Source organism: Hakea prostrata, chromosome 4 (genome assembly GCF_041222555.1).
Source record: "Hakea prostrata isolate BN-2017 chromosome 4, UWA_Hpros_2, whole genome shotgun sequence".
Classification (NCBI taxonomy): domain Eukaryota; kingdom Viridiplantae; phylum Streptophyta; class Magnoliopsida; order Proteales; family Proteaceae; genus Hakea; species Hakea prostrata.
Window position 1 is genome coordinate 52,929,687 of NC_142603.1, and position 71,448 is coordinate 53,001,134.

A 71,448-nucleotide genomic window follows, 5' to 3' on the forward strand; every position below is an offset into this window, starting at 1 on the left:
AACCATGAAAAATCTGATCAACATTGTCTTTATGTTTCATTAAGTAAACCCAGGTAATCCTAGTGCAATCATCATCCACAAAAGTAACAAACCATCGAATACCAGAAACAAAGATAACAGGTAAGGCACCCCACACATCAGAATGTACTAAAAAGTTCTATGCTTTTATTCAACGACACAAGAATGGAAATTCTATGACTTTTTGCAACATGCAAATATCACTTTGTAATTTAGAATCAGACAGTCCACTAAACAATGTTGGGAAAATGCCTTAGATACCCAAAAGATGGATGACCTAACCTATGATGCCACCACCACATTTCTCTTTCTTGATTTGTCAATTTGCTTTGGACATAATGTACTCGATCAGTGTTAAAATCATTGACATAATACAACCCCCCTCTCTTAGTACCACGACCAATAATCTCCTTCGTGAGGATGTCATGAAATAAACAAAAATTATAATACATTAGCATAATACAATTTATATCATCTATCAATTGCCCCACATAGAGCAATCTATGTGATGATGAGGGAACAAATAATGTATTAGACAAGGAAAAAGGTTTGAGTGCAACACTGCTAGCTCCTTTCACTAGATGACCATGACCATTGGCATTATAAATATATGGTTTTGGAGAGGTATGGTGAATAATGTCTACTTCATAAGGTGTCATATGATCCATGTCCCCTTAATCAACTATCCATCCAGTATTCTCACCCTCGTTGGTACTAATAAAAGCATATCCATATCTACCTTCTTGAGTTGAGTTAGATGTTGTGGTGGAGTCTACCTATGGCACCAATGATAGAGGAAGAACACCCTTAGCCAATGATGCCTACCTTGTATCATAGCCTTTTTCTTTGGCTTTAATACTTCCCACCATTCAAGATATCCATGCAGCTTGAAGCAAGTGTCAACAATGTGTTTAGAATCACCACAATGAGTGCACCCACCTATAGTTTGTTTTATTTGTTTCAATCCAACACTAGTTTTGTTGCTTCTTGTATTGGTATTTAGTGGCACAATCTACAGCTTTGTTTGGTTAGAATTAGAATTTAGAGGTCTAGGCTTACCACCTTGTGAAATCATGGCAAAATCCTTTATCGCCTCAGGGTTGGTAAGCATAATAGCTTGGCGTACATAATCCCGAAGAACTAGAGCATAGGCTTGCTCCAATGTAGGTAGTGGATGTATTTGAAGAATATCAACCTAAACATTATCGAGTCGATCATCTAAACCATCAAGAAAGAGGTAAACACGATCTTCTTGGGTAATCGTGTTATACCTCTCAATATCATCAGCACAAGTCATAGGGTTTGGACAACGAAAATCAAATTCATGCCAAAGACCCTGTAGTTCATTGTAATACTTTTCAATTTGGACTACTAGCTTGCTTTAGTCGTGTGATTCGCCGCTTGAGGTCATAAACTTGTGAAGCATGTGTTCCATCAAAAAAGGTTGTTGCCACTGCATCCCATACATCTTTGGCTGTAGGGAGGCAAATAAAAGCTCCAATCAAAGTTGGTTTCATGGAATTAATCAACCAACCTGTGACAATGGCATCATCTATTTTCCACTTTCTAAAAATTGGATTGGTAGGTAGGGGTTGAGGAAAGTCTCCATTGAGATGTCCCAACTTGTCTTTCCTATAGACGTATATCTCGACAACTTGCGATCAAAGTCCATAATACTGGACATTCAATTTGACAGCCAATTGTGTGGATGGTGCTTTAGGATGAGAAGGTGGATGTTGGTTGCTATGAGAATAGGTGTTTCATGACTGCTGTTAAGTTTGCAAGAATAGTTGTTGCAAAAGAGCTTCATAAGTCGTTGGTGGAAGAGTCCCTCTTGAAGGGCCTCTTGTTTGGTTGGATCAACCATGATAACTTCTCTAGGTTTGTGGATTGAATTGCTCTAATATCATGTTACCGCTAGAAGTCTTTGGAAAAGCTTTAACCAGAGAACAAGACTTTATTGCTTTATGCATATGTTCACGATTACAAGATTTGAATTTATAGTAAGAAGAATATACCTAAAGCATAATTTAAATCTGACTATGATTTGAGAAAGAATAGGACTCAACAACCCACGACTCCAGCCTAACTCATGACTACTACATTTCCTTGTTTACCCCAACTTTACTTATCGACTCACTCACACCAACAGCCTAACCCAGCCTCCGCTAACGCACTCCTTGTAAGATAACGTTTCCAACACTATCAGCAGACTTGAGAAGATGATCTGGAGCAGTACTCTCATTGTTAATAAATCTTACAAGTCCCAACTCTCAATTAAAGAGGAAAAATGAATTTCCCATCGTAAGTAGTTCTCAGCAGTAGGACGAACTATAACGAAATTGGTTACATTTAGACTACTAGGATAAGGAAGTAGAGATCGGAGCAAAAGAAGAGGGCAGGACAGAAGTAGATGAGGCCATCTATGAAATCTTTCAAGAAAATAAATAAAAATTTTGGGATCTTCTCACATTGAGACCTATAACATAACTTCAAACCACATAAGTACTTGAAGCATAGCTCTAAATTGCAAAACATAGTATGCAAAAAGAATAGTAGAGATTTGTAGACCAATAAACATATCTCTGAAGTTTCAAGATTGCAAAAGCACAAACAGAGATGCTGAAAATAACTCCCAAAAACAACAATAACAAATCAAAGACGCACAAAACACATGTAGATCTAAAGAATAACTTGGAGAAGAACGCGACAAATTTGATTTCCCTAGAAAAAGAAAAAGCCGAAATATGTTGCAAGGAAACAATAAACTTTATATAAGAAAAGTCTACTGTGACAAACTGACTGATACCATGTGAAGTAAAGTGTTTTATTAGGTATAATGTAGAATATATAGATGTATATATACCTAATACATAAGGCAGAAGATACCATGTGCCTAATGTTTCATGTGTCTCTATGTATAACTATGTGTATGATGCATCAATAAGAGTAACGTTTCTGAGACTCCACCTAAATTGATATATGTTTTATATGATCCATAAGCAGGGGCGAACAACAAAACTTCATTACCTTAATTACTATTGCAGCAAGATGAACATAAAAAGGGGGAGGGAGGTTTGAAATTATAAACCAAAATGAAAGCAAAGTAAGATCAAAGTACATACAGCAAAAACTACAACTGCAAATGCCTCGTTTTGATTGAAGTAAATATCTAGCTATATAAATAAAAAGGTTTACGTTCAAACTCTGATGTTTCATCTTCTTTGCCTAGAGGTCACAGGTTCAGTGTACATGCCTAGGATCACAATGAAATATTTTGTCAATTACACATTTCGAAAGAAAAAGACCCATTGATGAAATAGGGTCCCAAGCATTCTCTTAATTTTGGAAGAGGACCCAAACATAATGGATGAATTAAATGGAGCATCTTTGACACGGGTGGGTGCGGAAAAATCGAAAAATCCCTTTGCAATGTTAATTGGGTATGTGAAGGGCAATATAAACATTTCAGATGAGGAAAAAAGGTACAACCAATAGGTACTCCCTCCACGATTATGGATCACCTCCTAATTGGGGGAGCACATACTGTTCCTCTGATATGATCTCCACCACACACTTGGTGTGAGACCCATGTATGAGTACTAATAAAATATTACAAAAGTCCTTTTTTATAATAGTAAAATGCTATTGTGCCCCTTATTGAAAACGACATAGATAACACGCTTTAGTTTGCGCTCACCTTTTTTATTTGAGCCCCATCAAAGTAGGATTCCTAGTGGGTTTTGCACTAAATTTGTAGTGGAGAAGCGTCAAGGGAGCATTTACACTGCTTCCCTGACGGGGAGGTATTCGAACTCCCGTCCACCATCGACTCATTGAACATTATGCTAGAAACATTTTAAGTAGTGTGGAGAAGATAGAGTCTGGATCCTCTATCTGTCAAGATAGATGTTTATGCTCTCTTCACACCTCTTCACCACATATTATGAGTGATGTTCACCGAAGGCCTATTGGCCACACTTGATTCATTTTGTTATAACACACAAAAGTGGGTCTTGCCTGTTTTCCTCACGGATAAGGATCCGGTCTCGAGAAGATAGAGACATCACTCAAAGAAAAATAAAAGCCAGAAATGCAAGCGTCTATTTTACGGTTTTAACCCCCAAGAGGAAGGGAGATGCGCTAGGGTACCTCATCGACAGTTATAACGACAACTTCCCATATCAAACAATCGTTACAAGGCAAAGGAGGCGCTTAAAGCAGGCGAATTAAGCGACTTCAAATTCAAAATCAGTGGCAAAGTCGTTAATAAATTGATAAAGCGATCCTTTTATATAGTCACCCTAACCCGTTGGTTTCAAACCGCTATAAAAATCTTCTCCAAAATACCAGAATTTACGAAAAGGCGAAAATTAAAAACCCTTCTCGGTCTGAAGTTTGATCTTATACTGACGCTCTCTCGTCTTCCCTCTTTTACTCTCTTCAACAGTCGCTAATTAGGTGACTCTTCTTCTCTAATCCCTTTATGCTTTGTCACTCTTATCTGTTCATTCGTCTAGGGTTTTGCTTTGTTTGCTTTTTTCTCCTTCGTTTCTTCTAGCTGATCTAGGCTCACGATTGTTGTATGCTGTTAGGGTTTCGTAGATCGCAGCCATGTCTCTTAGACCTAACGCCAGAACTGAGGTTCGTCGCAACCGATACAAGGTTGCCGTCGATGCAGATGAAGGCCGGAGAAGGAGGGAAGACAACATGGTCGAGATCCGGAAGAACAGAAGGGAGGAAAGCTTGCAGAAGAAGAGAAGAGAGGGTATGCAAGCACAGCAATTTACGACCGCGATTCACCCATCTGCCGTTGAAAGAAAGGTGTGTAATTTAATCGCCTCCTGAATTCGGTGCTTTGATCGTTTCCACTGATGGCAGCTATGCGTCGGTGAGGATATGGACGTTAGTGTTTCATTTTGATCCCTGATTATAGTAATTGTTGAGTTTTCCTGACCTTTTTGTGTTACTATACGTTCGATTCGTTTCACTTTTATTTGCTGTTAGGGTAGATTATTTTGGAAAGTTTGCTTTATTTGACCTTTTTTTTGACCCTGTATGGAATTGATTAGGCTTTCGTTTATTATTCTTATTGATTGGAATTTGTTTTTCCAATTGCAGTTAGAGAGCCTTCCCACAATGGTTGCTGGTGTTTTATCTGATGAAAGTAGTTTACAGCTTGAGGCTACTACGCAGTTCCGTAAACTGCTCTCAATAGGTATTGAGTTCATTTTGGGGGTTTTATCTCATGTTTTGGGTTTTCCTTTACTTATAAATGCTTTAATCTTTTTCCTTAACGGTTTCTGTAGAGCGCAGTCCACCCATTGAGGAAGTTATTCAATCCGGTGTTGTTCCTCGCTTTGTTGAGTTTCTTATGAGGGAAGACTTTCCGCAGCTTCAGGTACATGATACTATGATAAACGATCTTCCACATTTCTAATTTGAATTTTAAATTCCTCAACGTTTGCATACTTAATTTGGACATTCTTTTACTGAATAGTTTGAAGCGGCTTGGGCTCTCACAAACATTGCCTCAGGAACCTCGGAGAATACAAAGGTTGTAATTGATTTTGGGGCTGTCCCAATCTTTGTGAAGCTTCTTGGTTCTCCTAGTGATGATGTTAGGGAACAGGTAGATTACCATGACCCCCCTTCTCTATTTTACAATAAGTTAATAAAGTATGGGCTTTTTGAGGAACAACGGTGAATGTGTAGGCTGTTTGGGCACTTGGAAATGTTGCGGGTGATTCCCCTCGATGTCGAGATCTTGTTCTTAGTCATGGGGCTTTGATTCCATTACTTGCACAGTTAAATGAGCATGCAAAGCTTTCTATGCTCAGAAATGCAACGTGGACACTGTCAAATTTCTGCAGGGGCAAGCCACAGCCTCCGTTTGAGCAGGTTACTCATTTTTATTGTCCTGTTTTGTGCCTTTTAAGAAACTTCTGAATGAGTTTCTGTTTTATAACTGTTCTTTAAATACATGGTGCAGACTAAGCCTGCCCTTCCGGCTCTGGAGCGTCTTATTCATTCCAATGATGAAGAAGTGCTGACAGATGCATGTTGGGCACTCTCATATTTGTCTGATGGTACAAATGATAAAATCCAAGCTGTCATTGAAGCTGGTGTCTGTCCCAGGCTTGTAGAGTTATTGCTGTAAGTCTCTTTATATTCGTTCACAAGAAGAGAAAAATTGCTTCCATGACACTAACATTTGAACACAAACATGCATTCAAATGAACTTTTATTTGCACAGCTTAACCTTCATCCTTCGTTTTCTGTCAGGCATCCGTCTCCTTCTGTGTTAATTCCTGCCCTTCGGACAGTTGGGAATATTGTCACTGGTGATGATTTACAGACTCAGGTATGATTAGTTGGATGGTGTTATATTATTGGTCAACAGTCAAAATCTTATCATGTGTTTGGAATTTAGTTTTTGAAGGGGGGAAGAAAACTTGACATGTCACTTTATGCATTAAAAATTCATACTTTTGTGTAGTGTTTTACTCTGTTTGATTTTTCAAACTTGATAAACTTTATGTACAATTTCTTAGCTTGTATGGAAACCATCATCTTGTTCTTTTCATCTTCTTCTTCTTCTCTTTTCTTTTCTTTCTTTCTCTCTCTCTCTCTCTTTTGTTTTGTTTTGTTTTGTTTTGTTTTGTGGGTTGGGTGGTGGGGGTTAATTTATATGCATATACCTGGTATATACCACAAATTATTCCCACGTGAAATGTTTACTTATCTACTTCTGTGGTGGTACTTTTGTTAACATTCTACTTGATTTTATAATGTGAAAAGATCTCTAGTCCTTGCATGTGCTTTTGTATTGTTTTTGGTGATTTTATGAGTGCTGTGATAATGTTGATGACAATATGATTACTTGGTAACTGCTGACTTTCATTTGATAATTGGGTTTTGATGCATAGTTTGTAGAGGATCTGTAGTTTGGATTTTCTTAGAGGGGATATTGTTTCTTGACCTTCCAACAACTTATTCCTAATTGGTGGTCATTGCTGCATTGCTGTTCATGATGCCTTCCCATTATGATGGTCTCTCAATATTCATATCTGATGCCAAGTCAGGTTTTACACGTTCTATTCTCCCTGATAGTATGAAACATCCATGTCCATGAATATATTCCAGTCATAGATATGACTCTCATGCTATATTAGAGAAATGTTGTGTGTCAAGTCCTTTCGTGTTGGGAATCTTGAACCAAGTGGGTTTTGACAATGAATTATTATTTTTTTGGTTTCAAGACTTAATAGCTGGTAAGGATTTAGATGTTGGAAACTCTTGTAAGCAGCCTATGGTAGATATTGTTTCTCTCTTGTTGTTACCCCTAGGCCATGATGGGAACTGATGAATAGTAACAGCTTCCCCTATGCTGCTGAGACTATTTGTTTTTACCGATAGCTACGTTGAACTAGGAAATTGCCTAGTCTGCCGACTAGTGCAATCAATCTGATTGTATTTTAGGTGCAGTTGTTGGAAAGAGAATATTCTTTTTGGAGGTTGTAGATGTACTGACGTAATCCACATGTTTTACATTCAATTCTTCATCATTTTATTGGTTAATATTGGGCATCTTAAAAGCCATTTATCTTTCTTGTCCACCTTTTCTGTCTTAACAAATAATAAGGTCTTGTGATTTATTTTTCTATCAAAAGACTTAAATAAGTTGTTCTCTGCACTTTATCCCCTCCAGTTTATCATCAACCATCAAGCTCTTCCCTGCCTTTTGAATCTGTTGACACACAATCATAAGAAGAGTATCAAGAAGGAAGCTTGTTGGACAATATCAAACATCACTGCTGGAAATAAGGACCAGATACAGGTAGTTAAGTTTTACATTAGATGTTGTATTTTTAGAAAGTTTTGGAACAAAGACATAATTGTGAAAGTGGTAATATTACCAGTTTCCAAATCTTAAAATGTCTAGGGTATCTGTTTTTTATTTATATAATCTCTTTGGTATTGTGCTTGTGCAGGCTGTGATTGATGCTGAAATCATTGGTCCTCTTGTCCACTTGTTGCAAACTGCTGAGTTTGACATTAAAAAGGAGGCAGCATGGGCAATCTCAAATGCAACCTCTGGTGGTACTCATGATCAGATCAAGTAAATCTCCTTTCTTTCTTTTTTTTTCTTTCTTCTTCTTCTTTTTTTTCTTTTCTTTCTTTTGTTTTTTGGGTTGCAAGTTTCCTATTGTGCACTCCTAATACTTGAAATTGTTCAATATTTTTTCTGGGGAATAGGTATCTAGTAAGCCAAGGTTGTATCAAACCTTTGTGTGATCTCCTCATCTGTCCAGATCCGAGGATTGTCACTGTGTGTTTAGAAGGGCTTGAAAACATCTTGAAGGTTGGTGAGGCTGAAAAGAACTTAGGCAACACTGGAGGAGTTAATCTTTATGCCCAACTGATTGATGAGGCTGAGGGATTAGAGAAGATTGAAAACCTACAGAGCCATGATAACACTGAGATCTATGAGAAAGCAGTGAAAATTCTCGAGACATATTGGCTGGAGGAGGATGATGAGACATTGCCCCCAGGTGATGCTGCTGCACAACCTGGTTTCCGTTTTGGTGGAAATGAACATCCTGTTCCTTCTGGTGGTTTCAACTTCAGTTAGAGGTATGTTTACTGTGGTATTCAACTTCGTCTTTTTATATTCATGTGATCTTTTGGTAGAAAATAGAAACACGGTTAGCAATCAAACCATTTCTATGAACCCATGATAGATACAGCTAGTCCCATCTTTCTGAGTCCATGATCCCATGGATGGGCTGGACAACATCCATGGGAGTTGTGCAAATTCACTATTTACTTCACCACCAGTATTTTGCTCTAGTTTGTTGGAGAGATGTTTTGAGGCATATTACTTTCTTGCTTGCTGATGCATTTCACTAGATAGATGACTAATGTGTAACATATACAGGACTATGGAATGGTGGTCTGATGATGCAAGAAATCCAGGTTGCGGCCAATGAGGATAGATGTTGGGGTAGGGTCGGGTCGGGGAGAGGTCCTCACGTTGTCGTCGTCGTCAGGTTTCAGTCCTGGTCGGTCCAGTCTCAGGTCTGGTTCAGGAGGTGCCATCGGGGTCAGTTATACGGTGGTCTAATAAAGGGGCCAAGGAATTATAGTCGGCATTGGTGTGCTGTTTGCGTTCTATACAGTGGGATTTTGCTCCTTAATACCAAGGTGGCCCCTAGAAAAATTTCAGTCGGAGTCCGAATTTTATTTTTCCTCTGTTTTTCTCACGTGTAGTTTAAGTAGCCCTAGTCGAATTGTGTCTTTGTGTATTGTTACGGGGTGATATTTGATAGTCCCAACATGTTTTGCCTGGTGTACATCGAGGAGAAAAAAGAAAGGTAGAGAAAAGGAAAGAAGCTTATTTGTTGCGAGGTTTTCAGCAAAATGGTTATTGATATTTTTCATTCCTTAATTGGTACCAGTTTTTTCTTGTTATGAATGAACTTTTTTTTGAACTTTTTATTTGGGGATTAAGCATGCAAATTAGAAATGGTGGTTGTGATTTGGTGAGGGTTGAGCTTATTGCTATGGAGCGTGCGTGTGTACGGGCACTGTGGTTCATTCTAATCTCAATGATTGATGCAGACACATCAAGGTGCGTACAGACCCAGCTGTGAGTTGCCAAGCAATATGTAGTACATGATATTAATCATTTTGAGCGCCCAGGTTCAATGTCGAATGGATCACACAGAAAAAGAAAAAAAAGGTAGGGTTCGATGCCATAGAGAATATTCTATGATGTTTACCAAAAAAGAAAAGGGGAAAATTCCATAGCAAGGTACGTGTCCCTTCCTAATTGGGGTGTTAGAGAGAGAAATGGGCATGTGGCGGAAATGGCAGCCAAATATCTAACCAATAAATCTCTTCAATTTCAACCAGGGATTCTTGTTTTACTTCATCTATCCTCTGCGCTCTGGTTTGTCACGTTTCTATGGTTGTCACGCTTGTGGGTTGAAGATACATGTTTGGCAAGCATGCCACACGATTCGTTTGTTTTTTTTCTTTCGTTCTTGGGATATTCAGTTAACAGGGATCATTAGAAAACCACAAACGGAATCTTTGTTTCATTACTAATTCAGAAACACCACCAAAAAAAAAAAAAAAAAAAGAAAAGGATCATACAAAAGATTATTTGAACAGGGTGAGATTTTCTTGATCCTAGAGCTTACTCACCTTCATTTAATGAAATTTGTATTTATTTTTTATCTGAAATTTTGGAATTTCTAATGAGAATGCAATTAAGAGTTACATTACAGGCGTCTTAGCATTTACATTTCACAGTAAGCAAACAAATTCTGGACTATTAAATTAGTTTTGCATTCTATGGTAAAGGATATTGAGTTCTGGAAACATCGATATACAGGTAACTCTTGCCCAAAAATCAAAATCAGTATTGGGAATTTCTGCAAAGCCTTTAGAATTAGCTCTGGTTCTCTGTGCTCTCTAACATGAAGGTCGTTATTAGAACGAAGTCCAGTAAGTTTCTTCTTTCCTGCATTTTTGAGCAAATTCATATAGTTAGTTCTCATTGTTGATAGAAAAAAGAAACCCAAAAAAATAAGCCAAAAAAATGCCAAAAATGCGAAACTCTCCATCTCTCAGCGATGAAGATGACAACGAGTCATCAACCCCGTTCTTCTGTTGGTGATTGGTGGAGGAATTCAAGGAACAAGGTAAGCAAAAGGTAAAATTATCCTAACTATCCAACATCACTCCCAGGCTCAAAGTTGTAAAGGATAAGTCTCTGAATTCAAATTCAAATCCACCGTAACTAGTTCTATCCTCGATTGATCGTATTTCCACTGATCAAGAAAAGTTTGAGTTATAGTTTAAGTATCAACAAGTTGTAGATTTTGATTGTAACCAAGTTGTAGTTAAAATTCAAATATTTGAATTATAATTCATATAATATTAATATACATCTCCCACTCACTAATCTAAGTGTGGAAGAATTCTTTCTCAAACGAAATTCTAATTTGGTATCAGAGCAATTCTATTATTATGCAACCAATGTCTTCAATTTTAAGATTCAAGTTTATCAATTTGATGGTGTCAAGGAATATGAATATTTTGATTATTTTTTTTAAAGAGAAAGGCATATCTCATCAGCATTCATGCCCACACACTTTTGAATAGAATGGGAGAACGGAATGGAAGCATAGACCTATAGTTAAAACAGGCCTTGCTCTTATGGCTCGTGCTTCACTCCCCCTTATTTATTGGCCAGCCGCCTTTGAAACGGTCATCTTCTTAATTAACAGAATGCATACACTGGTACTTGGGAGTAAATCTCCATTTCAGGTGTTATATCACAAAGATCCAGATCTTTTATTTCTCAGAATCTTCGGATGTGCATGTTTTTCTTGGTGTTGTGGATGATATGTAACCCGAGAACCCCCTCGAAAGGAAACACATATCCACTCGGGTAAGACTTGAAGAGCCCCTCGGGACGAAACATATACCCACTCGGGTAAGACTTGAAGAGCCCCTCGGGAGGAAACACATACCCACTCGGGTAAGACTTGAAGAGCCCCTCGGGAGGGAGACACACACCCACTCGGGTAACTGTGCTCCCTTCCCTCGGGAGACTCAGAGAACCCTTTCGGAAGAAATCACATACCCACTTGGGAAGGTGCGTATTATCCCCTCGGGAGCTATGTTTGAGAAGAGTACGAAAGGTAAGAAGGCCTTTAATACTAAGTCCAAGAGTGACGTTGAAGATGACCAAGTCAAAAGGGTTAGTTACAGATAACTACTCAACATATCCGTTTCGAGACTTGGGGAAATGGATAAGCGAATACCGGCTCTATCAGGGCCCGCCAAAGAAGGAAGTGTGCTTCTTAAGATCTCTAGCCCAGTCTTCAACAGAATAGGCGAAATACAAGGAGACGCCGCCTCCAGATATTCTCTATATAAACCTTCATTCTACAAGGAGAAAGGTACGGGATTCACTTTACCATTATTCTCTACGCCTTGAGAATCCTCTCAAGGTCTTCTATTGTTGCCTAGACTAACTTGGGCGTCGGAGGTGGTTCCCCGGCCAATACTAGGCCCGCCCGTTCTTGTTTTCTTTGTGAGTGCAAGCATCTCAGCTATTCCTATTCGGTTGTAGAAGTCTTCAAGTGGTCATCCAAGTATCCGGCTCTCGAAGAAGTTCTAGACACAACACTTGGTTACGGCCTTATAACAAAAACAAGCTGCAATATTGTTCCAGGCAATATATCTTTCTTGGATACAGTAATTCACACAAGGGGTATATATATGTTATGATCCAACTATTGGCCTATCTTACATCTCTAGATATGTAGTTTTTGAGGAAACCAAGTTTCCCTTTGCAATTCAACCTCTTAACCACCCTTCTTGCTCTCACTCCACTCCCACCATAGTTAGCTGATAATCTCTTTTCAAATTTAAATTCAAATTTTGAAATCTCCCATCCCACCCAAACTTTGAATTCAAATTTAAATTTTAAACTCTCCTTTCCCAGCAGAAATTCAAATTCAAATTCAAAATTTGAAATTTCAGAAACTCTATCTCAACTTCTCCTTGCACCCAAAACCTTAGCCCATAACCCACCCAAAACTATAGCCCATAACTCACTTGCACCATCCCAACCAACTCAACCTCAACCTTACCATGTGCAAACTCAATCCAAAACGGGTCATCCTAAACCCATCTCTAAACTGAACCTCCTAGTCACCTCTTTTGTTGATAATCCTTAAATAGAACCCACCTCATATACCACTGCCAGTAAAGACCCCAAGTGGAGGCTTCCTATGAGTGACGAATTTGATGCTCTCTTACGTAATGGTACTTGGAGTCTAGTTCCTCATCAGCCCCACATGAATTTGATTGGAAATAAATGGGTTTACAGAATCAAATGAAACAGTGATGGCTCTATTTCACATTATAAAGCTCGTTTGGTCGCCAAGGGATTTCATCAACGTGAAGGAATTGTTTATTTTGACACTTTTAGTGCTGTTGTCAAACCTACTACCATATGCTTGATTCTATTGAGTTGCCCAAGGATTGACTCTTCGCCAATTGGATGTTCAAAATGCATTTTTAAATGGTGAATTATCTGAAGAGGTTTACATGGTTCAACCACAGGGTTTCATTGATCGAGAGAGACCTACTTATGTATGTCACCTTCAGAAAACTTTATATGGTTTAAAACAGGCCCCTAGGGCATGGTCTCATCGGCTTGGCAGTTATTTACTCACTCTGGGATTCTCACAGTCTTCATCTGATACGACACTATATTTTCTTACTTCAACACATCAAACAATCTATCTTCTTGTATATGTGGACGACATTGTCCTCACTAAATCTAGTTCTTCTGAGGTTGATTCTGTCATTATGGCCATTAGCAAAGGAATTCGCTATCAAAGATCTTGGTGACTTAAACTACTTTTTAGGGGTCAAGGTCATTCGCTCATCTCATGGTTTACATCTTTGCCAGTCAAAATATTCTTCAGATCTTTTGCGAAGGACCAATATGCATGAAGCAAAATTAGTAGCAAACCCGACCTCCATCACCAAAGCAACCACTGAGGAACCTCCCCTATATGATGATCCATCCCAATATAGAAGTACAAGTGGGTGCCCTTCAGTATTTGACTCTCACACGCCCTGATATAACATTTGTTGTCAATAGGGTTTGTCAATATATGCATCGCCTTACAATTAATGATTGGGCTGCAGGTAAGCGAATTCTTCGTTATCTAAAAGAGACCCCATCCCATGGAATTCTATTTCAGCCAACAAGTAATCTTTCTCTCATTGCCTTTAGTGATGTGGACTGGGCCGGTTCAACTATTGATCGATGATCTACAAGTGGCTACTGTGTCTAATTGGGCTCTAACTTGATCTCTTGGAGTTCCAAGAAACAACCCAACTTGTTCTTGAATCGGAGTACAAAGGGGTTGCTAATGCTACCGCCGAGCCGGTTTGAACTTGGTTGGGGTTGTCACTTCTGCACCAACTCTATACTGCGATAATATTGGAGCTATTTACCTTGCTACTAATCTGGTCTTTCATGCATGAACCAAACACATCGAGATTGACTATCATTTTGTTCGTAAACAAGTCGCCACAAAAATCTTTCAATCCGATTCGTTCCCATAGGAGACCAAATTGTAGACATTCTCACCAAAGGCTTATCTGCTCCAAGATTCAAAATTTTAAAGTCCAAGCTCACTGTCTGTTTTCAACGAATGACCGGGGAGTGTAAAGGATAAGTCTCTGAATTCAAATTCAAATTCAAATCCACCTAGGTCTATCCGATCTTATCTCAATAATTTGAGTTATGGTTAAAGTATCAATAAATTGTAGTTAATTCAAATATTTAAATTGTAATTTATATAATATTAATATACATCTCCCACTCACTAATCGAAGAATTCTCTTTTAAACCAAATTCTAACGAAAGTCCCGAGGGAAATGGAGCTACTCATGGTTTTAATTGCTTCACAAGGTCTTGAGCTTCGCCGCAAGCTCTTCAATTACCAATCTGGCGATTTTTGGCTACCCACTGGAGGAATCGACAAGGAAGAGATGGAAATTTCTCCAATTATCACAATTCTCTTATTAGTGGGCTCCTCTGGTTCCGGGAAAAGCTCGCTCATAAATTTTGATGTACAGTGTTCTGGGTCGTTCGGGCGTCATTTCTTTCGCTCAGACTTCAGGTTAGTGCAGTCGTGCAGATGCGTTAGTGTCGAAATCTGACATATCGATTCTATATTCTGACTTACATTAATGGGTTTTTCGTCTCGCCACGAAACTCCTGCAATTATACGACCATGTTAATGGAGGAGCACAACGTTTTGAGATCAATGCGAAGTGGGTTCTGCGCGTTTGATTCGCCGGGACTTGATTTCAATCAAATGAACGAAGTCTTGAGCGTTTGTCAGGGTGGTTGATGGATGGGGTTTATCATCACCAGCCCTGTTGGGAAATAGAAGACGAGGCTTTGAGTACTCAAGGTAAGCTGATACCTCTCAGGGTGTCACCACCGTCAAGGTTCAGAAAGAGGAGAGTCAATTGCACCATAAATGTTGCAGAGGTCTACCAAGCTTTTCAGAAAGGCGATTCCAAACCTCTCGAGGCCACGAAAGAGATCTTCAGCTGTCCTGCGATGAGAAAATGCAATAAGCTCTCACACTGTATTCTCTGTCAGACATTTCGTCGAACACTTTTTGGTAATTAAACAAACAACGCCAACACAAGCTTCTGGGTGTGCAGATGAGAACCCAATCTTAATATTGACATATGGAGACATAATGTCGATCGAGGAGAGGATAGAGTGACGAATTAAGATCTGCGAGTATCTGGGTGTATCAGAGACAAGCCGTGTGGTGTATACGATATTGTCTGCTTGACAGAGCACAGGATCCTTGCAGATGAATCTGATCCTGTGACGGCCTACGCTCTGGCTGAAGCCGTTTATACATATTGTTCGACAGAGCCACCTTCCGAAGCAGAACCTCAGCCATTCGTTACTGCTCGCCTTTTCATGGCTTCTCTGCAAAATCTCTTCCTTTTTCGCTCTATTGTCTTCCCTTTTATCTAACCTCGGTAGGAAGGCTCGTTATTTAGGAGAGCATGGCTAACCTGCCATGCTTAGAAGCCTTTAAAAAGTGTATCTTTTAGATACATTGATCAAATTTATTTTTGAACCGCAGCTTGAGGTGTTGTAGTATAGTTCCATCCCTGGTTTTCCTCTGAATCTGATGTAGATTTAAAAACAGGGATTCATGTTGAAGTACCCACTAAAGAATCCAGCCGATGGAAGCTCGAGTGGGCTTTCCAGAGATGATCCACTGCTTGCAAGCTGTAATTATATATTTTTTTAAACTCTATAAACTCAAAAAGAGACGACCAAAGCATCGTTAGAACTACTTTTTAAATGCTAAATGCATCGTTAGAAGAGAAGATACATTTATGATGTTATCTGACAAAACATATAAAAGGATGGAAGAACTCAAAAACAAACTATTTTTGGGCATGATCTCATGTTACCGAGGAGCTAGGTTGAGTCACAGTTTCTAAGCTCAGTTACATATACAATATTGTAATTTCCAGAAGAAGAAGAACTGATTCAACTGAAGAAGAAGAAGGAAATACACTACTTTTATATTTTTATAAAGAATACCTGAGCACTATAAGACTGTCAGAGAGTTCCATCCCTTTCTTTTGTTCTTTCTTCTTTATTTTGCCCATTTCGTTTTTGGATTTAAAGAGAGACATGAGACTTTGAAGATTCTATCAAAACATCAACACGCTCATGGCTCAACTTTCCATGACTTTCTTTAATGGTGATTCGGGAGAAGAAAAAGTTTAAACAAAGAAGAAGAAGAAGAGGCAGAGGAAACCCATTAAATTATTCGAATCTATCCTTGGAGACCGAGACAGTAGAAGACCAAGCAGCTATTCTCAGATCTCTTCTCCTTTCTGCTCTGCCTCTTCAATCCTGTGCGCCTAAACCCTACCTTTTTATCTCTCCTTTCTGGAATCATCGATCACCCTTTTTTTTTCTTTTCTCTTCTACAAGACAAAACCCATACGTCTTGAGCTTTCGTTTTCAATCTACTGTCAACCAGAATATCTGCTCTGATTCATATCTTCTTCACTTATACATATCTTTACTTGATTTTTGAGAAACATAATCTTCTGAAGTGAATCTCAACAGCTTCCCAAATCCAAAGCCAAACAAAAACTTCTTCAATGTACCATCTTTTCTTCATTTTCGTCTTCTTCTTAGCTTCAACCTCAAACATTTTAATCATGATCTGTAGGATCTCAGGAGATAAACAAAGAGAAAACCATATCTTGAAGCAGTGGTTTCATGAGCAGCTAGTTGTGTCAAACGCAGCCACTCATTCATTTCTTTACGTCATTCTTATCATTGGGTGTTCTTCATACTTTATATGGCATCAAGGTCGGAACAAGTTTGAGAGGCTGCAAATGCTTCCCATGAACATGAACATGAACATATTATCTACACAGATTTCGTTCTAATCTGAATCTAAATCTTTTCGTTTTTTTCCCGTTGGATATTACATAATTGGACTGGATTGGATAGAATGAAAGTCCTAGTATTTTTTAAATCTAATCCATTCATAGTCCCAATGTCTTCTTTCCACTGACAGCTGATGCAGGTAGAATTTTCATTTGTTTTTAAAGGATATGACATTTAACTTTTGTGATTTTCCATTTTAGATTCTTTTCGGAAAAAAGAAAAAGAAAAAAAAAGAGAAAGGCATAATTTAGGTTCTAATCACGGTACGACACACAGCGAAACTTCTACATGTCGCTGGGGGGCAACACGAAATCCCCCAGCGATATGAACTTTACCTTAAGTCGGCGATACTTGACGTTATATCGCCAACAGGCGAAATTGGTAACCCAGCCGTCGAAGTTTCATCGACTTTGACGGAAGCAAAGACGAAAACAAAGCAGTAAGGTGATTTCGTGACAGTAAAGCACAAAGCTTAGGTATCAACGGAGTGTGCAAGCTGATGGTTGCAGAAGAAAATGCCTATAGTGATCTTCTCCATTTGAATCAGATGAGGTCAATTATGTGCTGGAAATTGTAATACATTTTGCAGCCATTAGCAGGGTTCATACAACAAGATGGAACGATCAGAAAAACAGAGACGGCGGGCGAGCCTTAGGGGCCATTCCAGGCTTCCAGCAACGATGCCACTTGCATATCCCAAAGTGAAGGCAAGGGAGAAGTACTTGCCAGTGGCGATGGAGGCTGTGTGGGTGCCGGTGACCATTGGAATCCCTGGGAAGGAGAGAGCATTGCAGAGAAACCGTGGAACGGTGGAAGACGGTTTGTGAATTTAGCCATAAGTGCAACGGGGGAGAGAAGTTGAATATCATAAAATGTAAAAAGCCGCTACATGAACATCTCTCTCAAGCACAGAAATGCCACAGCGAAACCCCACCTTCCTTTCTTCCTTCCTCAACTTTTTTGGTTTTTGGGGAGCTATAGAGATGGAAATCAAGAAGAAATGTAAAATAAAAGGCAGAATCAATGGATCCTCTCGATATGCTCTGAGCTTCTGAGCTCTGATTTCATTCCTCTCTCACTTAACGATGGCTCTTCCGGTCAATTTTCCGATTCCTTTTAAGGTAATCGAAAAACCATGAGACCTGAAGAAACGAGTTACAAGTAGGTTTGAAAAAATTGGGTGACGTGTCACCTATGTTGCCCGTGTCGCCAGACACTGACACGGCGACACCAGACGACATATCGGAATTTGGTTCTAATGCATACCCTCAATTCTATTTTATTCCTACAAGATGTAATGTATTCGAGGTGTTCATAAGTTGGCTAGATCAATTTTAATTTTAGATCATTTTCTTACTCTGAGAAATAATTCAGATTTTTTTTGATAATAAAGATTGAATGCAATAGAAGCATTGTTTTTAATCTCAAGATTTCCAATCACCTTGGAAACCCTTGTTGGAGCTGGAGTCTAGAACCTAGCTTTGACATGGGATGTTTTGCTTGATTTTATGGAGAATAGCCAAGCTTGTTAAAATTTATAAACTTTTATTGTGCAACTCTTATGTGTGTAAGTAATTTACCATTCATTCAAACACGGGGTTTGAAAATTTGGATTAGATTCAATTCAACTTAATCCCACATGGAATTGATCTAGCATGGAAATTGGAGGGTTTTTTTTCTGGGTTCTATCAGTTGGGGATAGGATTTGGACTGGATTTCACCTAACCTTTTCGAGCAACAATACCTAATTGCATTATAATTCTAAATTATTTGTCAAAACAAATATAAAAAAATAATGAAAATTTATCCTTACATTTGAACTCTTTCAATTCAACACTTCATTTAAAAAAGAGATGTTTAAAATTTAAAGCAAATTGCACTGGCACCCCAAAATGGAGGCCTTAAAGCACATACACCCCTCTTTATGTTTAAAAAACACAGAGACCCCAAAATTGGATTTTTGTTGGATATATTTATCAAATTTATCAATGAAAACAGTTAAATCACTGTTTATTTTAAAAAATATCCTATAATAAACAGTGTCCGAAAGGTTTTTAGTGATAAATTGGACAAATATATCAAACAAAATCCAATTTTGGGGTCTCTGTGTTTTTTAACATAAAGTGGGGTGTCAGTGCTTTAAGACCTCAATATTGAGGTACCAGTGCAATTTACTCTAAATTTTCAGATCAATTGTAAGATTATAAGAATATTTCTTTTATTTTATACTTGTTTTTCTACTATAAAAGTTAAATTAAAAGGTTTTTTTGAATATTTTTCAAATAGTAAATATATGAAGACAGAGAAGCAACAGATGTAAAAAAAAAAAGGAAGAAAAAAGTGTAGATAGAAAAGTACAAAGAGAATGTAGATAGAGGAAGACTCATCTTTGAAGTTTTGATAATGTTGGAAAAAATAGGAAATAATTAATTTGAAAAAAAAGAGAAAATAGTAAGTTTGAAATAGTTTGATTTGTTTCGGATCGATTAAACAAAATTTGAGGATTCTAATTTATAATGAATGCATGTTATACAACTAGAGGTGTGGATTGAAATTTTTTTATAATCCATGTGAGTAGAGAATCTAAATTTACATTTCGATGAAATTGATCTTGCATGGAAATTGGAGGGTTCTTCTACCAGTTGGGGATGAGGATTTAGACTAAATTTCCTTGCTACTTGTAGTTCTAAATTATCCATTAAAATAAATATTAAAAAAAATAAAAATCATGAATATAAATGAGAACAAAACATGTGCTACATCCATATGTGAAGAGAAAAAACTTTTACCATGCATGGAGAAATATCAAGTGGAACCTATACGAATGTGGACTAGGGTTAGGGTTTAGTTATGGTTGTCCGATGATGCGTCTATAAATTGATCAATCTTTGGATTCTTGCAAAACAACGATAGATATGAGCCAATTCTGTGGTTGAGAAGCCACATTCGAAGGCTAAGTAAATCAATGAATCATCACAGAACTCTGGCTAGTTGTAGAGCTTATTAAAAATGATAATGGAGAGAAACGATTCATATACCTTTGTCTTGTGTAATCTTTTAGTTTATATAGAGTTTACCTCTTACTCTCGACTGTTGAATTCACTCATGACTTTCCTTCATTGCCATTTGATCGTAGGGTTTACCTTCTCAATTGGAGTTAGTTATAGTTTTCATATAAAACACGATCGACTAGCCTGAATTATCGGGATCATGTCTTTTTCTATAATCGTTGGGTTTCTTTATGCTTACACTAGCTCTCAACTCAGCTCTTGAATCGGTTCTTACCGAACTAATGAAACCGACTGTGGATCGTTCAATTCATTATTATTTTTTACTTAACACCTGGTTACACAAGCAATCTAATAATGAAATTTGGGATCCTTTTCTCAGAATTGGGATAAGTGTTTCCTTCAAAGACAGACCCCTAAGGCTGCGTTTTGTTTGCTGAAATAAAAGTAGGGTGGAAAAAAAAAGGGTGGAAAAATTATTAAAAAAACAATTTTTTTACTTTTCCTTTTAAATCCTAAAAGTATAGTTTGTTTGATTGCTTAGGGTAGAAAAGTTAGAGAAATTTGTCTAGAAATTTATCCAGTGAGGTGGCAAGTAACTTTTTCATCCCATACATTTTTAAACTCTACAAAATATGTGAGACTTTGTGGAAAAGTAAAAAGTGTGACCCATAATTAATATTTTTTCACAAAATTCATTTATTTTCTTTTCTTTTTCCCTCACCCCACTACACCTGGAGTACACATTTTTTTTTCCTACCCTTTTTTCCCACCCCACCTCTGCAAACAAACACAGCCTTAGTGAGACTCACTCTTAATGTATAAATAAATTAAAAATATGGGGAAAGCACAGAGGATCCTAATCCTCCTCTCCATTGACTTGAGGAAATTTATCTAATGGATTATCTATTTTCTTATGGATGCATGATATGTTTCCCAACATTACATCAAACGGTTGAAATCCATTTATAAGTCATATAAAAGAATTGTGATTAAATTATAAAGAAAAATATTGTAATTTATAAATGAACTTCAACCCTTTAATGTAATATTAACAAAAATATCACATATATACAAAGAAATGGATGAAAATACACCAAATATTAACCTCTTGACTTAATACGCAAGACAAGTTTCTTGACACACAAACAACAAAGTTCCAGTTTTTGAACCCATTCCATATCGGAGAAGATAAATAAATAAATGGAAGTAGAAAGAAATTAAAAAAACACGTGGTGAAATTAGGGCTTCAAAACGGCAAATCTCTGATACCCTGAACGTTGTGGCGCGCTCTGGCTCTTTCGTTTGGCGGGTGTTTTAGATTCCAGGGATTCGCTCGTAGATCAAAACGTTTGGAATCGAAAGGGGGTAATATCGTCATTTTTCATAAATAGGGCTAGGGTTTCGTGTCTCTATGGTCAGAAAAGAGTTTGTGTCGGTTCGGTTGTTATCATCTCTCACTCATCAACTCTGAATATATATAAATGGTGATCATTCTTTTGCGTTTTGACTCTGTCACTGTGCATGTTGATTCCATCTTTTTTTACTTGCCAAATTCCTTTTAAAGCTCTTCATAGCGGCAACCCATTAGCCGTTGGAGCAGACCGATCACAATCCATCTTCTCATCTTCTCTCCTCTTCTCTCTCTTTTGCAGAGGAGATCTGATCCAGTTATCAAGCTCTCCACTGTTCCTCTGTTTCTCCTCTCTTCTATTGTTCTTCAAGCTTGGTTTTGTATCGGATCTGCTTCACTTACCCTGATAGATCATTGCTACTTCCTCTCTCCGTTCAGCTAATGATTAGGGTTTTTCAGGCTGCTTCTGTAGTTTGAAAACCCAACTCAGTTACGCCTCCTCACTTCGTTTCCTCTGTTTCACCCTACCTCTTTTCTCAGGTTCATTTTGGGTTTTGGGTTGAAGTACCATTGATGATGGATCTAGCAAAAGTGAGTGATCATGATCTCTTCCTCCCACACTTGCTATGATTACTTCTGGTTCTTATATCTAACTCTTTATCATTTTTTTTTTCGTTGGTTTCAGATACATGGATCAGAGTCTGAGGAGATGAATAGCAAATCCTCTGACGCGATTTCTTCGGAAGAAGTCCAGACTAATGATCCCAAGAAGAGCTGCACCGATTGCAGAACTACGAAAACCCCCTTGTGGAGAGGCGGTCCTGCTGGGCCTAAGGTGATCTCGAAACCCCAATATTCTTTTCTTTGTTTTCTGATTTTCTGATCCTGCTAGTCAGAGTTTTCAGGGGTGTTGTTTTTTTACCTTGATCACTTGGGTTTTGTTTTTGCAGTCGCTCTGCAATGCTTGTGGGATCAGATACAGAAAGAAGAGAAGGGCTCTTCTTGGTCTGAGCAAAGGAGTACAGGAGAAGAAGAAAGATGGAAAGAGTAACCCAAACAACAACAACAACAACAAAAACAAAAAACATGGTGTCTCGCTGAAGGTGAGATTATTAGATATGAATAGGCAGACGTTTCTGGATAGATCAGCCATGACGAAGCAGATGAAATTGGGAGAGGAAGAACAGGCGGCTGTTCTACTAATGGCTCTGTCTTGTGGTTCTGTCTATGCCTAAGCAATCCTTTGGATATTCTCTCTGTTTTTTTCATTTTGGGGAATTTATTTCTTGAAGTTTGGTGATCCCTGTAAACCCATTTAGTTTCATCGTTTTTTTGGTTGGGGTTTCAGGGATTATAGGCGTAAAGAAGAAATTGATGTTAGGTAGGAGAGAGGGAAGAAGAGTATATACTAGTTGAATCGAATAGTTTAAGATGTATGATTTGCAGATCATGGTTTTTCCTAACATGGATTAAAACCTGTACTCTTTTGTCTGAATCTTTTATTTTTCTTACATCATGCTTGAGATCACAATAAATATTAGTGTTGCGATCTGGGATTTGAAACTCCAAACGCTTTAAAGAGCTCTTTTGGTTTCATGTTTCTTGAAAGCTGATGGCGTACCAGCAAATCCGACAAAATGTGTGCTTATGTGTTTGTCTTTTTCTGGTAGCATAACGATATGGTGAGGAGATTCCACTTTACAGTCTTTAAAATGACTTCTTAGTTTTATAAACTTCGAATCACAGATCGCTTAGAAAATTTGAATGGTCCACACTCCACAAGAACAAGGTTTAAAGTATCTCTGATTATTGTATGGTCAGGTGATTATAAGGTGGTATCATGCATCAAACGTTATATCGAATTTGTCAAAGTGTTTTAGTGGAATTCAATAGAAAAACAACTATTGGTCCTTAATCTGATTTCACCTCCAACATAAGATAATAGTTTTTGGTAACCCTTAGGGTTTAAGTATTATATGATAAATGTTGTACACCTTTCATGTAAAACCTGTTTCTGAAACATGGCATTTTCAACATATTGCTAAGTTGGGCATGTCTCTGTTCTACTTCTGGGCTTCTGCATAGATCCTCCAATACACCATGGTCAAGGTTTCCTTTAGTTAGTTGTCTTAAAAGGATGCTGACCTTTTGGTGTGCATTGTTCCACCAAACATGCAAGCGTTAATTGTTGAAAGCTACCAGCTATGCTAAAAGTTTCCAGTTGAATTTAGTGTGGCTCACTGTTTATTGTTCACTTTCCGGACGACATTATTGAAGCAATTGATAGAGAGAAAAAAAAAAATCATCTGTTGTGCACATCTCTCTATTGTGCACATATATACCAAACTATTTGTTTAGATTAAAAATTTACTTAAATAGTCTTGTATTTATTTGGTTTTTTCAACCAATCATTTAGTATATATGTGCACTATTGTGTACAACATTCTGTTGTGCTCTGTTGTGCACAATAGAGAATGTTTTTTTCCATTGATGGAGGCCTTTGAAAGTAATGTGGTGAAACTAGATAACCAATATTTAGTTTAGCAGATCAATTGGCTTTCTCTTCGTAGCATTGAGATTTAAACTATTCACATTTACATTTTCCCTTCTTTGTTTGAGATAGTTTCAAGGAATGCTAATAATTTAGCTCATGTCTTGTCTTGGCTGAACACAGATGGAGTTTACAATTAGTTTGTTGTTAACCAATCCCAAAATTTAATGTTATGGGCTGAAGTTTGAACCCATGACTTTCTTGAACTTCCTTCATTTATATAGGAGGCTATCACCATTGTGCTAGAAATACATTTATAAAGGAAAAGTACATCACATCTAGGTCGTTTAGACACCTATTTTAATTCCGAGTCTCTTTAGTTGAGTCAAGATTGATTTGACCCTAATTAGGGCTTGAAATCCAACTATCTTTGCCAAGCATTTATCTAATATTTAAACAGGGATTAAGATCTTCTCTTATATTAGCTTTCATTTTTGTTCTAAAGCACAATCTTAATTTCTCTAATCAAGTTTTGGTTCTTGTGTCTTGGATAAAGTAGTGTAATGGACACATAGAAATAGAAGGATACATCAAACAATGACACGTGGGTTGTTGCCTGATAGGCCTAGTTTTTTTAGGGCTATATGGTTTCATGAGTTTAAAGATTTCAAATATATACAGTTATAATTCACAAAATTAACTATCTAGTTAACCTGAATATGTGAATTTATCCCAAAAAATTATTTGGTCGACATAAACTTTGCGAATGCGCAAATGTTTAATGCTTTTATAGTAGAAAATGAAATCTTTGAATATCATCCCATACCTATAAATCTACATATTTACATTTTTAGTGTAAAAAGATAAATTTCTAGATTTTATATATCCAGGGATTTTTACAACCAAACGGATATAAATTTCGCATTCATGAATCTAGAGAGTTCAAATCTCTGGATTGATGTAACCAAACATGCCCTTAACATGATAGCTAGATTTGTATAAATTTAGCATGAAACAGGTTAAAGGACTAGACTCCATTTCATCAACTTTGGTGTGTTTGACGCAGTGAGCATAGACCCCAAAATTATTTTTTTGGGTTTTGATGCCCAAAATTATTTTTTTGGTCAAAACCCAAAAAATTTAATACCCATGTAGTTGGATGGTTTAGTCGCATTCCCTTTCATTGCAATTGTGACGTCCCTCAACTAGGGATCCTCCTTCAAACCACAAGTATTGTTCTCCAAACAATTTTGATATTCTCTATCCCTTTCTGTAATGTATTTTAATCGCATGGAACTAATTGAATGCCAGCAAGAACAAAATTTGATCAGGGTTCTATTAGAAGAACCTAAACCCCAACCTGACTTTGACTCTAGGAACTGTGCTCATCTCAACGATGCCTACAGAGCCGAAGAATATGTACTGGAAATCTCCAGAAACCTTGGGGTCCTCTTCCATCTTCGAGAATGTAAGAGAAACCAGTAAAGAAATAAAGCGGTGGTGACAAGAAAACACAAAGACAGCATCACTAATAAGTGTCAAAAATGAACTAGAAGCTTCTGCCACGCATTAATCAAACAACATCGCCACTTGGCAAAAACGGGTAGTTTCCTGTTTCGTGATTCATCCACTCCCCTGCATTTTGTATTCGTATTCGTCTTCGTCTTCGTCTTCATCTTCTACCTCTTCTACCTCATTATTTTTCACAGCAGAGCAGAAGTATGGAATCAAGATTCATAGAAGCAACGATGAAGTCCAGTGCGCTTGTCTCTGCCTTGGCACGCAGGGGCATCTCACAATGGATTCGTCCGTCGAGTTCATTGAGTGGAACTCGAGATCCTGCAACCAACTTAGATGACACTGAAGTAGTACTCTGTTCTTTCTCTCTTTACTTTCTTTCTTTCTTGTTTGCAATCTTTTAATTTGTATGATAAGCATATCATAATGGCAGGGATTGGACCCAGAAGAGGTTGGAAAACGAATTGCCTCTGAAACTCGAGATCCCACAAGTGACACTGAAGTAGTACTCTGTTCTTTGTCTCTTAACTTTCTTTCTTGTTTGCAATCTTTGATTTGTATGATAAGCAGATCATAATGGCAGGGATTGGACGCAGAAGAGGTTCGAAAACGAATTGAATCTGACGAAAAAGAAAAAGAGAGACAGATGGAAGAGAAAAGCAGAAAAGGCAAGGAAGAAAACGCACCATTTTCTTATGGAAAATTGCCTTACGTGCCGAAGACGACGTTGGAGAGTGAACCTGTGAGTTCTCCGGCGGAACCCAGTTTCCAACAGAAGCGGCGCAACCATAGCGCTGCCCAGGACGTGAGCTGTGTGGGCGTTGATGGGTCGCCTCTGCCAAAGGGTGTTAATGGTGATGAGGAGGAAGAGATGGTCGATTATTATAAGCATCATAAGGCATCACCCTTGTCGGAAATTGAATTTGCAGACACAAGGAAGCCCATCACACGCGCCACCGATGGGACCGCCGACTACGGCGGTGACCCGGATGTGATTGGGTGGAAGGAAGAGCAGCTGGAAAGCGCGGAGGAGACTATGGAGAGAGCTACGAGGATCTGGAAGCAGAACGCCATGAGAGATGATCCAGATTCTCCCCAGTCGAGGGCTCTCCGAGCTATGCTGGGTCAACTCAGCTTTGAAAAATCGGATACTATTTAATCCGCCCTTTTTCTCTTTAGTTTCCAGGTGAGCTTCAATCTTGAAGGAAGGAGAGAATATGGATTTGGGTTCTTTGGAATTTCATCAAACTTGTACATACATACATAATAATAAGTTTTGCTTGCTCTTGCCAAAAAGAAAAAAAAAAGTGTTGCTTTTCTTTCTCCAGATCGGCTTGTACTTGTAATTGTAGTTTGATGTATCTGGAATTGAAACAGGGTGAATTAAAATTATAATTATATTAAAAAGTTTTAAGTTTTCTTAAAAATAATTGTTGTGAAATAACTAAAGGGTAATCTTGACACATCTTTATTTCCAAGTGGTACCTTACCATTTGGAGTCGAATCCCATATTTTTGTTCTTTATTCCCAAGAAAGAAGGTGCTTGCAATGTTTCGGAGTTAATATCCATTAGTCCTTGCAATGTGAGTTATAAAATTATTGTTAAAATCTTAGCAATGCGTTTGAAGTCATAGATAATATCTTTTTGGCTCATGATTTTTTTTTACTTTATGGGTAAAATTTGAGGTAAGGTGGGTTACGTTGCACTTAAGCTTGATATGTTTAAAGCGTATTACAGAGCGGAATGTGGCATCATCATCAAATTGTTCTAGTTCTTAGGTTTTAAATCACATTGGTGCCATTTAATATACTCTATCATTTCTTCAGCCTCTTTTTTCATTAAGGTTAATGGGTTTTCATATTTATGTTTCTATGAAACACAAGGATTAAGACTGGGTTGTTCTTTCAGCCTTTACCTCTTTCTGATTGTAATGGAAGTGTTTCTTGCCTCTTAAACGAGTATTGTTTTCTAGAATTTGTTTCAAGGTATTTGCATTGGGAGGAATTCTCCATAAATTTCTTACATTTTCTTTGAAGATGATACCTTCATATTCTGTAGAACTAAGATGGAGGACATAATGACCATTAAAACAATGCTGGAATTGTTCTCGGACCTAGCAGAACAAGAAATTAACTTTGAAAAAATTGGAATTTTCTTTAGTTGAAATATACAACACTCCATTCGATGTCAAATTTAGGAACTACTAGGAGTTCCAGAAATACAGAAAGAGGCCACCTATCTTAGGACCCATCTGTTTAGGGGACAAAAAAACTCACAGCTTTAAATTTATTCTGAATTGAATGAAGTGAAAGATGGCAACATGGAAAACATACAACTTGTCGTGTGCTGGAAGGGAAATTCTTAAGATCAACTCTTCAATCGGATGCCCTTATATCAAATGCAATGCTTTCAAATTCCCAAAAGCACATGGAAGAAAATAGACTCAATGTCATAGATTTTGGCTTAGGAACACTGACAAGACTAGATCTATGTTTCTAATCTCATGGTATAAATGTTGTATCCCAAATAGTCTGAGCGGGTTAGAATTTTAGACAATAGAAAATTATATCATAAGCCTTCTGTTAAAACAAGGTTGGCGGATGATAACAAATCCTAATGTCTTATGGGTGCAAGTCTTACATGCCCAATATTTCAATGGAATTTCACCATTTCATTCCAAGGTGATGAAAAAGAAATGTTTTGTGATTTGGAATAGTATTACGAGCATCCTACCCACGCTTAAGACATTGGTGATAAGAAGAGGTTGAAATGGACAAAGAACTTCATTTTGGTTTGATCCATGGACATCTTCTCTTGAAAGTAGAATAACTCAACACCAAGACTTTTCCATCTGGCTAAGGAACGCCACTGTGGCTCAAGTAGCAGGAGACCTTGAAGCACTTAAAAGGGAGTTATCCAATACCTCTGATGCCCCCCCCCCCCCCACTCTATTTCCTTCCCAGCCTATTTCTCTTTCTGACGACTTTGACTCATGGGTGTCTACTCTTTCATCAACAGGCAGCTTTTCAACTAAATTAGCAACCCTAGCCTTGTTAAGAAGAAGGTTCCCAACTCAGTGAAATGAACTTTTTAAGTGGTGGGGAGTTCGTTGGAAACTTCCTAACCATTTGAAATTCAAAGTATTCCTCTGGCGTTTATTGAATGCAAGTCTTCCACTTCGAGATACCCTAAACCGGTGGACACAATAGTCAAAGGTATGTCTATTTTGTAACCAGGAGAGAGAGACTGCATGGCACGTCTTTATTTCTTGCAGCTGGGCAAAGAGAAAATGCAGTTGGATTGCAAAAGGAACATTGACATTTTCAATCACTCTTACATCTTTGCAATGCAATCACTTCCGATTGTCAACTAGATAAGCAGACTAAAAATTGATTTCTTTATTTATATACAATAACTTGTTACTTTATATGGAAAGAGAGAAATGTTGTATTTTTCAAAAAAACTCAACGATGACCCAATAATATCCTAAGACTAGTTTCAAGGTGGATAATGGATCTATTACTCCTACCATCAATAGATGACCTTGTAGATCCACATGAGAAACTGCTAGAAGACTATACTCAATATAAAACTAACCTTTGTATATCCAATAGTAATTCTTCTATGTTGCTTTGTACAAGATATTTAACAAACGGATAGAAAGTGCACGCTGGGGCATGGGTAGCTATAGACATAGTCATATTTAATATCTTAGTTATGGAAGCATAGCAATTGCAAACGAAGTCGAAACGATTTTGGTGGCAATCCAAACAGGATTGAATAAAGCAAGACAATTGGGATTAAAAATCAAGACCATTTGGTGCAATAGGGCCAGCATTTTGATTTTTTTACCTAGACATAAGAAACCATAGTTAATCTTATTAATATTTTAACTATGGTTGTGGAGGCAACAAAACATGTTAATTACTCCGGGTTTCAATCTAACATGCTTCAGGAGAAATTTGCTAGTATAGCTAAAGTAGCATCTAATAGTAGTCTTATCTGTATGGAATCACAAACTCCCATATGTCTAAGCTTAAGCTTTTGTCTTTTATCATAAAAAAAAGCTTAGCTTGCGTTTGTTTGCAAAGTGGGAAAAAAAAAAACATATGTGGGTCCTATGTGTAGTGGGGTGAGGGAGAAGGAAAGGAAAGGGTTTTGTGAAAAAGTGATAGGGGCGGGTTCCACTTTTTACTTTTCCCAACTTTCTCACAAAGTCACATCAAATATGTGGAGTTTTAAAATAGCATGGGGTGGGAAAGTTGGAAATTTGTCTCCCACTTTTACCCCCAACCAACCAAACAATCTACTATTTTGGGATTTAATAGAAAAGTAAAAAATCTACATTTTTTTCAAGAATTTTCCACCCATTTTTTCCCACCCCACCTTTATTCCAGCAAACAAACGCAGCCTCAAGAAATAATACTTTGGGGGTGTGAGATTTTCTGCAAATAGAAGAATATTTTTTCTTTTGGTGAGCTGGGTTTCGTACTTTGCTCGTGTTGTTCTTCGTTCGTAATTCCTAAAAGTAAACCTTGCATTTGGATTGTAATGTAATTTTCTAACATTCAATGAAATTCGCAGATGATTTTCATGTGAGATTGAATAATTGAATAGGTGGACCAGTGTTATGGCCTTTACTATGTGGCGAACAAGGTATCTGTTTGCATGTTTATTGACATCTACACGTGAACCTTTGGTTTAATGTCTTCTGCGTTCTTTAAATAATGACAACCTGGTTTTGCTGGAACCAAGTTATGTCTAAATTTTATTCAACGTCCACTCAAAACCGGCCTGAGCTGATCGTACACAGGAAAATGCCTGAACCTGGATCCCAGGACTGATGATCTAGACTATTGCTGATCAAACAGATTGGGGTTCCAATTCCAGGTTTTTAGATCTTGGTTCTGATATCAGTTGTAATTTCCATCTTAATTGGATAGCTCAAAAACCAGGGAGACACCATGCTGATGGTTTTGAGTTTAAGCAAGCATAATTACTAGTTGATTAGACAGTAGCGTCAATGGTGGGTTAGTAGAATGGCTAAGAACTTACTTCTCAATTGAGTGGTCGTGGGTTTAATCCTTGCTAGCGGCAATACGTAATATTTTCATCTCCAATTTCCCTATATATAAAAGGCGTTATTATACAGAAAAAAAAAAAAAGTGAAACTATTGAACCATACTAGTAGAAATGTTCACTTGAAATCACTGACAATACCTAACATGGTAGGCGCCACCTTTTTATTAATATTTAGGTTTTTTTTAAGAAAGAAAATTTTATGGAAAAGACAATAGATGGAAAAATCATTGTGCTTTGTATGAAATACAGCATTTGCCCACTTTGGTGTTAAATCCTGATCTCACCCGTGACATGGGTGGAGCTACACTAGGGTCTAGGGTAGGAGGCCATGTCTCGACTCCCTCCATTTTTTAAATTTCTCATTTAGTCTTGTTTTCATATGCGAAATATAAATCAATACTTTCCCTCTCCAAGTTTTGAAATTTCCCCATTCCCTTCTCAAAATTTTCAAAATTTTCCTCTTCCATGTGTGAAATATCAGCACTTGCCTCCCACCGCCTCCCCTTTCCCAAAATTTTGAAACTTCTCCCATTCCCTTCTTGAAATTTTGAAAAATTTCCTTTGGTCCTCTATCCATGTGTGGAACATCAATACTTGAAACTCCCGATTGGAGAAAAATTTTAATGATAAAAGATAATGAGTAGAAAATTTGTTGTGTTCTATACGAAATATTACTATTTGATCCCTCTTAATGTTAAATCTTGGCTCCATCCCTATTTCCTAAGGTTATTCATAACAAGGTTAAAGTGAAAGCAGCCAAATTTTTGTGTGGACAGAGACTGAAGCAATCCGAATGAGGCTGAGAATCTTCAGTATACAGGTGGGCTATACCTGATACCTAATTCGGGAAATGGATTTATTTACCAATCTTTTACCATGTAGATAAGAGTGATATAACAAAAACGTGCAATAATTTTTTAGAATTAGTAGCTTTATATTAAGAGATGGGGGCTATGCTAATACAGGATTGGTAGAGTGGTAAAGATCTATACTTTTCAATGGAAAGGTTGTGGGTTTAATCCTTACAGACAACGTCTCTTTCCCTGAGAATGTAATCAAGGTGCGCACAAGTTGACCCGAATGAACCTCAACTTCCAAAAAAAAAGAGGTAAGGGCTATTAAGTATTTGGAAGGAAGAATCAAATCCATGATTAATTCGATCATTACCAACTCTACATGAGAGAAGTATTCTCCATCCTCCATCTCAGCTGATGAGAGAAGTATTCTTTATCTAAACGAGTGACTCTCCAATGCTCATGCTAGAACCAATTAAAAACAATCATGATTCTTCAAAAACCAATCAGGAACTAGTTACGAAGGACCAATTAAAAACAACAATGATTCTTCAAAAATCAATCATATGAATCCAGTCATACGGGAATTAATTACGATTGATTCTTGAAGCGTGTATGTTGACATATAAAAACATCATTCGACTTCAACATCAGCAAGGGAGTCATTTTCGAGTTTGGATCATCTCCCCCGACAGGAAACACAGATGCCTATTAACCATAAATTACAGGGAACAGAGGATTAGGATGATAGTTTTTTTTTTAATCTTTTACTTATGGAGCTCCACATAAAGTCAGTTTATTTTTACGTGTGGGTTCCTTTAGTAGAACCTAAACTAATGTTAGATTTCTTTAATGCAATATATTATGTGTGTTCCAAATAGACTGACACTATTAATCATTATTAAATATATTAAACTTTTAAACATGAAATGGACAAAATACCCTTCAAATTATTTAATACACCATATTAATATATAATTAAAAAAAAATGACAATTGATCATTTAAGTGAAGCAAATTTTAGTCGTCAAAGTTGAAATTTGAATATATTTAAAGGCAATTAACAATATTAGTCTAGTTAATATATTGCACTAGTGGACCCAGAAAATTACTATAGTCATGCACATTGTCAATGTGAAATTTCCATCCAACGGCCAGAAACGTGTTTAGAAAACCCAACAATAATTTGTGGTCCACTAAGAAAACTCACACATACCTAAAAAAAAAAACTCTAAAATAAAATCAAACCTCGTGACCTTAATTGCACCCACCACGCTACGTGTTCCTATTGTATAGTTATGACAGAATTACTATCATTGTAACTTACTTTACTTTTCATGGTGGAAATTATTATTATAACTTACAGTAAGTTGTTGGTTTCGGTGTTCACATTAATTTGCAAACTAATAAATGCACTTGATTCTAACAGCATTACTCATTTTCTAAAGTTACACTTCTCAAAAAGGAAGAATGAATTTATCACTTTTAATGGATTTGTCTGAAATCTCAATCACATGCATTATCGAAGGGAATCAAAATCCGTTAAACCAATAGAAGAAATCTTTACTACTGCTCTTCACCAGCAGCAATCTACAGAAGCAGCTAGCCGGAGCCGGAAAAGGGAAAAGTAGGGTGGTCGGTGGATCGGATTCTGAAAGGCCATTCCAGAATTCCCAAGCTTCTCTTTTCTGATCAAAAGATTAACTCAACACCAACTTTCCACCACACTACCCATCTGAAGAAAAAGTTGCAGGAAAAAAAGAAGAAGAAGAAAGGGGACAAAGTGAACCACTTCTACTGTCTTCCACAAAATCAACATTTAACGAACTAAAAGAGTGAAGAGATTTCTTGGATTATTTCTCTTATATCCGCAACAAGAATCGTTAAAATTAACTTATTTCTAATCACATTAATGAGAAACAAAAGGAAAATAAAAACAACAATTTTACCAGGAAATTACAGATCATTCTACAGTTCCAACTAGAATGAGAGCAGAATAGTGATTCCAGAAAATGATAGCAGAGTACAGGAGTTCAGTGGGATACAGAGTTGCAGACCTTTCATTCCAGAAACCCTTCTTGTCATCTTCTTTCTTGTCGTCGTGCTTGAAGCACCATCGGTGGAGAAAAGCATTTTAAGCTCTCTTTTCTCTCTTCTAATTGACTGATTTGCAGATCTGTAACATCTAAGAGTAATTATTTGTAGTGGATACTTCTAAAAGGAAAAACAGAGAAAGGAAAGAATGAGAGTCGTCGACAACACAAATGGAGCTTTCAATTGGGGGGAATTTGAGTAGCGAGCAGGTGGAGGAATATGATAGTAGAAGGGGAAGTAAGGTACGATTGGGTTCGGTGGTGGTGGCCTCGCATAATTACTCGTCGGAGGAGGGTAAACACCGCCGCCTATGACTCCATTCGGTGGCGGCGGTGGATAGTAGTAACCGGAGTTAGACTGGGAAGGAGGTGGCGGTGAGTAGTATAAATTACCGCCGGAACCTGAACTAGGCGGCGATGGTGGTGGTGGGCACAGAACACCTGACGATGAGGTCGGTGGTGGAGACGGAGGCGGAGGAGATGGAGGTGGCGGAGAGTACACCGGGGGCGAATAGTCCACTGGCGGCGGAGAGTACACTGGGTTGCAGGGGTTGTCGCAGGCGGAGCACATTGTGCATGCAACCTGATCTTTCCTTTTCACACTTTTCGCAGCCATCGCCGTCGCCGTCACTGTCACCACCGACAATTCCGTCGGTGAGATCAAGAGAAGGGCAAGAAGAGAGAGCAAGATTTGATGGGGAATCGCCATTCTTCTTTTTTCTCCTTCAAGAGAGAAATTTCCAGAGCTTCAGATGAAATTTTGCAGAATTAAACTCACAACATTCCTTTAATGGTAGCTCACACTGCATATGAATCTGCAGAGAAGAGTGAATCTGTACAGAACAGAGAGAGGGGGAAAGTGAAACGGAACAGAATGGAAAGTTAGCAGGAGAGGAGCGTATGGGTGTAAAAAAATGACGATGATGATGATGTTGCGCTCATGGGCCTAAAACTGTAGCTTTTATCGTTACCACTACACGTATACACTTTTGGCTTTTTGGGCTGGATACCACCTCATGGGCCCCACAGAGGTTTTATGGTCCCACCAAAGTATCACTCCGTTGGATTGGAATCTGAATATCCCGATAGAGATGAGCCGTATCCAGCCAATGGCGATGGGACACGTATGTGAATAGGGCTTCTTTCGGTGGATATACTAGAAATGATGGATGAGCGTCGGTCATCGTTGGGGAGCCACAGACCACACGTGTGGTGCGGAGGTGAAGTATTAAAACAGGGGACGTCCACATGTGTAAGGATGGAATCTGATTGGTTAATAGTAACGTTCGGCTTTAAACTGTCAGAAGTTTGACTTTTTGACTTTGTTTTAAGTAAGTGTAAAATTTTCCCTTCGTAGGATCAGAGGATGAGTTGTTCAACTGGTCAAGATCGGCGCTCTTGCTTTCCCATTCCCAATTCCACAGAGAGTCAAAAAAGGGACGGAGGTCGGCGGTTCACTGTGTTTGGATTTTGAAAGGAGCAACCAAACACGCCTTAAGGGGCTTTGCCTTTTAGTGACTGTTGACATGGTTAGACGATTAGGCAATCAGGCGGGCGGTGCTCCATGCCCGACCGACCCGGGAGGTCCAATGGTGATGAACAAGGAGTAATCAAACAAACACGCCTTAAGTGTAGGAATCTTTCGCTTTACTCTTTTCGGTTCTTTCCTTTTCTTGTATTGTTAATTGTTAATCATTAAGGAAAGTTTACTTTTTCTACTGTTTTCTTTTCCACAGAAAGGTTCAAGGCCACTTCAAAGTTCAAACAGACCCTAAGGGCACAAACCCCAAGATCATGATACCGAGTTTGAAATGCGCCAAGGGGGGGGTGAGGTGGAGAGTGTTGGTTCACATTTAATGCTTGGGAGAAGTGCTACTTGGGCACAATTTTTAATTCATTAAGAAAATCTCAAATATAGGAAAGAAATTTACTTGCCCGCTGTTCCCAAATCCCAACAGCCATCTCTTCCGTCAAGACACAAACTCATCGATGATATATATATTTTTTGAGGAAAATATTACCAACTGGCAAAACCACGAATGGATGGCTTGAGGTGACGGCGGCCGAGGTTGGTTTTGGGAGGCATGGGCGACTGTGAATCTTCAATTTAGGGACAGAGAGAGATTGGGACACCACAAATGCATTTTACATGCATGTAGTTTGCGGCGGCTGAGGTTTGAAGGTATACTGTATAGGGTGAAAGGAGACCATGGTGGATGATTTTCAATAGAAAAAAGGTAATTTTCATCTAGACCCCTAAGGTTTGGTCCAAGTCACTTTGAGTTTGAAGTTTGAAAAAAAGTTCTCTTTTGCATATGCCTCCCCTGTGGTTTATAGAAATAACTAATTAAGGACATATCATAATTTTAATGACCAAAATACCCTTATAGTGCAATGGTTAAGATTGTATCATATAATTTTATTCTTTTTATTTTACATTTTAAGGGTCTTTAACAATTTCAAATTTACAAAATTATGCCCGTCATTACGATATATAACAAATGATAAGAATCACCCTCACTACCACCACATAACATAACCCAAAAAATAAAGAAAGGGAAATTAGGCATTTTTTGCTTGAAAGAAGAGAAACATCGTCGTTGAAGCTCCAGAGCTCCAAGGGAACGCCGCCAACTACATTTTCCTGATTGACTGTTTCACTTACCCGGTCCACATACGAATCTGGTAGAATTTCATATATGTCTCGAATTGCATCAGTTCTTTTGATAGCCTCTGCAGTTCATTGACGTCTGCCTTCATTTTAACTTGCTCAGCTGTCGTTATTGAATCCTCAACATCTGTTTCAGACACAGTTATCTCCTTCTTCGACAGTGGCAATGGAACCGGAATGGGTGTAGGTGGAGCAGCCACAAGGTCAATTGGGTTTGGATTGGAAATAGAGGAAGTATAGTAGAAAATTGGGGATTCCCACGAGTAGCAGATTTTTTGGCATTCTGCAAATCTCTCTCATTTGGGAAATTCACCTTGGCTTTCTTACCCTTTATCTTCCTTGTTTCCCTATTATAAGCCCAAGCAGCTTCTTCCGCTGTGTTGAAGGTACCCAGCCACACCCTAACTCCTTTTCTAGGATCGTGAATTTCAGCAGCCCATTTTCTCCATGGACGTTGTCAAATCCCTTGTACTTATTCTTTCTTTGCCTCTTGCCATTCTTTTGATCAGTGCCACTCTCACTACCTGTTCGAAGAAAGTTCCAAGTGAAAAATCACACATATGAAAACACAGCCGAGCAGAACAGAGCAGAGTTAGAGAGTAGAGTACCTGAAGAAGGGGAAGGTTGCTTTGTCGGTGGTTGCTGCGGGTTGCAGCAATGGAAATCTGAGCTATTTGTGGAGTTGAGATCAGACCAGAAATCGGAAGCAGAAGCGGAATGACCTCGGTTGCGAGGGATGAGGTCATAGATAATCGCACCACTGCACATTTTCTCAATAGAACTCGGACACTCTTTGAGTGTTTTTTTTTTTTTTTTTTAATGGTAAGTAATGCAAATGGGTTTTCATTGAGTTTCAATCAAGGCATAATTTTGTAAATTTGAAATCTTAAAACCCTAACATATAAAACAAAAAGATCAAAATTATGATTATAATTTGTCTTTTCACTATAAACCGTTAGATTAAAATGGCATACATGGTATAATCTTGACCATTGCATCACAAGGGTATTTTGATCATGAAAATTATGATTTGTCCTTAATTAGTTATTTCTAAAGACTACAGGGGAGGCATATGCCAAGGAAAACTTTTTTTGGACTAAAAGTGACCTGAACCAAACCTCAGGGGGTCCATATGAAAATTACCCATAGAAAAATGTATGGACTGTGATTTCTGAGGAAGGTAATGATGTTCAGTAAGGCTACGTTTGTTTGCAAAGGTAGGGTAGAGAAAAAAAAAAAATATGTGGACTCATGTGTAGTGGGGTGAGAGAGAAGAAAAGAAAATGATAGGGTTTTGTGAAAAAATGATTGGTGGGTCTCACTTTTCATTTTTTTGAATTTTTCCACAAATTTTCACTAAATTTGTGAGATTTTAAAAAGTCTTAGGTGGGAAAGTTGGACTTGCCATTTAATCAGATCTCTTACTTTCCCACCCCAAGCAATCAAGCAATCAAACAATCTATAATTTTAAGATTTTAAAAAATCTATACTGTTTTCAAGAGTTTTCCCACTCCATCTTTATTCCAGCAAACAAACATAGCCTAATTATGAGAAGAATATGGGTTGGGAATCATATAACAAATAAGGGTATTTTAATAATTTTCTTTTGAATTTTATTGATGTATATTTGTAAAAGGAGCTGCTGAGGTGATGGGCCGCTTCTTTTTATCTCGTTCCTATGCATAATACCAAATATATGGATTTAACTGAGATTGCCCAACATTGCCCATCAACATTGCCTATCAACATTGCCTATCAGTAGATGGGAAGAGTAAAAGCTTAATCTTCAAGATGTCATTTCTATCATTAAGATGTCATTTCTATCATTGGCATGGAAATAGGGCGTTCGACAGATCATCTCTCCAACGTCTAGTTTCATTATCAATCAGTTCAGAAAACATAGTTGATTGGGCAATCTGGTGGTCTTGGGTGTTCCACTTTATACCTTGCCTTTGTTGGTAACCACTGGTCGATTCATACATCTATCTCTGGTCCTGATTCTATCCTTCATATAAGATGTCATTTCAAGATTTGTTGCCCTTCCATGCCCATAAGTCTTGGGATTTCACCTTAGTATTCAAAAAAGAAACTGTTGGAAAGTAAATAGCCTTGAAGACATAACCCAAAAAGAGTTTGGAGTACTCCATAATTGGTATGCTACCCTCGCAAGGAGTGCCTTGTTTTGTGGGAGAGTATCCTTAAACCCTAGTCCCCCTTCACATTTAGGATGACACATCCGGTCCCATGACACCCAATGGATTTAAATTTGTCACCTAACTCACCCCATAAAAAGTTAGCTGAAATCCTTATAATTTGATCATGGGAGGATTTAGGTAACTTAAAATGAGAGCATGCATATTGGAGTAATGCAAAGATCACGAACCTAAGAATGGTGTCTTTCCTAGCATGAGAGAGGAGCTTCACCTTCCATCCTTACTAATTTCTGAGCCACTCTATCCATCACTTCTTTAAAAGTTTTTTTTCTTCCGGATGTGCCTATCTCAGTTGACAGACCCAAGTACCTTGTAGGTCCCTTTGAATATGATACCTTCAAGACACATGAGAACCACCTCTGAAATTTCACACGTGCATTCGGGCTAAAAAACAAATTGGATTTCTGAAGATTGATTGCCTGACCACTAGCTTTGCAATATAAATCCAAACATTCTTTCAAATACACAATGCATCAAATTTTACCTTAGAGAAAAGTAGGCAATCGTCAACTAATAGTAAGTGGGATAACGTAGGAGCCTAAACTTTCACCTTGTGTGATATGTCCATTGACAAGTAACTTGTATGAGAATGAGGTAATACAACTCATAACCATTGATACCCATTGTGGAGAGAAGCCCAATTTTAGTATGATTGCTTTGATATACTCTCATTCCATCCGACCATAGGTTTTTTTCATGTCCAATTTCATGGCTAAAAATTTCTTCTTCCATTTCTTTGTATAGTAGAATACTTCATGAGCCAATAAAATGTTATCGGAGATGAGTCTCTTTGGGATGAATGCCAAATTGAAATAGAGATATGAGATGGTCAAGCACTGTTTGTAACCTAAAAGCAAAGATCTTAGAAATTAATTTGATTGCAACACCTTCCAGATTGACAGGTCGGTATTGCTCAGCAGATTCAGGACAATCATTCTTAGGTAAAAGGCAGATATAAGAAACATTCAAATCTGCATTCATAACACTATTGTGAAAGAAATCTGTAACAAAAGAAACTATACCACAATGAATGGAATCCCAAAGTTTTGAAAAAGAGGGGTCCCGTTGAGAATAATGCAGCTTTGATTTCTTGTGTGGTAGGAATGGCTAGAACGGGGTCATTAATGTTTATAGTACTGCTGGTTGTATGGTTTGTAATACTTCATTATGAGTCGACTGGTGAATAGGTTCTAAAGTAAAGGCAGAAGTGAAGTGGTCCACCAAAAATATATTCAATTTCAAAAAAGCTGAAGTAGTCCAAATACCATCCTTATCCTCCAGACTAAAAGAAGGGAAAGGCGAGAAAGAGAGAGAAGAAAGCCAGTAGGGTCCATCACATGCGCTGGTACCTTAAAATTTGACCACCAGCTCGAAAAGAGAACGCACAGATTGGACATGTAACATGTTCATAGTGAACTTCACACTGAACGTAGAAATGGTTCACTTTTAGTCTTTTCTCTGCCAAATTACCAGAAAATTCTCAAAACTGCATGGGTTCTCAGCTATTCACCATGAAAACGATGGTTCTGCGCGGTGCTATTCCCACACCCTCACATGACGCCATCTCTTTTATGCTGTTTTTGGTGGTGATGTGGTCATTTGGAAGATGGTCTAGGTAGAATTTCCTTCTAAATGTGTGATCGTAAAATATCAGAGAGTTTATTCCCTCAAATTTCTAAAAATTTTGTATTGTCCATCTAATTTTTTTGAAATTTTTATAGAAAGACTTATGTGACCTTGTGTTCTGTGCCAAACAAGATTTTGCTTGGGAGAACTCGATGCAATTGACTGCTTAGATTCAATGCTCAATTCAAATTTAAATTTCGACAGTTTTATTAACTCACATGCATATTGTTAAAACTTAAGTGAGTGAATTACTTAAGGGGTTGAAATTTAAATCTAGACTAAGTAGTGAATCTAGGCTTAATTACAGTGCTCCCATGACCTCTCCATTAAGAAGTATGGAACTTACCAGTCTACCAAACCTTGTGTTTTATTTGCAAATAGAAACCACACACTATGAATTGACACCTTTAATTGAACCATAACACCAACTTCATGTTTCTAAAGTCACGAGGACAGTTTCTCGTTTGTCATACATGATTAGGGGTGTCAACAATGCGATTTGGGGCGGTTTCAAGCTGAAAAACACCTAGCACAAATATGGCCCATTAGCAAAATAACGGTTTCGGGCCGGTTTTGATTTAGTGTGGTTTGGGTGTGGGTTTGGGCTAACTATTGGTTTAGATTCGGGTTGACTAATTGTTTATGGTGTGTAAGAAAAAGAACAAAAGAAACAATTGAGCATCCTACAACAAAAGCGAAAATTATCTGCAAAGCAAAGTTGGTATTGGTCAATTTCCATTAAAAAACTCCACCCATTCTATAGAAATCAAGAACCTAGATATCAAGTAGTAAAATGACTATTTGATATTTGAATTCATGCTTAATTTTTTTAATTGTCGATACCAACCATCTAATGGTAATATAATGATTTAAATATTATTTAATGTAAAATTACAAAACGGGTTGCGATTTTGGTTTTAGGTTGGTGTGAGCCCCACAACCTTCAGCCCAATTAAGGCTCATTAAGATTTGGTTCGGGCCAGTTCTGGCTATAACGGGCCGGTGCGATTTTAACAGTTTGGGCTATAAATTGACACCCCTATACATGATGTTCACCGTGACAAAAGCCCACCTTAAGCCCAACATGGGCCTGTGCTGCATTTTTCACCCAGTGAGCTGGGCTGGGCTGGCCTTGGTTGGGTTGTAATTCTTATGATCGATTGAGCCGGCGTTGATAAGAACCGTAAAACCAGGCCAGAACGGCTCGTAGTTGGTCTGGCAGACAAAACTCGAAAAACTGACAACGAAACGACCGTGGATCGAAACCGTAATCGAGGGTCAGAAATGTATAATCTTTAATCAATCCGTTTCTCTTTTAATTATCCAATAAGCTCTCTCCACGCAAGACAGTTTTTTCTTCTCCTATAAAAATCGGCGAACGCGTTTGATTTTCAAAAAAAATTTCGGATACGTTCCCTCCGCTTTTACTCTCTACAGTGTTTGTCTTTCCATTTTAAATTTTCAAAAACTTGATTTGCAGATCTCAAAAGAATCAAGCAATGGCGAAAGCATCGACTCGTACAGCAGCGGTTTCAAAATCCAGTTCCGAGATGAAGAAAACCACTCTCCTACATCCACCTTACATTCAGGTTTGCATCTCCTTCTCAGATGTTCTTCGCTTTTCTACAGAGTTGAACACTTAGTTTATCTTTGAATTTGAATTTCTCAACAGATGATAACTGAAGCGATCGCTTCACTCAAAGATCGGACTGGTTCAAGCCAACCTGCAATCGCCAAATTCATTGATGAAAAGTATGGATCGGGGCTTCCTCCAAATTTTAAGAAGGTGTTGTCTGTGCAGTTAAAGAAATTCTCCAAATCAGAGAGACTGGTGAAGGTGAAAAATTCGTACAAGATATCTGCAACCGAGAAGGTCAAGTCGGTTAGTAGCGTTGTAGATCAAGCAAACCGAGAGAAGAAGAAGAAAGCTTCTGGTGATACCTCCACTGTTAAGATGGATAAGAAAGAAATTGTGAAGGTGAAGAAGGTGAGGAAAACGAAGGAAGCAGTGACGGTTTCTTCACCGGAGAAGAAGAAGAAACCGTTGAACACACTGAAACCAAAGGCTTTAACAAAGAAGGTGAAGCGGTTGAGTCAAGTTAAAACTCCAGAAGGTATGAAGAAGAAGAGAGCTCCAACCCCGTGGAGAGCATCAAAGTCCACCAAGGGATCGAAGGCTGTGCCTCAGAAAGCTTAGGAGAAAACAAAACCTGGTTTGATCTCTGCTTTACTCAAATTACATTTGAAACTAGGGTTTTTTTTCCTGTAAATGTTTTGTTTAGGTTTTCATTTTTTTTTTTTCTAGTTCGGCCATGGATGTTTCTGATATATACATACATATGTTTGTTAGATTGGTTGGATTTCTCTTTTCTCAAAGCAAACATTGTTGATAGATTCTTGTATACCCAGAAAGATTAGCTAAGGGATTGGAATTTGTAGTTAATAGTTTTGGATCTCAATTTGTTGCTAATGATTTTGCTTAAGAAATAATATATGGGTAGACAATATAAATGTCATTATATTAATAAATACATAATATTTTTGTAAAACTTTGAGAAGAGATTGGTAAACCATCATAGCATTTCCTATTTTGCAATGATCAATGCCTCTTAAAGAGTCACAAATTTTGATGATATAATTAAGCTATGCAGAAGGTATAGTTGAGTAAGGACCCATATCAGGTCTCTTTCTAATAACAAATGAATCATTCATTTATTCTTTGTAAATGTGTGATATGTGTCCCAACATTACATCAAATGGTTAAAATTTATGTATAAGTTACATTTATCAATTATTTAATGTAATTTATAAAGAATTCTCTAATATGATTTATAAATGAATTTCAATCATTTGATATGATGTTGTAACACATGTTACACATCTACAAAGAAATGATCAATTTCTAACGAGGAAATGGACTTGATAAATTTCCAGTTGAGATTTACACGTAGATGATTCATAATTCAGATGAACCTCATATTTCTTTTTTTCTTCATGAAAAAGAATGATTTCGTGCAATTAATGATTTTTCTTTCTAAATTTCAATTTTATCATTGTTTTTACAATTATAGTTAGGTTAAGATTGAGACCTAGATCTTCATTTAGGTAGGGCATGCATTTGGGTTTTAGATATTCTATGTGATGCTTAAGTTGTTTTGAATCATAGGCATTGTATTCATCAATCAACACGTGAATGTACGCCCTACCCAAACACAGAAAATTAGAATTGGTGCTTTTGACTTGCCCAATATTTCTAGAATTTTTGTCTTACCTAAAAACGCCCAAACTTTAATATGATATTGATGTTGTTCCCGGTAACCAAGTTCCACTAGGCACTAGTAGTTAGCCTTGAAGACATCGATAACCATCTTGATTAACTTATTTCAATGGGCCATCCTTGTCTCACAGTCAAGATTTAAGAGATAAAAGCTTTTTTGTTGTGATCTGTGATTGATGTATCATGAGAGATTTAATAACTAAAATCAGTTGATGCTTTGTACAAGATTACAATTAAAAATAATAAAACAATATTAGGCTGTACTAATTAGAGTGACCCAGCCTTGTAGCTTTTTAAGAAGTCAAACGTTGTCACCTAGTCATCTTTTGAGAGATAAACTTGGTTGTAAAGATCAAGAGTTAAAAGTACTAGATGAAAGGTATAACTAAATTCTATTACTTGAATAAGATAATAAAACAAAAGATAATTACTTTTGTCCCTCTATTATAGTTTATTTATTAAAAAAATCTTATCCATTATAAAATTACTATTACCACTCATTGGTGTTAAGAAATAATTATTATTAAATGTCTAATATCTGTTTTATCTTTCTAGAATTAAGAAGCCAAATGACTATATTATATGAAATACCATTTTTATCTAGGGGTGTGTAAATGGATTATTGATATTCGCTTTTAAATGTGCATTTGCATCCGTTCAAGGGTATCTGAATTTATTCGATTATTAATAGCATGCCGATAAGGTATACCCTTTTGTTACTGATTATTTTCTGTTCGACAAAATTATCCAATTAAGTCATTTATTTGAATTTTTTATTTTATTTTTATAGAGTGTTTACTCCAGATATCTGACCATTTTTTAGGTTCTCTGATAAAATAACTATCAAAATCGTTAAATTCTTAAATTTTAAACTTAGTGCTTACCAATAAAATTATAAGATGTCAAAAACTTATATTTCAATCTGTATTCATATCCATTTAGAAGAATCTGCTTGAGAAAAAAATATCCGACTATCATCCGAATATAAATGAATCTTTCCGAAAACCAATAGGATATTATTCAAATCTGTCTGAATATAATAGGATGCAGATATAATATTATCACTATCACTATCCAAATCTGTATGAATATAATAGAATGCAAATATAATATTATCACTATCCAAATCTGTTTGAATATAATAAGATGCAGATATAATATTTACACTCCGACTTTTAACCTAAATTTTTGTTTGTTTAGATTCTAAAAAGTCGAGATAAAACTCTATTTATCTAAGAAAAAAAGAAAAGAAAGCAAGTGAACTATTTACAAAAAAATGACGTTGCTCTTTTTGTGTGGTGTATAGAAGATAAAATTTTTCCAACCCCTATACGACCATGTTACACTTTGGGATTAGGCTTAATTAAAGATTATTTTGAGATTTGACTAGTAATTTCAAAAAGTATATAAGAGACTGTTTGGTTACATGAGTCTGGAGATTTCAAATATCTAGAAATTCCAAATCTATAGATTTCAAATTTATGGAGTCATGATTCATAAATTTACTATTTGGTTAACCTAACTCTATGAAATGAAATCAGTGGATTCATTTGTGATTTTTTTAATGTACAAATGTTTATCATTTTCATAGCAGAAGTGAAATCTCTGGAGATTTTCACAACCAAACGGGTATAAATATCGGATTCATGTAACCAAACAGGCCCTAAAATAAGATAGTAACTAAGTTGTAATACAGAGGTCCAATAATAGTTATTTCCAAAAAAAACTATTGTAATTGTGATTGAGAAGAGGATTCAAACCAAATTTGCTTGTAGCCTAATTGGATCAACTTGCTCTTTTCATTTTTGGGTTATTTAAAATTTTCTTCTATAAAAAATGTATAATCACACTTAAGTGATGGTGTATCAAATGCAACTATAAACAAAAGCATGCATTTCTAATGACTTTATGTTACTATTTCTTGATAAGAAATCAAATTGGTACATGCTGTTAAATAGAAACACTTCACTCAAAATGTAACTTGCAACTCAGGTTAAAATGTCTGATTAACTATTTACGGTTGGTGAACCTGTTTTTCATGCATTTTAGGCCCCAAATGCCAAAACCAATAAAACAACACATAGAAGCTTAAGAGTTAAGCATATTTGTGGTTCTTTCTGATAGGCTTTCGATTATTGGGTTCTTCATGATGGTAACACCCACTTTACTCTAAAGTAAAATGATGGATTCACTTTACCAAAAAAAATAAAAAATAAAAATGGATTCACAGCTTCAATAATAATCCCCAATATAAAAACCCTAAAAATAAGTACTAACATAAGGATAGATTGGTTCAAAATATTTCTATATCAATATTTCAATTCCAAACCTAATTGATAGTGGTGCCTTTGACCTATGTTTTCCCCCAGAAAATGACCAGATATATTAGAGATGATCATAATGATATAAGAGTATATAGAGTTAAATCGAAAAAGGGAAATGGTAACAAAACTAACTACGTAAGAAATGATGACCTTTAGCTTCCTCATAGATGAAGGCCTGAAGAATTGAGGGGAAACAATAACATGCTCGCCGGAAGTTTGCACTCCTGTTAGTCTCTCATACACGAGAAATTTTGATCTTTATTGGTATTTAGTTACCACAAATTATTTTCCCATAACTTTAATAGAAGGAATCGTGGATGTGCCTTAGCACTGTAGGAGTAGTTTGAGAGTTGTATAGAATATTTCAATCTATTGTTTCTTGTGTGCGTATTTTTTTCCCTTGCGTATTTGGATTAGGTACGGTCTAACTCAGCCAGTGTTTGCTGCCAGTCTCAATCCAGAATAAAGAAGCAGGGTTAATATGTTACGTTATGAGCTAGCATAAAAAAAATCTAGCCAAACCCTACTATACAGTCCAAAACTTGTATGCATAATCTGGTTTGTTTGTTGTGTTATCTTTTTCATTTTTTAAATGAAAATACACTTTGACACAATTTTAGTCTTTTGAAACTTAACGAACACATTCTTTTCTTGAAAAGGCATAAGAATATTCCTGTGTTTTTCTTCATCAAAACAAACTTCCTAGTTCAAAATCCCAAGTATTCAAAGTTTCTTCTTTGTTTCATTTATATTTTTTTATGGGTAACCATGAATGGTTTCATTACTCATAAATAGTGAAAAACCATGAAAATGTATAGAAACAAGAAAAATTGTTTGCTACATAAATATAGAAACAATTTGTTACCCAAACATAGAAAAATAGAACAAAAACTTTATCATATGACTGTTTCTATGCAAAGATAGTAGAACTAAGGAGATCTTGCATTTAAACCCTATCCCTCAACACCTTCCCCATTTTCTCCCTTTTCAACCACAGAGGTTCAGATCTTTTACCACTAATTTTCCTACTCGTTGTGGGTAGCAAATTCAATCTTATAGATGAATGATAATGTTATTTAAATAAGATAAACATAGATATTTACAGTTAAATGAGGTATCAACGTATGCTGATGAAATCCTCTGCTGTGCACAACAATGCACCAATATGCCAATTAAGTGGCTGAGAAAACAAAAAAATTAAAAGACTAATAATTTATTTTAATTTAAATTCAAGCCTTTAACTACAGCCTTCTATTTGGTATAAATTGTATTGCCGTGCACAGCAGATGATGTTTTTTCACGAGTTATGGCCCATGAATAAAAAAGGTAAAGGATTACTTAGAAAAAGAAAAAGAAAAAAAAAGCTTAAAGAAACCATTCAGAAAGTATGAACGTATGCTGGCGGTGTATGGTCCGTGAAGAAAAAGCGTGTAAAGAAATTTGGTGCCTATTAATGCGAGATAGTAATTTGCAACCACACCCACAACCGTCTCCTCTGTGTGTCAAAATTGCAAATCCAAAGAGTTCAGAGGAAGCAAATAAGTAAGGAAGAAAACCCAGTGAGAGAAATCAGAGGAAGCAAATAAGGAAGAAAACCCAGTGAGAGAAAGAGTTGCAGATTAGAAAAAATGGAAGGAATATCAGCAAGCTTGTATAAGGGACTGAGAGAGAACTGGAAGAGAAGAGACTACCAGCGTCTTGATGGGTCCAATCGGTTTCGCCGCCGCAAGAATCGAGTGGAGCTGTTTGCTTCTTCGGAAGATGGCACCGGACAGGAACAACAGCAGCGGCGGAGGAAGCGATTTTGGCGGATCAAGGTGACACCAAAGCTGCGATTCTTCGCGGGTATGGCTTCACCAAAGAAACTCTTCAGGGGACTTAGAGATGCCTATGTGAAGATGATGCTGGGATTTGCTAATTCCAGGATCTTCATCTCCGGCTATGGTGGTGGTGGTGGTGGATCATTTGGAATGGCGAAACCGACACTGAAGGAGTATGACCAGAAGGTAATCATTGAGATCTATAAATCATTGATGGCTCAAGGTCAATTACTTCCTCATGATGCTGCAAGATTAGCAGCTGCTACAGCAAGATCTTAGAAACCCAGATCAAAACCTGCAACTTAAAGGTATTTTCTCTTTTGAGGATCAAACCCAGATCGTTATTCTACTTAAATTCTATCTTGTATCTTTTGATTTAGTTACTCTGTAATCTGTATTGTTCCTTTCTCATAATCCATAACTGAACTTACCCCATTAGAATGAAAAACAGAAAAAAAGCTAAAAAAAAAATCGATTCCCTTTTTAAGTTTTTATTTATTCTTCTCTTCTCACCTACAAGATCAATGAAGCTTTAATGGGTTGACCTAATTGAACCCCCACCAACCGGAAAATTAGAATGAAAAGACCTTGGAGTTGCAAATCCTGCATTTATTGGTTTCTGGTAGTTATTGCTCTTCTGGGTTGGTCACGGCGGTGAAGCTATTACTGAATCAAGTCTGAGCTGGGAACTGAGAAGTGTGCGTTGCCGTTGCCGTTGCCGGTGGATTTGGGCTTTGGATCAGCAGAGATGGATCCAGGCCCGTGGGCCTTTTTGGGCTTTCTGGCTAACCCTTTCCCTTCACCAACCAAGTGTGAATGGGTTATTGACAGAGACCAGAATCTGCTATTTTGTCAATCATTTTCTCTCTTCTGGTCTTTGGTTTTCTTTGTTTTTCTATGTTTTTCTTTGTTTTGTTTAGAAAAGCAGAGACAGATGAGCATGCGCGATCGTAAGTCAGGAAAAAAACAGGTTTACAAAGATTGTGGGCCTCATTAAATGGGCTTTGGGTTGTGGGTCCCACCTCACCAGAAAGTTAGGTCATTGAGCTCACTTCAACCTGAATTTGGTTTTATGTGTAGTTCGTTGGGTTTACATTTAAAAATTAATTTTTAATCGGTTAGTTAGGTCAGGGAGAATAACCTTTTAGGTTCTTAAATTTTTAGTTCATATTTTTTAGGGAAATTTTCAGGGCCGGAGTTATCCCTGAAATTAATGCTATTCTTGGAGTTATCTAATATATCAAGTTAGATCCTTATTACTAATCTCAAATTATTTATTTATTTTTAATTTTACCTGAGAATAATATGCAAGAGAAGAAAAAGAAATTATACTATAGAAATCATGTAAAACATGCAATAATGCAATATGAGGAGTAGAGGATGACAAAAATGAGTGTTGAATCGGGGTTTTTTGTTTAAGGGTATTCTTATTTTTTGAAAAATTTTAACTTACGTCTGCACATAATCGTGATTTCCTAATGATAAGGAGTGTTAGATATATTTTTCTCCTAGAGGACGTCTGACTTTTAAATTAGATAACTAAAAGGGGTGCATTAATTTTAGGGTACAATTCAAGAGATTGGATCACCGATCAACCTCCCAGTTGGGGTGTCGGGATCAGCTCCTCGTCGAGGGAGCACAGAGTACTTCTCAACTGTTTCCAACCACAAAAGCCAGTGGGTCCCACTGGTGAAAGAACACATTTTGAAAAGAAAAAAAAATAATTATTTTTTCATCATTAGGATCCACTGATTTTTGTGGTTGGGAAGCTGTTGGGGTGCACTGTGCTTCCCCGACGGGGAGATGACCCCTGACAATTTTTTACCGTATAATAAATGTGAGATTCATGTGAGTTCCACTGAATATTACACCTTTGAATTATTTTATCAGTATATAAACCAAAGATCCAATCTCTATGTATGATGGAAAAACATCAAAGAAGTATGTGTTCCCCAATAGAGAGGTGATCCAAATTCATAACCCTAGGGGTGATGTAAACATTTTCCTGTCTTTAAATTAAATTGGTTTTGTGGGTGGAAAAGCTTCAAACTTCTTTATGTCTGCTAAAGTGTCTTTAATTAAGTCTCTTTCATCTGCTCCTTCTCCCCATGGTATGCTTTTTCAGTTATCTTTTCAATCAAATCACAAGATTAGAACAAGAAAATGATTAGCCAGACCAACTCAACATTCATTTTTGTTCTTGACCCACATTCCAATTTTGGCCAATTTTAGAACAGAATATATGGGCCCCTTTTCATTAATATTAAGGGCCCACTTAGGTGAATGTACCACTTTGTTCACCCACCAAACAAAATAATTTTTTGGTTGTTTCACTGCTCTACTCCCATTTATTTGTTTTTGGGGGTAGAACCACTACCCTACCTATTCATTATAATATAATGTAACTAGCATTTGTTGAGTCCTTTACATGCTTCTGGTCCCAAAACTCTACAACTTACCCTCCTTGCATCTAACACCCCATAGTCTGGTCCCAAACATCTAGATTCCAGAGCAATATAACCAAACTTACCAAAGATTTTTTTTGGGGTAATAATAAATTACAGAAAGTTGAAACCGTTTGAAGATGATATGTTGAAAATTGCAGGCAAAACCCCTCATTTTTGTCTTTAGGGTATCAAAGTCAAGAGATTTAATTCTATTCTTACAAAGTGGTTGGTGCAAAAGAAAGAACGCGCAAGTGACTTGTTCATCTTCCATTCTTAGGAAGCATGTGAGTTGAAAAGCATGATCTTCACGACTTGGAAACCCTTACAACAGTCGCCGCTAACAATTAATGAACGCAATTTGTTAAATGATACAAGCAGAAGGTAATACAAGTGAACACTCAAGGTATGATACTTGCCACCTAAAAGAAATCCACCAAAAGAAAAAGTGCAACACTTCAAAACCTCGTAAAGCTAAAGGCTAAACTCTAGTTTGATTCCAATAACTTGTTGAATTTGTTTACAATGGAGAGCTTAAATACAAGTATAATGAAACATCTCTTTTTTTTTTTTTGGGTAAGAATATAATGAAACATAAATTTTCTTAAAATTGATTATCTAGTTTGACTAGTTAACTTCCACATTAAATAGATACTTTTTTTTTTGGAAAAAAAAATTCATGAAAAATTGAAAAGAAAAAAGAGAGAGCTACTATTACAAGCAACGACATTTTGCATTAGAATAATTCAGAAGTCAAGGGTTGGATATATGCCAAACTTTTCCGGATGACATTTAAAAGGCATTGAAAGTACAAAAGGTAGTTAGTCGGGTATCCTGCAAGGTAGACTAATTTCTGTTGGGTTTGGGTGTCTTATATTCTATGGGTCCATGTATTTATGGTTTTGGTTGTATTTATAATTGAAATAGGGTTTGGATCAATTACTAATATTGAAATAAAATTATAATTACATTGGAATTAGGGTTTTAGGTTTTTCTATAAAGTGTCTTGCTAATGGCTTGTGGGCACAGTCGGTTACTTTTTTGGGCCTCAGGTAATGCTTTCCCAACATTAAAGCCATTAATAGTAGTTGATGAATTGATGGATCCTAGAACCTTGGATTCCTTCATCAACCTGTTTTTTCATTTCCTCTTGTCCAACCAAACCCTCTTGAATGTTCAGTTATTGGATCAACTGTGGCTGATATCGATTTGAAAGGCCCTTTCCAGCCAATCTTGTTGACACTCGAAAGATTGTGTGCTTTAAAACCCCTTCATGTCAATTTTTGACACTGTTTTACATCCCCAAATCTGTCCTTGGATCAAATTAACCATCTGAAAATGGTTCACATTAACAAAATTCATCCTCAGCTAGAATTTAGTAAAGTACATCTGGGCCCTTCCTCATTATTATTTTGGCCCAGATGTACTACATTTTTATTTGAAACCCCCAAATGGGCAAATGAAGATACAAACAACTAGTTTAAAAGAATAATATTGAGGCCTGATATGATATATATCCCATACCTGTTCACCTGCCAGACCAGCTCTTGGAGTGGTTTTACTTTTATGGCTGCTTGCTGTCAATTTTAATTCTTACGCATCTTTCTACAACTAGAGCTTCAAATTCACTCTCAAATCAACACAATCCAACTCACTGTTTGACAAGTGATGAAGTATCAGGTGAAAAGTTCCCACCTATACAATTCAGTCTTAGAATATTTTGCATAATATTTATTATTATTAAATTTTTTTGGGGGAGGGGGGAGTGGGTTGGGGTGTTTGGAAACTACTATATATACCAGGGAATCTCAAATTCGTGACCTATTCACTAGGAGGTGACCAAAGGTGTTGGTCATTACTGTGTAAACACTTTTTTTTTTTTTTTTTAAAGCTCATTCATTAAAAATCAGAAATCGAGATAAGCTCGTGGGACATAGCAAAAGAGTCGTCCAGCCACGGAGTGGTTATCGGCTATGATGTTGAGCTTGGAATCGACAAGGCCACCTTTGCTAGTTTTTGGTCCAAAACATTAGCCATTCTAGGAACATAGAAAAAATTATAATTCTCAAATTGAGAAGCTAGAAAAATAATATAAAAAACTATAAGCTGAGCACTTAAAATGAACTGGATTGTTGCTGTCATTTAGGATTGAGATAAATTCCTTGTTGTCTGCTTCAATCACCATTGTCAAGATGCCCATCTCTAATGCCTCCAAAGCCCTTGATTAGCTATCGTTACTTCACCATCCAAAATATCCACAAACTCCACAAGAATTGATTTTGCAAGCAAATAATAGCTCTCCTCATCTCTTATAATAACACCTAACCCATATTTGGCTGTGGACTTGCTATGAACAACGTGTTTGTGTTCACCTTAAAAGTACCTTGTGGAGGAGGTGACTATGAGACGGGTTCATTGACTTGTAGCCCCCTTTTGCGCTACACAACCTTGAGTGAATTGCTGTCCATAAATTCTTTTGAGTATTGTGAAGCCTTTGTTATCACCTCAATAGGTTGAATATGACAACCCCTAAAGACTCTTTCATTCCGTGCTAACCATAGTTGCCACATTATAAATGATGCTATACATTCGGATTGTATACCCTCTGCCTTCCCATTTGTTGAAAATAATTTCCATTGTACAACCCAATCAGCTACTATCATGTGTGAGTCCATACCTAGATTTAAACTTAAAGGACTATCAAACCAAGTGGCTCTAGCCAAGGGTGAGAGAAGTAGACATGATCCATGGTCTCTAGAGATTCCCCACAACAACTACAAGAAGGATCAATATTTAGATTCCTCCTCAAGAAACCTTCTCCACATGTAGCCCCATTAGCAATCACCCTCCATATGAAGTTTCTAATTTGGATAGTGTGTGACAACTCCAAATTTTCTTCCACACCTCCTTTGGTACATCAACCTAAGCATCTCTTATTGAAGTAGAAGGTTGTCGGTTCTCCTTTACTTCACTTTCATTTTTGAGTAGATGATATGCTGATTTGATAGAGAACAAAGCTCTTCTATTTGCACCCCATATCAGTTTATCCTCATAAGGATAGAAAGGTATATGCATTCTTAAGATGGTTGTAGCTACATCGGGTTCTAAAATTTGTTGAATTAGCTCCCTTTTCCATATTCTCCTAGTTGGTTGAATCAGCTCTTCCACTATATGAATAGTATTGCTAATCGAGTTAATAGGAGTTAAAACCTTGTTCATGTCAATGCCTTGGATCCATTTAGAACCCCATATATCCACTTTGTCTCCTTCGCCAATCTTCCATTGTAAGCCTTTTAGAAGGATTTTCCTTCATTCGATAATGCTTCTCCACCAACATGAGGGGTTACTACCCAATCAAGCCTCCAAGAAGATTGTATTCGGGTAATAGATTGCTTTTCATTACCCTTCCAAACAATGAATATGGTTCCTGTAGCAACCGTCGAGCAGCCCTAGAGAGCAGGGCCTAATTATGAAGATCTGAATCCAAAGCCCCAAACCCCCTTTTTCCTTGGTGTGTGTTAACTTCTTCCATTGATATCCAATGGACCGCCTTTTTATCATCCTTGTCACCCCAAATTTTTTTTGTTGCCAATCTCTTTGTTCTTTTATAGTGAGCTTGTGGTAATTTGAAGTGTTGGGCTGCATAATTAGAAGCTGGGAGAACCGTCACCTTTAGTAAGACCTCCTTCCCTGCATATGAGAGTAGGTTTGATAGTATTTTACATAATTATCATAACCTAAATAAAACCCGTCTCCAAGAGATGGGGAAATCTCATTTTCAGTAACAATATGACCCAAACATGGATCAACTTTGCAAATGTGGAGCCCCTTTATATTAGTCATAGACGTGATAGGTCAAGGCCACCAAAACCAAACTTGCACTCTTAGTCCATTGAAGACCTAGTATCCTTTGAGCCCGGATCGTCTCCCCCAACAGAGAGCACTCAATGCTCCCTCGACGACTATTGATCACGAATTATAGGGGGCGCATACAGTGATGGATTTTTTTAAAAATATTTTATTATTTTTTACTTGTGGGCCCTACATAATTTGTAGCCGTAATGCCGTCAATAAAGCACAGAGTGCTCCCCGTAAAGGAAGACGATCTACACTCGTATCCTTTGCTAGTTGGGTCCCAGCTTAGCAACTATTTAGTGCCCGAGGAAAATAGAAATGGTCACATCTCTTCTTCATCCATGAAGAACTAGCATATTAGAAAGTTGGAACAGTTACAGGGGCTAATTATGAAAGTACCCACCTAGAAGTGATTAATGAGCAGTTCTAATTAATTCATTCCGACAACACTTTTAGATTAGTTAAGCTTTGATCCTAATAAACAATATCACACATCCATGCACCATCAAAAGTATGGAAGAAGAAAAACAAAGTCTCGTGAAGGACAAGGAATTACCAAAAAGTCAAGTGAGAAATGACTCGTGAAGGAAGAGAAATTAAAACACTCTTCCCTAATTATGTCAAGAGACTAATTACATTATAAAGTGAATTGGATCAGACAAAAGAACACAAGGTGACCTGTTGATCCATCCATTCTCAGGAAGCATAGAGCTGACAAAAGAGTTCAGAGACTTTTTGAAGCCTACCAAAGTTCACCATCCATCCATATCCATAGATTGTTAAAAGGCACTGGATAAGAATACCATTGTATCTAATCGTGGAAGGCAAGTAATGTTGCTTCACCAATTAGAGTTATAATGAACTATATGACGCATTAACGTACACGACAAATACCTAGAATTCTTGGGAGTTGTTTTTACTTTTAGTCTACTTAAGTTGGGATGAAACTTTTAACTGTTTGGTTGAATAAAAAATTATTAACCATCCACCTTTTACATATTTTAAAATTACCCGTTAGCCACAGTCATGTTTTCTGTTAAATTTGAACGCAAAATAATAAAAATTGCCCTTAAGTAATAGACTATACACTCATCCACAAATTTTATTCAAACAAGAAGTTGTGGATTGTTTCGTCTTCACTGAGATGGAACTTGCTCTTCCCTTTCTGAATCACCTACCTCCCTTCCTTTTTCAAGTAATTTCTAGATCGATAAAATTCGCGAATAAACGTCTGAATCTCTCGTCTTCAAATGGTAATGATTTATAGATCTAGTTTTAACGATAAAAATGTGAATAAATGAATTGAATTACAGATCAGGTTTAATGATGGAGATAAAGGCCTAATTCACTCTAGCCTTAACGATTTACAGATCAGGCTTTACATTTTTGCTAGGGCAGAGAAATAGGGGAATGGGATCAATATTTAAAGTATCCCACGATACCAAACGATACTAGTCGATACGTATCCATATTTTACTCAACCGATACGATACATCTCGATACGTCTCTCCATTGAATTACACTAAAGTACATTGGCCAGAGCAATACAATACTCGATACAGGACGATACATCTCTTAAAATTACCTGACCGATACGATACTCGATACCGATACTTTAAACCTTGAATGGAATAACCTAGAGACTCCTGAAAAATAAAAGCCTTAATTCCAAACCAGAATTAAACAAAAAAGTAAAAACAATAGAGATTGTTTGGGAGAGATTTTATCTAACTAGCTAGTATGTTCATTGAGAAATTTCATAAGAGGAAGTTAGATTTGGTAGTTGTTGGAAACGGAGCCTGACGGCAGTGAAGAAGAAGTTGCAGTGGTGAGGGAGTTTGTACTTGTTGGAGTCAGAGAAGGAGAGTTGCGGTGAGAATAGGCATTAAAGTCATTTCATACATAAGGGTGGAGATGGAGATTGTGAGTGAAAGTTTTACATAAGAGGCATTAAAGCATTTTACCTTATCTAAGCGCAATTTCTTCATTTAGAGGTCAAATTTAACAAAAAACTTACAGAGAGAAAGGCGTGTTCTGAGGGGTGAAGTAGAAGAGATCTAGATTTCTCCAAAGGGTTTTGAATAAGATGACATTTTTTATCAGTAAATTTTTCCATTTAAATTGGCAATCAAGAGCTTCACCCCAAGTTCACATCCTTTGTAGTCCAGAGTTCACTTGACATATGAGTGCCACATGTACTCTCTGTATTAAAACCCTTAGATTATTAGAAATATATAATTAAAATTTTAAACCGGCTTAATCGTACTGGTTCATAATAATTCAAATCAAACCAAGATATTAAACCAAGCCATCTGTCCCCTTCTCCAGTCTTCTTCTCCGTCTAAGAGTTGGAATAAGTAATCAAAGCTCGTGACCAAGCTGTTGAAGAAGAGAATAGGGCATACATAGAACCATGGAGGATTTGGAAGAGATCTATGGAGTAAGAGATGAGCGACAAAGTGGGTTTTGAAGTAAGGGAAGGGTTATGTTGGTGCTACTTTAATGTTGGTGCTACTTTTGCCGATCGCCTTGAACCGAAGTTTCTGGCACCGAACTCCTCAGATCTGATTCGATCTGGTTTGCTCTTCGATCAATCAACCTCTCACTCCTGAAAGAAAACAGAACCACAGTAAGAAACGGAGCCGATCGTCTTGATCGGCGTCTCGTCTCCGGCGATCTAGTCGGTTGGTGTCGATGGTGTTCCACGAGCTCTCTCGGAGCTTCCGGAATGCTAGTAATGGAGTTCAATCAGAGTGAGCTTAGAGTTTTGGTTGATTTCAGAGACTTACCTTCTCACGGATCTTCCCTCGCTTTTATACTGGCTTTCCCGCTTATAATACTCTTTAAATCATGGCCATCAGATCATTGCTCCTCTTTGGACGTCTTCGATCATCTTAGCTTTATCTCTCAATTGAACCCGATTGAGATTGGTTTGACCGGTACAAACCGGCAATGGATATATTAGTTACAACGGGTTATGTTGAGAAGACAGACTTGCAGTTGCAGAATCATAATCACAATCATTATCCCACTCTTGAGATTTAAGGGTGTAATTTGTGGAACCTTCATCGCTTAGGTATGCTGTAGAAGTAGAGGAGTTGGAAAAGGAGAAGGTTGTTATTGTTGGAGGAATTCTTGAATGGGATGGGATTATGGTAGAAAAATGTTTGAAGCTCATGTATATTATTTTAAGATAAATATATGTTTTATTTATGTCATTTTTTCTTATGATTTCTATAATGGAAACCTTAGTCCCACATTGGGCATAAAAAGGAGCGGGTTATCTCGTTTATATATAGTAAACACTTATATAATATATTTTAGAGTTAAAGATAGCACTCACACAAGTACAGTGTAAATCCATATGCAATTTTACCACCTAAAAAAAAAAAAAATTCCATGTGCAATGCGAACCAAGCTTGAATTCTGGTGTGACCCAATCATATGGTTATATATCTGTATATTAATTAATATTATTTGAGACTTGTGTCATATGCCTTAATCCAAAAAACCTACGACTGATAGATATGCTTGTATGGAGTTGAGCTGAATAGTTACCTGTGGACCTTACTCTTTTGGGCTCTCTATAAACCCATTTTCAAGTTTATTTTTTACAATGAATTTCACTCTTTTCTTTCTGTTAAGCAATGAAAACAACCTGATTACACCTAAAATAATCTTTCTAAAGTGCAATTTTAAAAGTTTGGGTTGATTCATCTTGGGGCAAAGATATAAGATATTTTGCACCTATGTTGCACAAATTTAATACATTTCAGCTCTGACAAAGTTTGTGAGTACAACAATTGTTAGGTTTTTTATTAAAATATATATTATCTATATATTAAGTTTCAAAATTAGCTTTTGCATTTATTTTATTTAATTGTTTCGTTTGTGTGTGGGACCCTTGAGATAAAGGTGGTAATGAGGCACCATGAGTAAAGGAGGCCCTTCATGACCTTGGTTATGAGGCTCTTCATGACATTGGTCATGGGTCTTAAAGGTCTTGATTTTGGTGATGAGGTGGACTTACTTGAATGGTGGAATTACTCAAATTCTAACTCTTGACATTCATTTCTCATTTCAACTTCATGACCATTCATGGCCATTACCATGAGTGGGGGTTAAGGTCTTTGAATGGGTTAAATCCTATTCATTCCAAAGAAGTGAATATGAGAGTTACTTCCCCAAGTAGTGGGGATGTTAGGTCAAGGGGGTTTATTCACATTAGTGGAGGAGTGACAAACCATTGATTCTCCATTAGTGGAGAATTGATTCTCCCCTTGTGAGGAGGTGTGGTTTGGACCTATATAAACCCAACCCTTCCTTGCATATTGTGTGGAATAGAGACACTCCTCACTCACACTATTTGTTTTACAAAGTTCATTTCTATCTTGAGTTATCTAAGTGTTGTGCTTTAGCTTTTGGCTCCTTGAAGGGACTAGAAGAACTACCTCATCTTCTAGTTGGAGGTTGCTTTATCTTGGAGGTGGTGGTGCGAAGAACCCTTGGTAGTAGGGTGCATCAATTACCTTAAAGACAGCATCAAGGTGTGACTCAACCTCATCGATCGGTGGTTCGTTCGGTTGCAACTTCAAGCTCTCCGGATTTGCTAAAGACGATCTTCATCTCTCAATTGTATTGCGATTTCATCTTTGTATGTTTGAAGAATTTGTAATACAATTACCCCCAACAACAATCTTTCAAATGTTCGTGTAAATTCCCAGACAAGTTCTCAACAACAACTGGTTTTGTTTGTCAATTTCAATATTTGAAACCCCAATAAAACTAATATTGTCATGGAAACCTCTGTAGATTAAGTTTTCCAATTGGAAAAGAACTGAGTTGCCAAGCAGAAAAGCGAAAACAAAACAACGAAGAAGGCTAGAGAAAGAGAATCATGGTTTGGGTTGATTTGGATTATGTTGAATCAGCCGTGTTTAAGCCGGTTTAGATTTTTCAGTAATTTAAGGGCAATAATATAGAAGTATTCGTGACATACATATGTTAAAGCCACTATAAAGATTATGTCAAGAATTTCAGTGGACGTTTACAAAAAAAAAAAAAAAACAGAATTTCAGTGGACGACAAGTAAAAATACTCGGCCCTTGACTGCCATGGCATGAAATGAATCTCATTGCTAACGAATCTCATCACATATGTAATAGAATGAGTCCGGATCTTCGACGGTTTCCCAACCACACAAACACGTGGGGGCCCACAGGTGAAAAACATGTTTTGAAAAAAAATTTAAAATTTCAATTTTCACCTGTGGGGCCCACGTGTTTGTGTGGTTGGAAAGTCGTCGGGGGGGAGCACAGACGGGGTGAGGATCCGGACTCGAATAGAATAGCGTGAATGACGTGAATTCATCTGCGCTGTGCTGCCCATGTTGTGCTGTTTCGAGTAGAACCTTCTAGTTCTAGGCTTCTAGCTTTGCTCGAATAATTGAATCTATCTATAAATCAGTGCAGAGCCGCTGGTTTTACTCTCTCTTTCATGGAAAAATTAAGTTTCTCAAAGCGAAATGGATTAAGAAAAGTATAATATCTTGTTGTTCCATTGGCCTAAAATGAAGGTGTTGTCATTGTTGGCAACTTAAGTGGGCTTTGATGTGGTACAGCAACACACAAAAAGGTTCCGAGAGAAAGAATCCAATTTAAATAAAGAAAACTCAAGAATCCCGTTTTTGAGGGTCTCTGTCCAGTTTTGATCAACCTCTTCATCGGATGGTCATCCAGTGTCCGATTGAGCCGATTTTTGGAGGAGAGCTTCATGACTTCTTGATTTTCAAATCCAACGGTGGGATTGTTCATTGGAGATCTCTAAGTTAGTCCGATTTGTACGTCAAAACACTCCTTGGTTAAGTCAGATAGGAACTCTGAGTTTGATTCAAACTCGGGTTTAATTAATCTATAAAAAGAGAGCAAACTCCAGCAGAAAAAAATAGGACATTTTGAGGAGCTTGGGAAGAGTGTGGAGGTCAAACCAGAAGACGTTGGTTGGCTTTGGAGATCTGAAGCTTGGGAATAAGAAGTCTTTTGTTTTGCTGAACAAGAAAAAAAGTGAAAGAGAAGGAAGAAGAAGCAACAGAATAAAAGAAGGGAACATGGTTGTAGTTACTTACTTTCAAGAAAGATGATAAAGGGCTGTTGTTAGCATGTCTGAAAAGTGCAGCGAAAGTGTGGTGGGCCCATAACCCAAGAGAAACAAGTATTGTTACCATGCATCTTACACAAGTTGAGGTAACCCGTATTCACAAGTTATTGTCTATTATTTTCTAGGTTATGGTTAATGATGAAGAACCTAGATCATGAATGTAATTTGGGGAACTTGAATTATTGGTTTACATTGTGACCTAACAAGTTGGAGCTTGTCTAGGGGGTTGGGGTTGGTGCCCTTGTCTGAATTGCATTTTAGACTATAGCAGGGATTGGTGTTCCTGGACTGTTGTAGCAGTCAAAATATATAGGAGTGTATTGAGTAATATACGAAACCCTAGGTAGGGTATTACTCCGTGGATGTAGGCAATTTGGCCGAACCACGTAAACTCTGGTGCATTGCGTTTTTGGTTTATTTTTTTTCTTTGTTGCACATATTGGAATGCCTTGATTGCAAAGTGGTACTGTCTGGTAGACCCAGCCACATTGTGGTGTGTGGTGGACGTGTCCTTGTGCAGTTGATAGCTACGAGAATGTTCTAATTAATTTTGTTTCGAGATTAAAGAAACTTCACATTGAAGTGAATTTTTTAAGACACTAATTCACCCCCTCTCAGTGTCAATCTGGGAATAACATATCTAAATCACGTTAATAAGAAATTGAGAGAGATCCGTGGAGGCACCAACTCAACTATACATTGAACGAGAAGTGAAGGAAGAAAAATGACTATAAAAGAGATTAAAATCTGCTGGAGAGACCAGAAAAGTCTTCATACCTCAACGACTAGTATGAAATCCGCTGCTGCTGCTGCTCTTCGACTTCGACCACCACTCATCTGATGATGATTTCGTTTCGCAGACGGCTCCTGCAGTCGTACACACCTGCTCCGGCACCTTCTGTCTGTCCCTCTTTAATGAAATTTTCTTCAAATGAAAAAACCAGTAGACTATAGACTAGGGACTTTAGCGAACCACCAACTTGATTTGCTGGAAAATACGAAAATAGCGTTGCCACTTGGTACTTGCTCGTACAGGACCAAGCCTCAAGATTTGTCAGACCCTCCTCGGCTACTGCCGCCCCCAACCCCATATATCATTATTATTATTTGACAGAGGGTTTTCAATGCCAAACTCTGAAAATTAATTAATTCACTCTTCTCGATTACCCCCGATTTCAATTCCTGTCTCCACCAATTTCAGTCACGGATTTGCTTTATTAAGCATAGACAACATTTCGGTGAGCGAAACCGATACCTGAACCCGTGATTCTGGTAAGAAAAAAACCTATTTTCTCACGATTCATTTTTTTTTATTTATTAAATTTTGCGGAAAAAAAAAATTTACTTTCCAAGTTAATAGAGGATCCTGTAGATCCATGACCAAAATATTTGCCTCCCTAATCGCACTGCAAAAATTACGCGAGTGGACTCATCACAATTAATCGATATCTCCTAATCCTACCTATCGACGGACGATTCCACAACAAAGTTTTTGAGTTCTATGACTTCTATCGTCTAGTGTAAAAATATTCGAATTAATTAATATGGATTGTAACGTTAATGGTTGACTAACTGTTTTTTCTACATATTCCAACTCACCGAAACGCTATTTTAAACAAGTAGAATCACGATTTCACCCCTCTAAATTTGAAGCAGTCATCGTAGGACGTGTGTGTCTACGTATAGGATATAAATGTCATTGCAACTGCAAGAGTTGAGAAGGACAAACAGCTGGCACAGGGTGTTTCCTTTTCAGTTGATAAGAATTTCTTAATAATCCCAAAAAATATAAATAAAAATAAATAAATCCTTCCCCCTTCGCTTCCCACACCACCATTTCTTTATAATAAATTATGGTCAGAATGTTAGATTTGTATTATGGAAGCATTATTCCTTATTATTTGGCGTTTGGTTAAGGGGTGTTTGTTTCTCTATGGTGGGGAGAAAAGCAAAGCTGGAAAAGGAAGGGTTGGGAGGATTCTTACTTGTTCCCTGCTGGCTGCAGGTACAGCTTCTCCAAACCCCGAACCGAACAACGCCGAGCCAAACAGAGACACAGAAGAAACGCGGCGGCAGAAACAGAATAGCAGCTCTCGTTTGCGCACAATAGCACCCGCCGCCGTCTTCTGCTTTTTGCTTCTCCTCCTCCGCCTCCGCCGCGGCCTTCATGGATTCTGTTCGCTTTACCTTTCATCCACCTTTCAATATCCAAGCTTGCTTCGCCTGCAAGGTGTCCGATTTCTGAAAGAGGAACCTCATTGATTCCTCTTTCGAGTCCCTAGCGGTCCAGCTATCTTCTAGATTCGCGGATTTCTGCGGTTTCTAATTAAGGGAGAAGGAGAAGGAGAAGATGCTCTGGATCATCAGATTGTCCGGTTTCATCTCCGCAGCAATGGTGATGATCGTATTATCGCCGTCCATGCAATCATTTCCTCCAGCCGAAGCCATTAGATCCTCCCATTTCGACGGCTACCTCCGATTCCCCAGCCAGAATCCTGCTGTCGATTCGTTGAGCCAATTTTCCTTCAGAAAAGCTTCGGTATTTCGCAATGCAGATGAATGTGGCTCCGCCGACACCAAAATCACTGGCCAAATGACTGTCTGCGATCCTTCTCTTGTCCACATCGCCATCACGCTCGACATTGAGTACCTACGCGGCTCCGTCGCTGCGGTTCACTCTGTTCTTCAGCACTCCATGTGTCCGGAGAACATCTTCTTCCATTTCCTCGTGTCGGAGACAAATCTAGAAACCCTCGTTCGGTCTGCGTTTCCGCAGTTGAAGTTCAAGTTGTATTACTTCGATCCAGAGATTGTGAGGAACCTGATCTCGACATCGGTGAGGCAAGCGCTAGAACAGCCGTTGAATTACGCTCGGAATTACCTTGCTGATTTGCTGGAGCCGTGCGTCCGGCGAGTGATTTACCTGGATTCCGATCTCGTCGTGGTGGATGATGTGGCCAAGCTATGGCAAACGGACCTCGGTTCCAGAACCGTTGGAGCGCCGGAATACTGTCATGCCAACTTCACGAAGTATTTCACGGCTAAATTCTGGTCGGATAAGCGATTTGCAGGCGCTTTCGTGGGAAGAAATCCATGTTACTTCAACACAGGAGTGATGGTGATGGATCTGGTGAGATGGAGACGGTTTGGGTACACGAAGAAAATCGAAGAGTGGATGGAGATTCAGAAAAGCGGCCGGATTTACGAGTTGGGCTCGTTGCCGCCGTTCCTTCTTGTGTTCGCGGGACACGTGGCGCCGATCGAACACAGGTGGAACCAACACGGCCTTGGAGGGGATAACATTAAAGGCAGCTGTCGTGATCTCCACCCCGGTCCGGTTAGTCTTTTGCATTGGAGCGGCAGCGGCAAACCGTGGCTCAGGCTCGACTCGAACCGGGCTTGCCCCTTGGACGCGCTGTGGGCCCCTTACGATTTGTACGGACCTTCACCGTGAAGTTCCATTCAAGCCCTTAACAACTTCGGTTCGGTTCTCTCTCTCCTCCCTAATCTTGTGATCGAATATCTTTTTCTAACCTTTTCGCTTTCCTTTTTTCTCTTTGGAGAATGAGATTTTTATTTTTTATTTTTTGTTGGGTGGGGAAAAACGTGTTCAGTCATATTTGTATTCTATAAAATAAGGAAATGAAAACAGTACAGGACATTCAAATTCAATTGGCCTTTTGGTGTCCAATTCTTTTCAACAGCTGGAATTGGTAGAGTCAATTCAATTTGTTAATTTAGTCAAATAAAATTATATATAAATTAAATTTGAATAATAATTATTTAACTAAATATTCAATTATGTTAGTGGGTTACTTCAATTTGCAATTACTAGCATTTCAGTTTGCAATTACTAGTTCTGGGTTTTCTCCTTTTGTATTTGATTCTCCACATTTATGACAAGTTCTTGAGAAAACGTAAAGATTTTGAAAAGAGAAAGAAAAAAGAATCCAAAGTGAAAGGACCATCATGGTAATTCCAGTAGATGGGACCATGGGTCAAATTATTTATGAGAATTCATGTCTTGCGCAGCAAATGTTTGGCCGGAAATATTTGTATTGGGTCGGCAGTACAGCTCAAAGCTTCCATATCCAAAGAGGAAATAATTTTATAATAGTAATAGATGTAATACATATTCTCTTTCTCTCTCTCTCTCCTCTCTTGTGGGGACCTTACCATCCTCAACGTGGGTAACTGCTCTTTTTATTTATTTATTTATTTTATTTTTTTAAGAAAGTAATGGAATGCAGTAGTGGTAGGGGCACTCTTACGCTCTGCTCCCTCTTGCTAGACAATGTTCAGACTTTTGAGTTTGACCTATACAACGTTAGTTTTGTGAACTACCAATACAACCACTGGTTTAGTCAATGTAGCCCCACCGGAGGCCTAGTATAATTCTCAGAAGTCGGTAGTGACCCATGCCTAAACTAAAGAGCGCACAACTGTCCAATGTGAGAAATAGAGGAGCAGGAAAATTCAAACCTGGAATATAAGAGCCGTCAAACCACTTGAGAGTAAGCTACCACCTCCGATGGTACGTGGATAGCTGATATTCTCTATCATTTACTTATGCTGCTACACTTGATAAAGTGAGTGTGGATCATCTCGCTTGATGGGGTGTGCTCCCCCATTCAACACCACAATGAGTTATAACTTACAATGCATACAAATCAAATAAGGAGGATTTCAACAGTAACACTTCTCCCTCAACTCTTTATCACCTCACACCTTTGAGTTTTTTTTCTTGGAGAAGGAGGGATCTGGGAATAAAGAAAGGCTTCTTGAGTGGTAGCACCTTCCTTAGCCAGAGCATCAGCCACCATATTGGCTTTCCTATGGACATAAGAAAAAGAAACAAACTAGCATTCCTGTGACAGTCCTTGGATATTAGAGATGATAGGAAAGATTTTCCATGGCACCTCCGTGAGCTGCTTCTTAAGGATAGCAATTAGGGCAAAATTATCACTTTGAGTTGCTTCTCCCAAGCACCAACCTTTCTTCTTGGCTTCTTCTCCCCACTCTTTTGTTTTCCTTCATGGCAAAGCTTTTAAAAAATCCTCTTACCTTTTTGTTTAAAATCGTGCTTTACAAGAAATAAGAGGTAGCTTTACAATCACAAACTATGTAAAAGCCTACTAGTAAAACATAATAAAACATTTTTTGAAAAAATTATCATCTAATCTTGTGGACCCCTGTAATTTGTAGTCAATAGCTATCGAAGAGATGATACGAACTCTGATAAAGTTAATGGGTTTTCTTAGTTTTCTTGATATAATGCAAGACAAAACAAAGCAAAAGAGAGACCCACAGGCCACCACAACCCATAAAAGAGTCAAATTCTAGTTACTTGTAATGGTGTTGTGTCATGTTCTTGAGCTTCGTGATAGACTAATGGTGGGGAAAGGAACCTTAGAAAGACATTTGTAGAAATTGCTTTGAAGAGGAGGAACTGGAAACATTTTTGGGTTGGCATTATTCAAATTCAAATGGATTAATTGTCGTCCACGCCATGAACTCTTCAGGTGGGGATAAAATTCTCTGTTCGATGTGAACCTGCTGCTCAGCTCATTAGTGCTATTGCTTCCATTTGATATTTTCACATGCTTTCACACAAAAATGTCAACTTGATGATTATTCAAATAGGTGACAACTAGTATCCAAGTCTTCTTTGAATTAGAATAGCATTTTTTCTGTTTCCAATAATTCTTGGGTTTATAAAATCTAAGATAGATAGATATTCATTGGATGTTCACTGCAAGTCTGCAGCACATCCCAGCCTAGCTTCAGCTCTGTTAATTTAATTTATTTCCACTGGACTCCATGGACATGTTCTTGCCAAGAAATCATTAAAATGTATTATTTCTATGCATCTTTTATTTCCCAATATCTTAACAAACATTACCTTTGTCTGTGTCTGAGTTATTTTTGTTTGTTTCATCATATATATATTGAAAGAAAATAACAACATGGTTGACTCTTTGACTAAGGGATACATGCAGGACTCTACAATCTATATCTACTCTATGAATTTATGACCTTCTGTCTCAAATTTCATGTCCTAATTAATAATAATAAGTTCTATGGATTTCTGAGCAATATAATCAATGTGTTTCTTTTAAGTGTTTAATAATTCTATAGAATTATCATAAAGTGAGATATGATGTTTGGTGAAAAGTTTGGATTATTAAGAAGCAAATACAGATAAATTCAGTATGGTATAACCAAATATCCTAAGATAAATGAATAGCAAAATTAGAATCGATAAAAATAAATTAAGAATGACCATATTAGAGTTAGTGTAGGAGCAGGTCCAATAAATGGTACGTTGCAAGAATTGTTTAATGTGGCATGGCCAAGTTCAATGGAGGTCTTTAAATGCACTTATATGGTGACTTGATTTAACATAGATAGCAATTGTTTTTTTTTTTTTTTGTACAAAAGGGCTTATTAAGCCCAGGGATGGGAATATTAATATATCTTAACAAGAGTCAAACCCACGACCTCTTCACTAAAAGGTGTTGGTTTCACTACTAGAACAGCTCTGCATTGGCATATAGAGAGATCTAAAAGAGCTTGTGGGTAGACATAAAATAACGTTAGGAGAAACAATGAGAAAGATATGTTGGATTTTGTAGGATCTCAAATATGGGATGGAGAAATCCGGATGAAAATAAAATACAGAATCCGACGGTCTCCATATGATCCGGGTTTGTGTTTTATTTTTCTGGTTCCCTACCTCCACTACTCACCTTCTTCCTTTTTTTCTTTTGCTCGCCATTTCTATCTTTCCCGTCTTGGCTTTAATAACCAGATCTAGGGTTTCCCCTTAGTTCTGTTTGTTTGTTTTGTTGTTTTGGTTGCAATACTTTTTTTTTTTTTTTTCACATAACAACTCCTTTGGTTGCAGCGTTTCTTTGGTACACACGCAGAACAACTCCAACTCTGGATACAAGTTCTTCTGTGTCGAACTTGACAGGTACGCCTATACGCGCCAAGCCGGATGGGGGGTCCGAACCTTCTCCGCATTTCGTCGCAACCATCCCCCCCCCGTTTTTTCCCCCTTGAGGCATTTTGTATGTCCCCATTTGTGGATGTATGTAAGTCTCCCTTTGTGGGTGTTGATGGCTTTCTAGTGTCTTTGTTCTAAGGATTTTGTGGACGTGATCCATTTTGGGCTTGACCCAACCCTTATCCTACCTGGTGGCATGTACGGTGGGGTGGCATTTGCCGCTCCTTGGCTCGGTTCAAACCTTGTGTACTCATGTAGTTGTGTTTGTACTTTTTTTAGTTCTCTGAATGAAGTACTCTTTACGAAGAAAAAAAGTAAACAAGGTTTAAAGTATCCCATGATACCATACGATACTAGTCAACACGTATTCATTCATATTAGACACAACCGATATGATACATCTCGATACGTCTCTCTATTGAATTACAGATAAAATACATTAGTTAGTACAACACAATACTTGATACGAAACGATTTGTCTTTTAAAATCACCTGACTAATACGATACTCGATACCCATACTTTAAACCTTAATTGATTATAAAACAATGTTCTATACAACCATTATTTTTTCTCATAACATGCATTCCATTGAGTTGGGATAAAGCTGTTTACTATTTTTTTTTTTTGGTGCAGTCGCTTTTCTATTCATCACGCATTGCTTGTGGTTTTTTTTTTTGTTTTTTCATCAAAACAATAAGTAAATCATAATCACATAATGGAAGGAATATGAAGGAGAGATTAATTACCAAATATCAGAACAACTGCAGGGTTAGGGGTTAGCAGCACTGGCAGATTAGATGGAGTGGGTAGTTCACGCTTTGAGAGTGTAGCAACTAAATAAGATCCACTATAAATAGAATTACCAAACGAATTTATTGCAATTAAAGTATTTTAGATTAATATAACATGGTCTGCTCATTGTCTTAGGTCTCCTCTCACATCTCTACAGATACCAACGACTGGATGTTCTTAGTGTTGAAGGATTCTTTGATTTTCTTTCTGCTCCCCCAAGCCTTGGAGGAGATCCTACAAGCGGAATTTGTCTAAGGTTGTTGTCGGCTAGTTTGTTTTTTATTTGGGTCTTTGATCTCGTTTATGTATATATATTAAAAAAAAGATTTTATGTATATATATATATATATAAAAGATTAAAACAACACAAACCATTTCCACATTCTTTTCACTAAAAAAAAGTAGAGATTTTTGTAGGGTGTTCACTTAAGTTGGTCTATTAAGTGGGCTAAATTGCACGACGCCTACTCTACATTTTTTGTAAAATTACAAATTACCCACGATTAACTTTCCTGTTAATTTGAAACAAAAAATGATCATTTTGCTCATAATGCGTTGATAAAAATAAATTTTGTATTTTATAGTTAAGCATTTTAAGTTTTTAAATTCACAAAAAGAAGCCCCTTCCATTATGCGCCAAATTTTGGTTTGTTGCACAAAGTGCTAGCCTCTCGGAAGCCGCCACCGCTAGTTCGGAAACTAAACTCTGAGAAGCACTAAGGATTGATAGGTGAGTTACCCCTGCCAATCTCGGGAAGTGAAGGTTGAGAAGTCCATCGAGTAACAATCCTGGGAAGAAACTAACCGTGGAGACAATTGATGTTGGTTGTTAGATGACCAAATACGATTCCCAATGATTCTCATCGAAGGGACCAACACAAAAGCTTACTTTTGGCGTGCTTGACATGATCTGTATAGGTCTCTGCAAAAGCTAATACTAGAAGTGACATGTCTTGTTATGAACTCTTGACAAGCCGACGGAAAGTAATAACCAAAGGGATTTTGGCATGTTGGCATATCTCTTGATAAGCACAGATTATTAAATGCATATGTATGGTGCATTAAATGTTTAATTTTATGTTTTGGCATGCATGCAACTATATAAGGAGTGACTCGTATCTGGCAATAATCATGCCAATAACTGATGGTCGAGAAGTCCATAGATTCAAACATTTACTCCTCTCCGAGAGGAATTGTGTCAAAAATTCAACTTCATCATCAGATACGGCTTTCTGTCCACTAAGGCGGCCCGCTCTCAAGAGCTTTCTTTGATTCACAAATCCTTGGTTCGACACCTTTCTTGGCTGAACCAGAACAAAAACACTTTGGAATAACAGGAGGAAATGAGAGAGGAGAAGTTCTAACCTTTGAATTGAGGAGTCAGAGGCTTCGCTTTGTAAATTTGTAATGATACAAAAATCATATTTACAAATACATTATATGCAATATGGTCATTTTAGTTTCAAATTAATAGAAAAGTTAAACGTGAGTAACTTGCAATTTTAAAAATACAAAGTAGGGCACCGTATAATTTAGCCTATTTAAGTAGACAGCCAGAAATTATAGGCCCACTTAAGTGGTCGCCTTGCAAAAAACTCAAAAATCTATTTGTTGGCTATATCTTGAAATCAATTTGAAGTTTTTCAATCGTGTGAAATGAATAAAATGTTTTTTTGGATAAAAGAAATGAATCAATTTAACGTTGAAAATGAAAAGAAGTAGAATCCAAGGATCAACCATATTGATTTTCCTTGGTATTCACTTTTGGGTTTCTTTTAGAGCTCATAATTAATATCCACATCTCACAAGCAGATTATATTCATATGGTGTTAACTATAACTACCCTTACATAATTACACCAAATTTGGGTGCTGCAACCGTAATGCAAATTTAATGATAGGATCAAGGTACCCACGAGCCTTGTGGTCGCCATGTCGGTGCTGGCGACATGGCCGAAAATGGCGACTGGTGGGTCGATATATCGACCGACTTTTGACCAACAATTATCGAGAGAAAGGGGAGGCTTACGGTGAAAATCACCGTCTTTCAGTTTTCTCCTCCTCTGCTCTTGTACTTCTCTTCCACGCTTCTCTGTTCTTCTCTTCTCCTTCATCAGAGTCGGAAGAGAAGAAGATCGACACCACTTTGTGGGCCAAGGAAAAGCTCGTGGCCATCGACCCTGTAGAACGTTGCCTGAGCTATGAAGTCACTGAAAACAATGTTGGTATGAAATCTTAAATGGCCACCATGAAAGTTCTGCAATTCTCCAAGGGGACGATGAAGGGTCTCAGATCGAATGGTCATTCGTTGCTGATCCGTTTGATGGCTGGACTTTTGAGGGGTTTCTGTCGTATATACAGTCTTACCTTCAAGGCATGGCACAGAGAATGGAAGAAGCTCTCTGTCCTACTCTAGTTTCTCAATGTTGTTGATTCCGATCAGCAAAAGCTTTAGTTTGTGCTGTGTTTTGATACAATTTGCAGTGAATAAAATAGTGATTCATAAACTGGGTTCATGAGTTCATCTACGGATCGATGTTGTTATTGTTTATCGCATGAAGATGGAGAAATTTAACTTTGGGATTGTCGACTGCTAAAATCTTAGGAGGCCTTTGAGAACACGGCCTTTGCGAATTCCTCGGCGCCGTTGAAAGCGAGATAAGAATGAGGCGACTTGTCCATAACGAGGCGTGCTAGCGATACCGGATTCTTGACGGTGGTTAAACCGGAAACAGCGCCGCACCTCCACTTAGGGCCGTCCATGATGCTAGCCTCCATTTCCACAGTTCCTTTCGCGGTTAACGCCGATCCTCGTCCGGAATTGAACAGTGGATCGATCTCTAATTCTCGAACCTGCGTGTTGATTAGGTTAGAAAACAGATGGATTTTGAAACAGGACAAGAAAAGGAAAATCGGAGGAAAGAGAAACGTACAACCGCTGCCACTCGGGGGGCGACATTATCGGGAGATGATATCGAAAGCGGCATGCGAGAAATCGGCGATATTTCGCGCGACATAGTGTATAAGTCGTGTCGCTGGAGGGTGTCGTATCGCCCTCCAGCGACACCTCGACATATCGCCTCGTGTCGGCGATATATCGCCGACACAAGGAACGTTGGATAGGATTCATATACCCAAAAGCCTTGTTTGGCACGCCTGGTTGTGGTTGTGGTTGGTGATGAAGCCCAAAATGACTAGTGGTGAGCAGTGGGATTATGGGCACATGAACACTCTCTACCCCTTTACAGCTACAAGGCAAACAAAGCAACAAAGCCCAGGTTCATTACCCAAGGGTGCTTTTTATATATATAAGGGAAGACATATTACATATACAGCTAGGCAAGTCAAATTCATAATTTTTTCACTAAGAGGTGTTGGTTACTATCAACTGAACAACCCTGTGATAATACTGTTTCTATATTTCAAAACTCCCAACACAATGGTACCTTCTTTTGGTCCCAACTCCAATGATTTTGTAACTAGGGGTGTTAATTTACAAGCTGAACCATTAAAACCGAATTGAATTGGCCTATTATAGTCTGAACCAACATAAACTAAATCTTGATGGGTTGTGTTTGAACTGAGGGGGAAAAGCCTAAATGGTTTGGGCTGGTTCGGGCCAGCCCGTGTGCATGTTAGTTCCACTAAAATATAGTTTTTGAGAGTTTTTAGTAGACTAGTTCTACTAAGCACATTAGTTTTTTTTTTCTTTCTTTTCTTAGAAAGGTTTTAGTTTTCTAGTAAGATCTAGTTTTTTATTCAATAGCATCCACATTTATGAAACATTCATAAGTTTAATTTCGAGCTTCTAGTTCTTTGATATATTTGAAGTTTAACTTACAC

At 37.6% G+C, this 71,448-nt stretch overlaps 7 protein-coding genes and 1 pseudogene across 9 annotated transcripts; 6 read left to right on the top strand and 2 right to left on the bottom strand.

Moving 5' to 3' along the window:
* Positions 1-4,365: 4,365 nt before the first annotated feature.
* On the top strand, positions 4,366-10,020 carry LOC149019561 (importin subunit alpha-1-like). Of its 3 annotated transcripts, none has more exons than XM_089153545.1 (12): positions 4,366-4,479; positions 4,614-4,842; positions 5,140-5,236; positions 5,328-5,419; positions 5,519-5,650; positions 5,734-5,919; positions 6,011-6,174; positions 6,304-6,382; positions 7,730-7,858; positions 8,013-8,140; positions 8,278-8,655; positions 9,643-10,020. In XM_089153545.1, exons 2-11 carry the CDS (start codon positions 4,633-4,635, stop codon positions 8,651-8,653), a joined length of 1,593 nt encoding a protein of 530 aa, XP_089009671.1. In that variant the 5' UTR covers positions 4,366-4,479; positions 4,614-4,632; the 3' UTR covers positions 8,654-8,655; positions 9,643-10,020. The 3 variants fall into 3 exon arrangements, with proteins under 3 accessions (XP_089009671.1, XP_089009672.1, XP_089009670.1); XM_089153546.1 differs by lacking the exon at positions 9,643-10,020 and adding an exon at positions 8,960-9,609 and having other exon boundaries at positions 4,624-4,842; XM_089153544.1 differs by lacking the exon at positions 9,643-10,020 and adding an exon at positions 8,960-9,608.
* Positions 10,021-21,576: 11,556 nt separating this feature from the next.
* LOC149019562 (GATA transcription factor 16-like) lies at positions 21,577-23,535 on the top strand. Its single transcript, XM_089151056.1, has 3 exons — positions 21,577-22,030; positions 22,125-22,274; positions 22,390-23,535. The coding sequence occupies exons 1-3, from the start codon at positions 22,013-22,015 to the stop codon at positions 22,672-22,674; spliced, it is 453 nt and encodes a 150-aa protein (XP_089007182.1). The 5' UTR covers positions 21,577-22,012; the 3' UTR covers positions 22,675-23,535.
* Positions 23,536-26,038: 2,503 nt separating this feature from the next.
* LOC149019563 (GATA transcription factor-like protein) lies at positions 26,039-26,607 on the top strand. The gene has a single exon (XM_089154108.1). The coding sequence runs from the start codon at positions 26,095-26,097 to the stop codon at positions 26,605-26,607; it is 513 nt and encodes a 170-aa protein (XP_089010234.1). The 5' UTR covers positions 26,039-26,094.
* A 6,545-nt stretch (positions 26,608-33,152) lies between these two features.
* LOC149019564 (uncharacterized) lies at positions 33,153-34,334 on the bottom strand. Its single transcript, XM_089151057.1, has one exon. The coding sequence runs from the start codon at positions 34,124-34,126 to the stop codon at positions 33,539-33,541; it is 588 nt and encodes a 195-aa protein (XP_089007183.1). The 5' UTR covers positions 34,127-34,334; the 3' UTR covers positions 33,153-33,538.
* Positions 34,335-35,902: 1,568 nt separating this feature from the next.
* Positions 35,903-36,856, bottom strand: LOC149019565 (uncharacterized; annotated as a pseudogene).
* A 4,477-nt stretch (positions 36,857-41,333) lies between these two features.
* Positions 41,334-44,267, top strand: LOC149019566 (uncharacterized). Its single transcript, XM_089151058.1, has 2 exons — positions 41,334-41,516; positions 41,600-44,267. Exons 1-2 carry the CDS (start codon positions 41,427-41,429, stop codon positions 42,122-42,124), a joined length of 615 nt encoding a protein of 204 aa, XP_089007184.1. The 5' UTR covers positions 41,334-41,426; the 3' UTR covers positions 42,125-44,267.
* Positions 44,268-46,681: 2,414 nt separating this feature from the next.
* Positions 46,682-48,562, top strand: LOC149019567 (uncharacterized). The gene has a single exon (XM_089151059.1). The coding sequence runs from the start codon at positions 47,157-47,159 to the stop codon at positions 47,625-47,627; it is 471 nt and encodes a 156-aa protein (XP_089007185.1). The 5' UTR covers positions 46,682-47,156; the 3' UTR covers positions 47,628-48,562.
* A 13,141-nt stretch (positions 48,563-61,703) lies between these two features.
* On the top strand, positions 61,704-63,571 carry LOC149019568 (putative galacturonosyltransferase-like 7). Its single transcript, XM_089153547.1, has one exon. The coding sequence runs from the start codon at positions 62,154-62,156 to the stop codon at positions 63,255-63,257; it is 1,104 nt and encodes a 367-aa protein (XP_089009673.1). The 5' UTR covers positions 61,704-62,153; the 3' UTR covers positions 63,258-63,571.
* Positions 63,572-71,448: the final 7,877 nt, after the last annotated feature.

Bases quoted from the DNA above. Each gene is read 5' to 3' on its own strand.
- LOC149019561 (XM_089153545.1), top strand. From the start codon at position 4,633: ATGTCTCTTAGACCTAACGCCAGAACTGAGGTTCGTCGCAACCGATAC. The intron at 6,175-6,303 runs GTAAGTCTCTTT...GTTTTCTGTCAG, and splicing joins AGGCTTGTAGAGTTATTGCT to GCATCCGTCTCCTTCTGTGT. The intron at 6,383-7,729 runs GTATGATTAGTT...TATCCCCTCCAG, and splicing joins GTGATGATTTACAGACTCAG to TTTATCATCAACCATCAAGC.
- LOC149019562 (XM_089151056.1), top strand. The intron at 22,275-22,389 runs GTGATCTCGAAA...TTGTTTTTGCAG, and splicing joins GCGGTCCTGCTGGGCCTAAG to TCGCTCTGCAATGCTTGTGG.
- LOC149019563 (XM_089154108.1), top strand. From the start codon at position 26,095: ATGGAAGAGAAAAGCAGAAAAGGCAAGGAAGAAAACGCACCATTTTCT.
- LOC149019564 (XM_089151057.1), bottom strand. From the start codon at position 34,126: ATGGCGATTCCCCATCAAATCTTGCTCTCTCTTCTTGCCCTTCTCTTG.
- LOC149019566 (XM_089151058.1), top strand. From the start codon at position 41,427: ATGGCGAAAGCATCGACTCGTACAGCAGCGGTTTCAAAATCCAGTTCC. The intron at 41,517-41,599 runs GTTTGCATCTCC...ATTTCTCAACAG, and splicing joins TACATCCACCTTACATTCAG to ATGATAACTGAAGCGATCGC.
- LOC149019567 (XM_089151059.1), top strand. From the start codon at position 47,157: ATGGAAGGAATATCAGCAAGCTTGTATAAGGGACTGAGAGAGAACTGG.
- LOC149019568 (XM_089153547.1), top strand. From the start codon at position 62,154: ATGCTCTGGATCATCAGATTGTCCGGTTTCATCTCCGCAGCAATGGTG.